The sequence below is a fragment of the Lygodium microphyllum genome, chromosome 1 (assembly GCF_053477565.2).
Source record: "Lygodium microphyllum isolate KBCC chromosome 1, Lygodium_microphyllum_v1.1.10, whole genome shotgun sequence".
NCBI classification, from domain to species: Eukaryota; Viridiplantae; Streptophyta; class Polypodiopsida; order Schizaeales; family Lygodiaceae; genus Lygodium; species Lygodium microphyllum.
In genome coordinates this window covers 23515613-23582170 of record NC_141135.1, presented here as the reverse complement: position 1 = coordinate 23582170, position 66558 = coordinate 23515613, and the positions used below count along the sequence as shown (strand labels likewise).

General features: G+C 41.4%; 1 protein-coding gene across 1 annotated transcript; it reads right to left on the bottom strand.

Moving 5' to 3' along the window:
* Positions 1 to 5831: 5831 nt before the first annotated feature.
* On the bottom strand, positions 5832 to 45615 carry LOC148040918 (annexin D5-like). Its single transcript, XM_087674038.1, has 6 exons — positions 45407 to 45615; positions 45184 to 45329; positions 44044 to 44262; positions 43725 to 43940; positions 42974 to 43060; positions 5832 to 6187 (listed from the first exon to the last, which is right to left on the bottom strand). Exons 1-6 carry the CDS (start codon positions 45480 to 45482, stop codon positions 5933 to 5935), a joined length of 999 nt encoding a protein of 332 aa, XP_087530164.1. The 5' UTR covers positions 45483 to 45615; the 3' UTR covers positions 5832 to 5932.
* Positions 45616 to 66558: the final 20943 nt, after the last annotated feature.

The following is a 66558-nucleotide window of genomic DNA, read 5'->3' as shown; positions in this document are numbered from 1 at the left end:
CATATTCTTGTAACATTCTAATTTCTTATTGTTATTTTTACTTATCATATGTTCATGCAGTGTATTTTGAGTTCTTTGAACATGTATAAATGTAAATTTTAATTTTTGAGAAATAATATATATACCTAAATGGCCATTGAGGGAAGGAGACAGCTTTGCTAATTTTTAATCATTTGAATATATATACACGTATTTCTAAATACACCCAAACACCCACCTGGGGGGGGGGGGGGGGGGGGGGTACCTCCTCTCCAAAACTAGTTGATAGAATCCTTGTATATTCTCTCACTTTGTAGTGATGTTTTTGAACATATACACAATTTGTTTTTGAAATAAAACACACACGCATGCACACACACACACGCACACGCACACACGCACACACACGCACACACACGCACGCGCACGCGCACGCCCACGCCCACGCCCACACACACACACACACACAAGAATCAGTAAAAAGTGCATGCACGCGCGTGTGCTTGGCTTGTGGCTCTATGGTACAAAACATACAATATACCTACAAGCAATGTACTAGGTATAACACCTTTTCAGCTCATGGAATGAAAAGTTGCCTTGATGTCTACTTGCTTGCATTGAACATATCGATAGAGAAGAAAAGTAGATGCAAGTTCAATGGCTTCTACTATCACTTATAGGGGAGAAGAGCCTATTGACCTTAAGTGTCAAATGGTGACACAGCACAAGGGTTGGCTCTCATAATGATATCATCTTTAGGAGAGCCAATCTTAGACAAACCCAATATCGCCTCATTGATGTCTACACAGATAGTGCATATCATACATGGTATTAGGCTTGGATTGTATGTTGCTATGCATAATGACACTTTTTGGCCAAACATTCTAGAGATGAGAGTTTTGCAACTAGCATCACTTATTCTGACAAAGACCTAAGATTTCAAATACAAGGAAATTTGTCGATCCCTTTGCTCAAAATGCTTGAGATTTCAACCACAATGGAATTTTCTACCAAGATTTGATTGGCAACCTCATCGAGACTCTATGTATCCCTTGGTCAATCTTCATCACATTCCAATAATTGCATGTCAATTAGCAATCATGTTTTTGGTTTGACAATGTGCTCTTAGGCTCATTCTGCATTAGTGAGTTCCCGTCGCGTCAAGGAGGATTAAAGCATATGGATTGGTACAAGGATTCAATCTTGAAGTACATCAGCAACCTTGCTCTACTAGTATGGTTGTCTTCCACAAGAAATGCTTACTTGGAGGGGATGACAAAATAATGAAGATTTGAGCATTGACAAAATAATGAAGATTTGAGCATTGACAAAATTTGCACCATTCCGTAAAATGCCTACAACATCCAACACAAACAAGGTGGCACTCGTGAAGTGCCAAAAGCTTTAATGCATATTCAATCAAGTGAGTGGTGCAATCTACAGAGTCACTACATTAGGTGAGCTTGGTAAGGTGTCTAATCCTGTTATCCTATGCAAGAACAGTTGGAGGGCAAGCACCTCATATTCAAGTCAAAGAAAAAACTCTTGTTCACACCTAAAGTCCCCTTGTTTTTGCCATCAAAGAAACCAATGAAACATTGAGTTTATTTGTTTACATGTCTTTATAAATGCATTTTGTATTACTTATATTAGTTGAGCATAATATATATATTTTTGTTGATACAATCTATTTTCCTTTATCTCAATAATTCCAAATGTATTAAATAAATGTGTAGTGTGCATGTATGTGATGATCATGTGCAGCTTAAATATGTATGACAATGTGCAATATTTTTCATAGCTATAGTGGAATATTTTGATTTCCCATAGGGCCACATTAACTATTATCCATCTTCTCTTTTTTTGTGGTCTCCATGCCCTAGGTAGGGGGAGCATTTGCCATCCTAGAGGGTGATCCACTAGGTACGCAAGGGGCAACATATGTGTTCTTAGTAGGGTAATAGCAAGTGGCTTGCTTGGTGCACACACCATGTAAGCTCAACGATAGGAGAATTGAGAAGAGGAGGAAGGTGAGGAGGAAAAAGTGAAAGTGACAGGTGAAAATGAGAAAAGGATTGAAGTTTTCAATCTTTAATACCCTAACTCAGCTAAATATTGTGTCATATGCATGATTTATCGTACGATTCTAAAGCCATAATCTAATATTAGAATGCAACGAAACTTAATACACACACCCCTGTTAGGTGGCCAAGAGAACACTCTTTTTTTTGTGAAAATAAAAATTCTCCAAGAAGGTCCTAGTTCAAAGTCTAGCATCCCCTGGTCTAGCATCAAGTTTCATCATAGTCACATATCGTTAGATATTTATGAAATTATCATATTCAAAATTATGGATGGATTGATAATTGAGGAATTAACATTACAATTACTAATCCTTAGAAATTTTACACCATGTAGATTCTCTAAAGGCATCAATAGCAAAGCATATAAAAAGATATGGCAAATTTCCATATGTCTTTCATGTTGAAATCAACTATCATAACAAACATTGTAATTAAATAGAAAAAAACATAGCAAAAAGACTCACATTAAAGTTGACAGTGAAGTCCAAAAGCAAAAACTTTGTTTACACTTTAAAGTTGATACAATAGTTTTTTGTCGTACTAAGTCATGTATTCTATGCATGTGACTTTCTTACAAGTTGAAAGTCCTTGGGGATATTAGTAACGTGCTTTATAATGCATTGCACAATGCTAAGCATTACTCATTAAGTCGACCTGATGGTACAAACCACCTCCTGCTTTTTGTTTGATAGAGATCTTGGATAATCTCACAAACAAGTCTCAAGAATCTAACATTTGGAATGATGAGATCAAAGAACAGTTGATACATTTTCATTTCTCTTAAGGGCCATTATACCTGGTCTCCACCTGGAGATGCTAAGGAATACCCCTTTGAGGGTAGCTTGAGAAAGCTAGGTTAGGTTGAGAGTTGTCCGCTTGTAGGCTAAGAAGTGTGGTTGTCAAAGACTGCATTTGAGCAAGAAGATGCTTGATTGAGATAAACACGATATGGTGTTTGAGAGGAAGATTCTCTATGGCTACCTTAGGCATAGCCATCTTTCCTATATAGCAAGAGATTTGATAACCCAATGGATAAGATAGAGAGTGAAAATATAATAATAGTGCTTAAATTGTATCTTTTATGTTATTGTCTTAGCTCTTTTTGAATCTATTTTTTGTCTTCTCGAAGCTTTGTTTCTAGCCACTTTGCATGGTTGTCAAAGACTGCATTTGAGCAAGAAGACGCTTGATTGAGATAAACACGATATGGGGTTTTGAGAGGAAGATTCTCTATGGCTACCTTAGACATAGCCATCTTTCCTATATAGCAAGAGATTTGATAACCCAATGGATAAGATAGAGAGTGAAAACATAATAATAGTGCTTAAATTGTACCTTTTTTGTTATTGTCTTAGCTCTTTTTGAATCTATTTTTTGTCTTCTCGAAGCTTTGTTTCTAGCCACTTGGCATGGTTTTCTTAGCACTTGATGCATCATAATGTATTTTTTTAATTATACAACATGATTCAATTACGTTTGTAGCCAACCCATCAACTCTCTCATTTGCTTTCCTCTATAACACTTGAGCTTTATCTATGACTATGACCCTATACCACCAAGATAATAATTGGATCATTGGATTATTGCCATTTACCTCTCCACCATAATCGATTTTTCTTTGGTATGTACCATGTCCTATTCAATGTGAATTTTCCATCAATGATGGGGACCAAACTCCAATGCTTCCCTTTTCTACTACAAAGTATGGCCTGTATGCCTCAGATATGGTACAAAGGTACATGTAACACATGAAAAAAAATATTTAAAATATCTTATACAGCTTTTATGCTTCTAAAATCTTGACTTTGACATACAGTGTAATGTTTAATAGAACTTTTACCCCACGTCTACACCATGTTTTCCTCGAAACTATGTACAACATCAATAAATTGTTTCTTATCATCACGATTAAACACCATATTTCAAAGTAAGGGAGCCAATTTATTGAGACTAGTCTGAACCTTTGCTTTTGCCAACCTTGTGTTTTCTCCTTTATTTTGATCAAGAACCACATGCAGATATGATTTATTAGAATCATGGTCTTTGGGAAGATCATTGTGACAAGGTTGTCCTTTAAGTTGTTAGTTTCAAATATCTAGATCATTTGAAGGATATTAATGATTTGCATCGTTTAATTTTTCATGATGGCTCAAACTTTCTAGCTCAAGTATATGTTTTTCATGTCAAAGTGATAAACAAATTGTGTCGGATTTGATCAAACCATTGGAGACATTTGGGCTTGCTATTGTTGAAAAAACTAATTTTCCTAAATCCACGTTGCTTATAATGTTTGAACAAAAATGGCATCCTTTTCTTTTTCGGGCTAAAACTCTCTTGCTAATGAAGTCATTTGTCATCAGGATCATTCTTTGGCCTTGAATTTGTCTAAGTGGACGATAGACCAACTATATTATGCAATTGAAGCCTAAAATCACAAATGGCCAACTTACACTTTTGATGTTCGGCCTCGAATAGTGTAAAATGTCACCATGGCTAGTATCAGATTCTTCTTCCCTCTTTGGAGAGAAGTGGATGATGATGCATTCATGTTATGGCAATTGGGGTCTTCTAGAAAACTAGGCATACAAAATTTTTTTTAATGACTTGTTAATATTAAATATCATATGGGACAAAAGAGATTCATTCTTGGTTGACTTTATTAAGCAAGTAAAGCCCTTTGTCTCAATGTATGAATCAATTGATTTGGAGAAATCAAGAATTTATGAAACCATTTGAATCGATTTCTCCTGTTGATTCAACATTTTATCTTTTGGTTTGTTGTTTGCCAAATCTACCTATCAACATCTTCTTCCTTCACCTAAATAAAAGTCATGCTACTATGCTATGGCATTTGGATAAGCCATTGAAATTGTGTAGAAAATGTTTGAAGCAAATTCGAAGTCTCGAATCACACTTTCTCATGGACACGATTGGGTGAAGTTTTCCATTTGGTATCCTTGCTTAGAGAATTTCAAATTTTATTTATGCATACTATACTACAACTAGAATCATTCCTCATTTTTTGGAATTCTACCTTATTCATGTAGTTAGGCAAATTGTTTTGGGAAACACTTCTAGTTTGGCATTATTCATGCTCCTTTGAGGTAAAAGTTTTTGCTTGGACAAATTTGACCACTTTTGACCCTTTGAAAATCATTTGATCATTTGATAATTAATGACATCACAATTCATACTTTTTTCCTTTGATATAAACAAGATGTTAACAAAAAATAGCTCCTTTTTCAATGACTCTAACTTTGTCTTTCTTCATACCCAACCTAACTTTATTCATTGATATAATATGATTCATCATTTTAGTTTCACAAAAAAAAATGCATTCTTTAATATGTAATAAAAGATGTAAAGTTAGGTTTCTTGAAGTGAATGTTAAAATATGTAATAACTAACATTAATAAAATAAGATATTTTACAATATACCCCCTTTACTCTTTTCAAAAGAAGCTTGGCACATAAGAAAAGATGGTCAAAACAAGCACAATGGCCTCATATTTAGCAACCGAAAAACCTCTCAAAAGGGTGACCTTGTGTGCCCTTCTTCACTTCATAAAAGGATCCAACAAATGACATAATTGAGATAGTATGGTGTTCAAACATCTGACATATTTTTTCAGCTCACCACTAGCATATTTCTTCTAACTTTTTCTATATAGATATCAAGATCCTCTTTTAAAGGAGGGAGATTAGACACCAGAATACCATCCACTTAATGAATGCTTCTTTGTGAGCAAAAGCAATGCAACAAAATATGCAATTCAAATGAAAGTAGGATTGGACTGTTGTCATTTGGCTACAAGTAACAATATTTATAGATGGCATGCAAAGAATAGAAATACTTTCAGCCCATATTATCAACTACGTAAGAAACTCAACCGATGAGAGAAGCTTCCGGAGTGCAGCTCATGGGATTGCACACCAACTAATAATAAAAGAAAAGTTTTGTAATGTCCATGAGTATCTGATGAAATCATTTCCTGCAGTGATTGGTTATATTTACTTGAAAATCGAGTTTTAATGTCTTTCATGTCAATCTCAGCACGTGTCACCACTATTCGTATTAGTGTTGAATCATCAGTGCCAAGGCGCTTCATCGACAAATACAAAGCCTGTCAAGCAAACAAAACACTGGTTAGGAACCTATATTACATCATAGCAACACAATCATAGACTTGAGCTCCTTATATGGTATATATCATTAAAGGATAAGGCTGGAGAATGCACCACAGTATGAGATAGTGGTGACCATGCCTAAAAGAATTCTGAGTGTGTGCTCAATAAAGTCTTTTCATCACGTGAACTTTCTGTGTACCTTTCACAATGATCAACCCTAAACTCAGTCCTGTTAAAAGTTACTGAGCAAATTTTCATCCCTTTTGGTCAAGGTTACCGCTTATTACATGCTGCTGCAGATATATCCAGATTTCCAACCTACTCCTTAACAATAGTCAAAGGAAGAATGCTGTTTTGATGCATTCACACATCCTATTTCTGATCCCTCTGGTCTAGGAATCCCATAAGAAACACATATGTCCCATAATGTGACATCTAGGAACGATTCAAACATTTTGATGCAATCCCCATACGCATTAATGTATAGCACTTGCCTATCTAGCTTGACCAAACTTCACACCTGCACACAATAATGAGGAGACACTCTATCCATACAAGACATGATTGACACTTCTCTGCGTGCAGTCTTTGCACTGTGGACATTACTTGAACTTTTCTGCGTGCAGTCTTTGCAGAAGATCATGTTTTTGTGAGCAACCAGGTAAAAACCCTAATCATAAATCGTGCAAAAACCTGCATTTGTTGGTTGATTGGTTGATTCAGTTTTTGCAGCTGCTGAGTGGTGACTCAAAATTTTCAATAATGTGAAAAGACTAGTTTGCAAGTCTGAGGATCCCAGATGGGCGCACCCAGTCCTTGAATCCAAAATACATGTACAATCACTTTAGTCCTTGCTATTGTGCCAACATAAAGTACCATAAAACTGAAAACCCTGCTGAGTGGTGACTCAACAATTTAAATTTTGTGAAAAGACATGTTTGCAAGTCCAAGGATCCAAGATGGGTGAGCCCAGTCCTTGAATCCGAAATACAAGTACAATTACTTTAGTCCTTGCAATTGTGCCAACATACAGTACCGTAAAACTTTAATCCTTGCGATTGTGCCAACATAAAGTACCGTAAAACTGAAAACCCTGAAATTAAAGCTGAAAATGACTAAAGAGCCGAAACAAAGACTAGGTGAGAAAGGAGAGCGTAAGGGCTGAAACATCCATAGAAACTAGCAAACCAGTTCTACAAAGTTGAATTCTCATTCTAGTCTCGCATGTTAGTGTGTATTTGCCATGTGTCAACTACCTTATGCGTGGATGGGTGTCACGAGGGCATGAAATTTTATTGCTTTGCTTAGCGTTTGATTAAAAGTTAATTAAATGTGCTAACGTGACTTGCACATGTGAGGTACAAGTTGATTATTTCATGATATGGAACCCATGACCCTAAAATGCCAATTGATGCCAAAGGCAAAAGTTGTAATGAGTTATATCTGACAGCTACTAGGTGGTACCCAGCGTCAAATTTTGGCCTAGACCAATTTATTAGCCACTAATGTCAGCGGTGACATTAAAGACTGGGCATTAATTAATTAATTAATGCCGGTCTAAGGGCTAATAATTGCTTTGGATAATTGGAAGACAAATTGGCCTAGCCAATTTAATTATTGGTTGGTGGAATATTTTTTTGGGCACTGAAATAATTACTAGTTAATTTTTAAATTTAATATTCTAAAAATTAATTTAATAAGCTAGATAATACTGAAAAACGGAATTACAAGACTTCCACTTGGCAAAACTTATCCATGCAAGTGGGGAAGACGTTTTTGGGGGCTAGTGAGAGTCTATTCTAACCATTGTAAGAGAGAAGGAGACTGAGAAAGCAAGGAGATGTTGCTTATGTGATTTGCAACCACCAAGGACCAATCCTACCGCAGATGATAGTAGTTTGGAGCCCTCCAAGTATATGTGACAACATCCCAAGGTCCTTTTGGTGCAAGTGACAACCTACAGGAGAGGCTAACAGCCTTTCAAGTGGTCCTAAGCTGTAGGTGGCAGCTTCCATAACTATTTGAGCAGGGCAACAACAATTTTTCAACCTTTCTCATGATGAAACTTTAAAATTTCTCTCTATAGCATTCTCTCTTATTCTCCACCCATTTCTCAACTCCCCTCAACATTTTCTAGCAGTTTGAATCATCAAAGGAAGAGATTTCAATCAATCTCTGCTGTAAATCCTAATTTGCAGCAAAAATTAGGGTTTTGACAGTCACCTCATGTTGGGAATAAAGGCCTTGTACCTTTATTATGTGCTCGGATGTGAACACACCCTTAGCACTTATACTTACACATATATATCTATCTAAAAACCTAAAGGTATACACTCCTCATTGTACCTGAAAATGTGTTCACTCTCTACTCTGCTCTCTCTCACTCTCTGGCTCTCACCGTGCGTAGGACAGTCTATCTCGATCTTCGTGCCTAATCGGCCCCTACAAACTGGTATCATAGCATAAGGTACTGCAGACATTATTAGACTGAGGCAGAAGACCAGCATGGTGATGAGACAGCTAAAAAGCGAGTAGGAGAGTCACAGGCGACAAGGCCAGGCTCTAGCGAGGAGAGTGTGGCGAATTGGCGACCAGCTGACGGGCGTCTCCAGCAGACGCGATGTGCACGCACTGGTTAGCGGGAGCAGCAGGCGTGGATCGGGCTGCAGCGCTGACGAACACCAGGCGATGCTGCAAACGAGCTGACGACTGCAGCATTGACGAACGAGGAGGCTGTTGCTGCATGACACAAAGGCAGGCTTGCGCGAAACAGGGACAGGGTGCCGGGCTGCATGGGCAAGAGTGCCACCAGCACGGACGGAACCGGCAATGGGGCTCATAGCGCCCAACTGACGGGTCAATGGACCCGTCATCTATTCCTTTTTTCCTTCTTTTTTTTTTGGAAAAGTCCTCTCATTCTAACCAAGGTTCGCGCACATAAGCAGAAAATTCAGATTTGTGCATATTTTGGCTAGAAAATTTGGGGCTTTCCCAGATTTGAGGAATGTGATGTAGGACAAACAAAATTGTCTCAGAAATTGCAGGAATTTGTGACATTTTGTCCTTTGAGATTTCGGGCTTTTAATGTACATGCGCAAATTGGGCTAAAATTTACCCAATTTCTCGACATTGATGCACATTAGACCCCGTGCAATTTGGGGCTTTTGCAGTTTGGGCAAAATTTGTGCAGCATTTGGTCATTTTATGTACATGCAAGTTGAATTCCGCGCAATTTGGACATCCACACTTGGTAAAATTTGGGGGTTTCGCTGAAATTGCTCTATTTTGGTATGCTACAATATCCTATTACAAAAGAAGCAAGCAAAGCCGATTAAAACCAAAGGGGCAAAGCCCGCAGACACGGATTAGGATGATTGGAATGAGTTAAATGAGCTTGCACGCTCAACCATAGAGCTATTGATTTCTGATGCCTTGCTCTTCAACATTGAAGGTTTGGATTCTACATATGCTATATGGACTAGACTGGAAGAACTGTATGTACAAAAGAGTGCTGCAAGCAAAGTGTATTGGCTGAAAAAGCTTATGGATTTGCATATGAAAGAGGGTACAGCAATGTCTACTCAGCTGAGTGAGTTTAACTCCATTTTCAGCCAGCTGGTTGCCTTGAAGTTCATGATTGATGAGAAATTTAAGGCTCCTTTCTTGCTTTGCACTCTACCAGAGAGTTGGGATACATTCAAGACTGCTATGAGCAATTCTAATGTCGTCCTTTTGTATGTTGATGCAGAGAGTGCTCTACTTATGGAAGAGATGAATCGGCAAAACAATGCATCTAGTAAATCTTCCAGTGCTTTGCATACTAGGGGTAGATCACAGCAAAAGGGCAAATATGATGGCAAGGGACGTAGTAAATCACGTGGCAAAGATATTGAATGCCATCGTTGTGGCAAGAAGGGTCACTTTAAACGTGACTGCTACAAATGAAAGAAAGAGAAAGGAAAAGGTAAGAAGAGAGATGATTGCACGGAAGAGAAGAAGGACACTCAGCCTAAGAAGAGCAGTGTGAAAATTGAAGAGGTGAATGTAGTCACTCACGATAGTGACAATGGGAGTGATGTACTCTTTGTCTCTTTACACTTTGGTGCACATGCTATACTTGCAGATACATATGATCACATGCATACCTGGATTCTTGATTCAGGTGCTTCCTTTCATGTCACCCCTCATCATGAGTGGTTTTCTGCCTATACAGGGGGTCGATATGGTGTTGTCCATCTTGGGGACAACTATGCATGTGAGATTGCAGATATTAGCACTGTGCAGTTACAGTTTCACTCTGTCTTTATACTTCAGCATGTACGGCATGTATCTCAGCTCAAGAAGAGCTTGATTAGCACGGGACAGCTAGATGATGATGGTTTTCATACCACCTTTGGTGATGGAAAATGGAAGATCTGTAAGGGATCTAGGATTATTGCCAAAGGTTGTAAGAGTGATATTTTGTATCCACTTCATGTATCTAGTGTGCGTCACCATGTTGTTGCCGTGACCGAGCAGCCAAGCGTTTCTTTGTGGCATGGCCGGTTGGGACACATGAGTAAAACATCAATGAAAGTGCTTTCTAGTTTGCGTTACTTGCCTTGTCTTCATTATGCTGATTTTGAGCATTGTGATCATTGTATTTATAGCAAACATGCACAGACATCTCACAAAAAGTTTCTTTCTTTGAAACCTTCTCCTCTAGAGTTAGTACATTCGGATGTATGTCAAATGCTAGGATTATCTTTAGGGGGAAAGAAATATTTTGTCACCTTTGTAGATGATGCTACACGGAAGGTATGGGTTTATCCCATTCATAGCAAGGATGAAGTGCTTGACAAGTTTAAAATTTTCTTGGCATTGGCTGAAAATGAGACAAATAAGGCACTTAAGTGTCTTCGCTCTGATAATAGCGGGGAATATATGTCCAAGGCCTTTCAGGCATTTTGTGACAACAAAGGGATAAAGAGGAAACTCACTGCCCCTCATAATCCGCCCCAAAATGGAGTTGCAGAGCGTATGAATCGGGCCATACAAGATAAGGTCCGTATGATGCTGTCTCATACTACATTACCCCATGGTTTTTGGGCAGAGGCTGTTATGACAGTCATTCACTTATTTAATTGGTCACTAAACACGTCTTTTGGGGAGGGGGGAGTTCCCCAAGGAGCATCATCAGGCAAGCCACCTTCATATGCTCGTCTGAAAGTGTTTGGCTGCGAGGCTTTTGTGCACATTAATAAAGAAATACGCAACAAACTTGAGCCAAAGTCCTATAAATGCATTTTCCTAGGATATGGTGACGAGGGTGAAATGGGGTATAGATTGTGGGATCCCGAGAAAAGGAAAGTAGTACACAGCAATGACGTTATCTTCCGGGAAGATCGCATGCACAAACAGCCCAAAAAGATTGAGGAGGTCCATAGGGTTATCTTCCGAAAAGAAACACATTTTGGACAGCAAAATGTGCCCGCTATATAGCAGCAAATACCTGCTGTAAATGAACCTATAAATGCAAGAAACGATGCTGGAAATGATCAGCCGACTATTGCCCATGAAAATGAGCCATTACATGTGTAGGAACAACTAGGACAGCAAGCTGTTAGTGCTACTTCGCACGCTGAATTACTAGGATAGCATGCTGAAAATGGAAATTTGCAAGAACAGCCACTAAACAATGATCATTGGGTTAGGAGATCGTCTAGGGCTACTAGACAACCTAACAGGTTTGTTCCTAGTGCAATTAATATGGCTAGTGCAATTTGCAAGAACAACCAGTAAACAATGACCATTGGGTTAGGAGATCGTCTAGGGCTACTAGACAACCTAACAGGTTTGTTCCTAGTGCAATTAATGTAGCTGATTATGTCATGTTGACAGACTGTGGTGAACCGTCTTGCTTCAAGGAAGCAATGGACAAACAGGACAGCAAGAAATGCCATGTTGTCAAAGATGGAATCTCTTGAAAAAAATAGCACTTGGCACTTGGTGCAGTTGCCTAAAGGGCCAAAAACTCTTCCATGCAAATGGGTTTACAAGATGAAGGTCACTTCTGGTTCCTCACCAAAGTACAAAGCAAGATTGGTTGCAAAGGGATACAATCAAGAGCATGGAATTGACTTTGATGAGATTTTCTCTCTTGTCGTCAAGATGACTACATTGAGAACCATTTTGGGCTTGGTTGAAATTGAGGATATGGAGCTTATACAGATGGATGTAAAGACTGCATTTTTACATGGTCATTCTACATGAGGACATATATATGCAACAGCCTGAAGGGTTTCTTGAACAAGGGGAAAAAAAGATGGTATGTAAACTCAAAATGAGTTTGTATGGGTTGAAACAAGCACCAAGAGAATGATATCATAAGTTTAATACATTCATGCAGTCCCAAGGCTTTCATAGAAGTCAAGTAGATCACTGCTTGTACACCAAGAAGGCAACAGATGGCAGCCTGATTATCTTGGTTTTGTATGTTGATGACATGTTGATTGCTAGCAGGGATACTTATATAAGCCTTGGATTCATTGAAGCAAAGTCTTCATAGCAACTTTGACATGAAGGATCTTGGTGATGCAAATCACATTCTTGGCATGCGAATACTCAGAGATAGATCGAAAGGCTTACTCTATCTATTTTAGCAGGAGTATATCTCCAAAGTTTTCCAATGTTTCAATATGGAGGGGGGGAAAACAATTGGGGTTCCATTGCCTCCATATGTGAAACTTAGTGCAGAGGACAGCCCTACATCTGATGATGAGGAGGCTGAAATGACCAAGATACCATATGCTTCAGTTGTTCGCAGTTTGATGTATGCTATGGTTGCTACACGTCCTGGCATTGCCTTTGCAGTGGGAGTGGTTAGCAAATGCATGGCAACCCCTGGCAAGAAGCATTGGGATGCAATGAAAGGTATTATGAGATACCTCAAAGGCACAAAGGAGTTGTGCATTTGCTTTGGAAAGCAGAAGGCATCTGTTGTTAGCTTTACGGATGCAAACTATGCTGGTCATGCAGACTGCAAGAAGTCCACTTCTGGATATGTGTTTACTTTCACAAGAGGAGCAATCTCTTGGATCTCCAGGCTACAAAAGTGTGTTGCATTGTCTACTATAGAGGCAAAGTATGTGGCTACCACTGAGGCATCCAAGGAGGCTTTATGGCTTTCACGTTTGGTGAGAGAGCTTGGCATCACAGAGTTACCTGTTCTCCATTGTGATAGTCAAAATGCTATCATGCTAGCACGAAATCCTGTCTTTCATGCAAAGACAAAGCACATACAGGTGAAGTACCACTTCATTAGAGATGTACTTGACAGCAAAAGCATTGAGCTTGTCAAAGTGCATACAGATGACAACCCTGCAGACCTTCTCACAAAGGGTCTTCCAACAGAGCGGTTTGCTTATTGTCGACAGATGATGGAAGTTGGATAGATATATGTATTTCAGCTTTGTTCATACCTAGACTTAGCTGATTCTTTTCTCCTCTTCACATTGCCTTTAGGTGGGAGGTTGTTGGGAATAAAGTCCTCGCGTCTTTATTATGTACTCGGGTGTGAACATACCCTTAGCACTTGTACTTACACATATATATCTATCTAAAAACCTAAAGGTATACACTCGTCATTGTACCTGAAAATGTGTTCACTCTCTACTCTGCTCTCTCTTACTCTCTCTGGCTCTCACCGCACGTAGGACAGTGTATCTCGATCTTCCTGCCTAATCGGCCCCTACAGCTTGGAATGTGCGCTCAAAATTAAGAGCCTGTAACTTGAATTCCAACAACTGAAATTAAAGAATTTAGAGGAGATTTAAGAGGCTAGCCAGCCCATATCAAATTTGGGGCGTAACTAGTCTTTCAAGAAACAAGGTGAAGACCAATCCCTAAGCCAACCAAAGAGCAAATTGGTTTGAAGGCTTGTTGGTCACTTTTGATAGCAAGAGGCACTTCGATTAGCGGAGAAGATCAAAGAATCTCAATTATACTCCATCCATTTGCAATAAAAGTTAAAGTAATACCACAAGGAGCACCAATTTTTGGGGTCAATAGATTGTCCATTGTTCAAGATTAAAGTGGTAAAGTGTGCATTTTTATTTTATGTGAATTTTATGCTTGGTGCAATTGTTGATTAATTATATTATTACCACCCTATCCGAGGAGAAAGCTTGCTTTCAAGGTTCCATCGCCGGGATACCATCAACTCCCTTGACTTGGTGGACCTGTGGCACCTCATTGAAAATCAAAAGCTTTGCTTTAGTGTTGAAATTGTATCCAGCTGAACATTTACAACAAGAATGTCTTTAAATAGTGAGGTGGGATCAAGCAGGGATGATACCTCTCAATTTGAAAATTCACAAAGTATTGGGGAAAATGCAATGCTTGACCTTGGGCAAGGCACACAGCATGGACAGCAAGTTGGTAATGTTGGTTTAGACCAAAATGTGGGTCCTTCTAGGCCTTTAGCAGCTAACGACTAGCAAGAGGAAGAGAAATTTAATGCCAATTTAAAGATCAACTAAGCACAACAGTTGAAATGTTTGTCCAACTGGCAAATGATCCTCAACTCATGCACTTTTTTAACCCCTTAAAAGAGGGCTAAAAAGGCAAGAAGAGAATATCATCTTCAAGAGCTTCGAGACAGCAAGAAGCATCGAAGAAAGAGCCAACATAGTAGCATGATGTTCCAAATGTGGGTAGTAAGCGTAAGCAAATAATGTCAATGGGGCAACTGATACATATGCAAGACCAACTCGGGAGTGGATATCCAATGCTTTTTGGACAACAGGGCATACATGCAACAATGGGGCTGTAGTGACGGGTTAGGCATGGAGATCGAGACAGACAGTCGTTACACACAGTGAGAGACAGAGAGAGTGAGATAGAGCAGAGTCGAGAGTGAGTTCATTTATAGGTACAATGACGAGAGTGTACCTTTAGGTTTTTAGATAGATATATATGTGTAAGTACAAGTGCTAAGGGTGTGTTCACACCCGAGCACATTTAAAGGCACGAGGCCTTTATTCCCAACAACCTCCCACATAAAGGCAATGTGCCTAAAGAGGAGAAAAGAATCACCTAAGTCTAGGTATGTACAAAGCTGAAATACATATACCTATCCAACTCCCATCATCTGTCGGCAATGAGCAAACCACTCTACTGAAAGACACTTTGTGAGAAGGTCTGCAGGGTTATCATCTATACACACTTTGACAAGCTCAATGCTCTTGCTGTCAAGTATATCTCTAATGAAGTGGTACTTCACCTGTATGTACTTTGTCTTTGCATGAAAGACAGGATTCCATGCTAGCATGATAGCACTCTAACTATCACAATGGAGAATAGGTAACTCTGAGATGCCAAGCTCTCCCACCAAACGTGAAAGCCATAAAGCCTCCTTGCATGCCTCAGTGGCAACCACATACTCTGCCTCTATAGTAGACAATGCAACACACTTTTGTAGCCTGGAGATCCAAGAGACTGCTCCTCCTGTGAAAGTAAATACATATCCAGAAGTGGACTTCCTGCAGTCCGCATAACCAATATCGTCTACATCCGTAAAGCCAACAACAGATACCTTTTGCTTTCCAAAGTAGATGCACAACTCCTTTGTGCCTTTGAGGTATCTCATAATACCTTTCACTACATCCCAATGCTTCTTGCCAGGGGTTTCCATGTATCTACTAACCACTCCCACTGCAAAGGCAATGTCAGGACATGTAGCAACCATAGCATACATCAAACTGCCAACAGCTGAAGCATATGGTATCTTGGCCATTTCAGCCTTCTCATCATCAGATGTAGAGCTATCCTCTACACTGAGTTTCACATATGGAGGCAATGGAACCCCAATCGTTTTCCCCTCTCCATATTGAAATGCTGCAAAACTTTGGATAGAGTAAGCCTTTCGATCTATCTCTCAGTATTCGCATGCCAAGAATGTGATTTGCATCACTAAGATCCTTCATGTCAAAGCTACCATGAAGACTTTGCTTCAATGAGTCCAAGGCATAAGTATCCTTGCCAGCAATCAGCATGTCATCAACATACAAAACCAAGATAATCAGGCTGTCATCTGTTGCCTTCTTGGTATACAAGCAGTGATCCACTTGACTTCTATGAAATCCTTGGGATTGCATGAATGCATCAAACTTATGATACCATTCTCTTGGTGCTTGTTTCAGCCCATACAAACTTCTTTTGAGTTTACATACCATTTTTTCTTTCCCTTGTTCAACAAACCCTTCAGGTTGCTGCATATAGATGTCTTCATGCAGATCACCATGTAAAAACACAATCTTGACATCCATCTATATGAGCTCCATATCCTCAACTGCAACCAAGCCCAAAATGGTTCTCAATGTAGTCATCTTGACTACAGGAGAGAAAATCTCATCAAAGTCAATTCCATGCTCCTACTTGTACCCCTTTGCAACCAATCTTGCTTTGTACTTTTGTGAGGAACCAAAAGTGACCTTCATCTTGTAAACCCATTTGCATGGAAGGGTTTTCTGCCCTTTAGGCAACTGCACCAAGTCCCAGGTGCATTTTTTTCAAGAGATTCCATCTCTAACAACATGGCTTTATACCATTTCTTATTGTCCTGTCTGTCCATTGCTTCCTTGAAGCAAGACGATTTACCACAGTCTGTCAACATGACATAATCAGCCACATTATTTGCACCAAGAACAAATCTGTCAAGTTGTCTAGTCGCCCTAGACGATCTCCTAACCCAATGGTCATTGTTTGTTGGCTGTTCCTGCAAATTTCCATTTTCAGCATGCTGTCCTGGCATTTCAGCCTGCAAATCAGCATTAAGAGCTTGCTGTCCTGGCTGTTCCTGCACATGAAATAGCTCATTTTCATGGGCAATAGGTGGCTGATCATTTCCAGCATTTGCAGGTCCATTTACAACAAGTATTTGCTGCTGTACAGCGGGCACATTTTGCTGTCCAAAAGGTATTTCTTTCCGGAATACAACCCTACGGACCTCCTCAGTCTTTTCGGGCTATTTGTGCATGTGATCTTCCCGGAAGATAACGTCATTGTTGCGTAATACTTTCCTTTGCTCGGGATCCCATAATCTATACCCCATTTCACCCTCGTCACCATATCCTAGGAAAATGCATTTACAGGACTTTGCTCAAGTTTGTTGTGTTTTTCTTTATGAATGTGCACAAAAACCTCGCAACCAAACACTTTTAGGTGAGCATATGAAGGTGGCTTGCCCGACCACGCTTCTTGGGGAACTCCCCTCCCCCCCCCCCCCCCAAGACCTGTTTGGTGACCGATTAATTATGTGAACAACTGTCATAACAGCCTCTGCCCAAAAACCATGGGGTAATGCAGCATGAGACAACATCGTACAGACCTTATCCTGTATGGTCCGATTCATACGCTCTGCAACTCCATTTTAGGGGGGGGGATTATGAGGGGCAGTGAGATCCCTCTTTATCCCTTTGTTGTCACAAAATGCCTGAAAGACCTTGGACACATATTTCCCGCCATTATCAGAGCAAAGACACTTATGTGTCTTATCTGTCTCATTTTCAGCCAATGCCAAGAAATTTTTAAACTTGTCAAGCACTTCATCCTTGCTATGAATAGGATAAACCCTTAGTTTACGTAGAGCATCATCGACAAAGGTGAAAAAATATTTCTTTCCCCCTAAAGATAATCCTAGCATTTGACATACATCCGAATGTACTAACTCTAGAGAAGAAGATTTCAAAGAAAGAGACTTTTTGTGATATGTCTGTGCATGTTTGCCATAAATACAATGATCACAATGCTCAAAATCAGCATAACGAAGACAAGGCAAGTAACCCAAACAAGAAAGCACTTTCATTCCTGTTTGACTCATGTGTCCCAACCGGCCATGCCACAAAGAAACCCTTGGCTACTCGGTCACGGCAACAACATGGCCACGCACACTAGATACATGAAGTGGATACAAAGTATCACTCTTGCAACCTCTAGCAATAACCCTAGATCCCTTACAGATCTTCCATTTTCCATCACCAAAGGTGGTATGAAAACCATCATCATCTAGCTGCCCTGTGCTAATCAAGCTCTTCTTGAGCTGAGGTACATACTGTACATGTTGAAGTGTAAAGACAGAGCCATGCTGAAATTGTAATTGCACACTGCCAATATCTGCAATCTCACATGCATAGTTGACCCCGTGCCAAATGTCGGGGACAAAATCTCTGAAAATGTCACAAAATGTGAAAAATGTTTGAGACAGATATCACTGTTGCATCTTGCTCACATCAAATCTGGACAAATCCTCAAATTTTCCCAGTCTTGCGTGCACTAATTTCAGTGAAATTGAAAAAATTTCACTAAAATGTGAAAAGCCCAAAAATTCCCGAGCAAATGTGCACCGACTTTGCAAATTTTGAGTCAGATGTCCAATTCTACGTTGAGATCCCCAAATTCGGGAAAAGCCCCAAATTTCTGGGCTTGAATTGCACGGAAATTTGTGTTGTGTCTCCACGCGTGAACCCTCGATAGGAAAACTTTTTTTTTTTTAAAGAAATTTTGAAGAAGAAAAAATGTTGAACAGCGGGTCAACGGACCCGCCGTGTAGGTCGCCGCCTAGTACCTGTGTCATGTCACGTATGCAGCTCGCCAGTTGCTGCCCGATACCCTGTCCCATCGGCTGGAGTCGCCCGTTAGTTGCAGTCGCTGTCAGTTGTTGATCGCCCGTCAGCTGGTCGCCCGTCAACTCCTGCACCATTGCTGCCTGGTTCGTTTGTCGACTTGTCGCATGCCCTACGACACCTACAACTCTTGTCGAGCCTACTTGCAATACTTCCTGCTCGCCTGCGACTTGCCGCCTGATTCAGGCTACAACTCCCGTCAGTCGCCTGTTGACTGGCAACATGACTGCTTCTCCTGCACACAAGCTTGCCTTCGACTTGTCTCGCCTACTTGCTCGCGAACTCTGAGAGGCACGAACGCCTCAACCGTAGCTCTGATACCAATTTGTAGTGACAAGTTAGGCACGGAGATCGAGGCAGATAGTTGTTACAAGCAATGAGAGAGAGAGAGAGTGAGCTCGTTTGTAGGTACAATGACGAGAGTGTACCTTTAGGTTTTTAGATAGATATATGTGTAAGTACAAGTGCTAAGGGTGTGTTTACGCCTGAGCACATTTAAAGACATGAGGCCTTTATTCCAAACAGGGGTAGCCATGGCACTTTGATGATGGTATTAGTTTCCATACCATGGTGAGCGAGGGACCACATACAAGAATGTATGGCACAACTGTCAGAGTGCAGCGGTGCGGAAGCGTAGGACTGAGAGAGAGAGAACGCAGAGAGAGAAGAGAGAGAAAGAGACAGTGGACAATGAAGATCTGCTGTATAAAGAATGCTGAATACAAAGATATGCAGATATATACACGAGCGCAGTGCGCTGGACTGCGTGTCTCCACCTCGACGATGCAACCTGCTGTCCACCTCGAAGTCCGCTGCAGTCTGCACTGTCTGCTGTCTGAAATCTGCGAACAGAGACGGAATCTGCGCGTGTCACCGGTCTGTAATCTGCGAGCAGAGAAGTGTGCCAGACTGCTGAAAGTGCCAGGTATAAATAGCTGAAAAACCGGGGGAAATAGGGCGCCAAAAATGGCCAGGCGGCTGCATTAAATGCAGCCGACTGCCTGCTGCAGGTCGGACTGCCACGTGGCAGTCCGACTGTGCAGTCCGACTGCACCAGGCCTGGCCTGCTGCCCTGATCTGATCTGATCGCTAACACCCCCTCTCAGAGCCTGGGCAGGGCAAAAGCCTGAGGGATCTGGAATGTCTCCGAAGTAGAGCCTGAGGAAGTGCCTTCGTAAACAAATCCGCAAGATTGTCCTCCGTCTTGCAGTACTCCACAGTGATGGTCTCATCCAGAAGCTTTTCTCGGATGAAGTGGTACTAGATCTCTATGTGCTTCGTCCGGGCATGAAAAACAGGGTTCCTTGCCAAGGCAATGCAACTCTCATTGTCACATCGCAGCAATGTAGGACGAGTCTGGGGGCACCCAAGCTCCTCCAATAATCGCCGAAGCCACACAGCCTCGCATGTGGTGGAAGACACGGCCCGATACTCCACCTCAATAGACGAAAGGGCTACCATGGGCTGCTTCTTGCTACTCCATGAAATAACACCTGCACCCAAGGTAAAACAGTAACCTGTAGTAGACCGCCTGTGGTCCACATCACCGGCCCAATCCGAGTCGCTCCAACCTGCAAGTACAAGATCTGACCCATCTGTCCCTGCGGGGTAATGAATCCCTAAATCAGACGTCCCCCTCAGATACCGAAGTATCCTCTAAGCAGCCTGCCAATGCACCGTCTTAGGTTCACTCATGAACCCTGCCAAGAGCCCAACAGCAAAACATAGATCAACCCTCGTGTTGAGAAGCCAAATCAAGGACCCAATCAACTGTCGATAGCGGGACGCATCTGCCAAAGGAGAAGCTGAATGGGAAGTGGCCTTCCAGTTCGGATCCATAGGAGTAGATAAGGCCCGACAATCCTCCATCTCAAAAGACACCAAGAGCTCCTGTACATATCGTTGTTGAGAGATAAAGATCCCCCTCTGAGACTGATAAATCTCATGGCCCAAAAAGAAATGGAGTAGACCCAAGTCCGTCATCACGAACATCCGATGTAAAGCTGACTTCGTCCCCTGGACCTGCTGTGCATCATCACCTATGACAATCAAATCATCAACATATAAGACAAACAGCACACAACCATCCTCGGAAGTGTGTACATACAGCTGCGGATCGGCCTTGGACCGCCGATATCCCAACTGAGATTGAAGGAACGAATCAATCTTCTCGTTCCATGCACGTGGAGCCTGCTTGAGGCCGTACAAGGCCTTCTTCAACCTGTAGACTTTCCCATCTGAAGATCCAAAGCCAGGAGACTGCTCAACATAGATCTCCTCCTTCAAATCACCATTGAGGAAGGCCGACTTCACATCCAACTGATAAACAGGCCATCTCCTATGGCCAGCCAAAGCAAGAACAGCTCTAATGGTCGCCATACGAGCTGTGGGGACAAAAGTGTCATGACAGTCAATCCCTGGGCGCTGTGCAAAACCTTTAGCAACAAGGCGGGCCTTGTGCTTATCCAAAGAACCATCGCTAAGGTATTTGGTCTTGAAGACCCACTTGACTCCAATCACCTTCTTATTCGGGGGGCGAGGCACGAGTGACCAAGTGCCATTCCTCTCAATAGCCTCCAACTCGGCTTCCATAGCTTTCTTCCATGGTGCGGACTGTAAAGCCTCCTTCACGGAGGTGGGCTCTCGATCCTGCATAACACAGGTCATCAAACAGTAGTTGGAGCAAACAAGCTCCGTAGAATGTGCTTGGTGCCTCCGTGACCGCCGCGGACCATCCTGCGGTCCCCACTCCTCAGGAACCCCCTTGATCCCTAAATCACGGAGTGTGTCACGGGCCCAGCGAGGAGGAGGCCGAACCTCCCCTCGTCTTTCTCCATCAGCAGAAGACTCTGGAATATCCACCGGTGGCAACTCCTCAGAGGTGTCCTGTGGAACAGTAGACTCTGTGTCAGAAACAGAATCATAATCAAAAGGCACAGGCTCCAGTGGAACTGTAGAAGGAGCCCAACTCTCCCCTGGATCTCCAAGAACGGGATGCTCCTCACCCGTTGAAGTAGCCGGAACCTCCACAAACCGCACATCACGGCTAGTGTACACATCCCGCTTGACGGGATCATACAGTCGTTAGCCTTGGGACTGGGAGCTGTAGCCAACAAATACCTGTTTTCGGGAAGCTGCTTCAAATTTATCACGGTGAGCCTTGGGAATGTGAACATAGGCATCACACCCAAAGACCCGAAAGTAAGAAACATCTGGCTTCGTCCCAAAATAAGCCTCAAATGGGGTCATCCCTTCCACGGCCGAAGTAGGGAATCGATTAAGGATGTGGACTGCAGTAGCCACAGCCTCGGCCCACAGAACCTGAGGGGTCTGTCGGTGCTCCATCATGGTGCACGCCATCTCGATCACACTGCGGTTCTTCCGTTCAGGAATACCATTTTCTTGAGGAGTGTGGGTATTGGCAAACTCCTGGTGAATTCCTCTATCTGCACAAAACCGAGCAAACTCATTAGAAACAAATTCACCTCCCTTGTCGGACCGCAAGGTCTTCAACTTCCGACCCGATCGGTTCTCCTCAAAGAGAAGCCAATCCTTGAAGTGCGAGAAAGCTTCTGACTTTAGTGCCAAAAAGTAGGCCCATGTCATCCTGCTGTAGTCATCCACGATCAGCATGAAGTACGAGCTCCCACGCAGGGACTCATTCCTCATAGGGCCACATAGATCCGTAGATACTAGCTCCATCGGTGGAGTAGACCGCCGGGAAGCTGTGTGGGGAATGGCATCCCTATGCTGCTTCCCCCGTATGCAGGAGACACATGGCTGCTGGCTCACCACTATATCTGGCAATCCTCGAACAAGCTGTCCACGTGACGCCCTCTGAAGATAGTCATAGTTTAGGTGACCAAACCGAGCATGCCATAACTCTGACTGTGACTGAGAGGTAAGAAGAAGAGTAGAGAGAGCGGTGGAAGACTTCAGTTTGTAAATGCCGTTCTCCTCATATCCGGATGAGAGAACCTTCCTCGATCCACGATCAAGGACTCGCACCGTAGAACTGTCAAACTCCACCAAAAGACCAACGAAGCAAATCTTATGAACTGAAAGGAGATGGTACCCTAATCCTGGTACATGCAAAACCTCTGAGGTATGGGTACCACCTCGTCCATCGGGAATAAGCTGCATCTTACCCCGACCTGCAATAGATACTGAAGAGCTGTCTCCAATGAGAATCTGCCCACGCGAGGGTCGCAACTGGGCAACACCATCTGATGAAGGAGTCATGTGCCGTGAGGCACCACTATCAACAATCCACTCTCGAGCCTGGGGAGCCGTCATCGCAGCATCAGAAGCATTCGGTGAAGCGTCCTCAATGACAGCTAAATGAAGAAATGCAGCTGATGAGGATGCAGCCACCGCTCCAGAATCCTTGGTGTCCTTCTTCTTGGTGTCCTTCGTGTCTTTGTCAGGGCAATCCTTCTTCCAATGGCCAGTCTTTCCACAAATATGGCATGTGGAGTCTTTGTCCTTGTCCTTCTCCTTGTTCTTCTTGGACTTGTTATCCCCCTTCTTCTTCTTTTGGTCCTTCCCCTTCTTCTGAGAGGCTTGACCTATCAACGCCTCCGACTTGGAAGCATTATGTCCCTTTAACTGTTCCTCTTGGTCCAAGACCATAGGAACCAACTCTTCCCACCGAAGAGTAGACTCTCGCCCCGAAGCAATAAGGGCAAAGTAAAATGTACCGAATCATGGCGGCAACTGGGACAATAGTGTGATCGCCATATCTTCGGAGAAAATCGGCTTCCCCGCATTCTGAACCTGCATCTGTAGCTGCCTTAGCTTGTTAATGTGCTCCCGTAGCGAAGAAGACTTATTTACGGACAAGGTCCGCATCTGTACCTCCAAAGAAACCCGCTTCATTAGGGTCATCCGATTGTACATCTGATCAAGCTCCAGCCATATCTCCCGAGCCACCGTCAAGTGCTCGATGTGAGCGATCACGGCTGTAGTGCATGATAGAAAGAGAAAGGATCGAATCCTGGCATTCAGTTTGTCCCAATGAGACTGGGCCTTGGCCAGCTCAGCACAAGCATTGGAAGAGAGTTTGGACTCATCTCTTACCGAGGGCCGGTCAATCTCCTCCTGTACCAACTCCGCCAAATCATAGGACTCAAGGATAGCCAACATCATGACGTGCCAAATGCGGTAGTTGTCGCCGTCGAGCTTCTGATCTGTAGGAAGAGCCGGTAAGACAGGCACCTTCCGGTCCATAATCGATTGGAACTCCAAGTCAATCTTTGTAGACATCTTCACCTGCAATGCCTTCACAAACGCAAAAGCAGCCCCCTCTGACTGGGAAAACTCAGCCTGCTAAGGCTCTTCCGCGTCCTGAACCTTCTTCACCCGCCGGAGGCGATGAAAAAGCAAAACCTGCACTTGTAGGCTGAAAACTCAAACTTCCTCCGCGTCAAACAGCAGTAAACAGCAGCAAATCCACCACCTGTACTCCTTTCCTGTGCGCCCACACTCGTTTCAGCCTTGTTCCAAGGCGCAGCCCTCCTGTCTGCCCTTAAACGCAAAAAACGCAAATTTGTGTCGCGATAGAAACTCCTCTTCAGGTTGATTCTGCGCTCAGTCAGCCCTCAAACACTGCTCTGATACCATGTCAGAGTGCAGCGGTGCGGAAGCGTAGGACTGAGAGAGAGAGAACGCAGAGAGAGAAGAGAGAGAAAGAGACAGTGGACGATGAAGATCTGCTGTATAAAGAATGCTGAATACAAAGATATGCAGATATATACACGGGCACAGTGCGCTGGACTGCGTGTCTCCACCTCAACGATGCAGCCTGCTGTCCACCTCGAAGTCCGCTGCAGTCTGCACTGTCTGCTGTCTGAAATCTGCGAACAGAGACGAAATCTGCGCGTGTCACCGGTCTGTAATCTGCGAGCAGAGAAGTGTGCCAGACTGCTGAAAGTGCCAGGTATAAATAGCTGAAAAACCGGGGGAAATAGGGCGCCAAAAATGGCGCCGACTGCCTGCTGCAGGTCGGACTGCCACGTGGCAGTCCGACTGCACCAGGCCTGGCCTGCTGCCCTGATCTGATCTGATCGCTAACAACAACTACTTATGGTATGAAGCAACAATGCACCTCCACCCTCAAAGGGGGCACCTACTCATCATGAAGTTCGTCACCCACCATTTACACTTTGGGGAGGCTGACTTCGAGCACTCATTTCTCCTATTGATACCCAAGATCTTTAAAGACCACCTAGATTGAAGCCTTAAGATCTAGCCACCACTTGGTGACAAGGCCTTCGAAATTCCTTCCAGCATGGAGTTACAGAGCTAGTGGCTTCTCTCTCAAAGTGAACTCAGGTTCTACAATTTCTCCTATCTACTATTTCTTACTACACATTACCTTTCAGGTGGAAACCTTGGATCTCTAAGATCCTCTTCTTCTTCATTGTATCTCTCTTCGCTCCTTTTTTTTCATCCCTTTTTGGGCCTAAGAAGAGGTGTTGAGAAACCCACTTCTTCAATTCACACACTCCATTTAGGGCTTCACGCTGACAATCCCAAAAAGGGCTGGTATCCACATTTTAGCCACTTTGTGGGCGCCCACACAATGGTGCGCCAGCCTACACAACTTATGTCTATAAATAGGCAATCACTTCATTCATTCTTATCTCTCTCTTCAATGATTCTTCACCACCTCCTTCAATCGCTACCACCACTTCCTTTCTCTCACTAGCCCCTTCCATTACCCTCACAAAACTTCACGAGGACATTGCAGCTCATGGCTCGTGGCTGCCTTCACCTTTTCTCTTTTGCTTCAAGCACCTTGTTCCAGCATTAAGCCTTGCGTTTGAAGCATCTTCCACCTAGCTTCACCATCCTTTGCTTGGTGTCAGCGCCCTTCTTCTTCAAGCTCCACCTTCACTTACGTTTTTCAATCTAGAGGTCTTCTCCTTGCTTGGCGTCATCATCTATCACACAGGCTATTGGGACCTCCATTTTTGCAGCCTAGTTCCTCCTCCATCACCTCACATCACTCATCTATCACAAAGGCTGCTAGGACCTACGTTTTTGCAACCTAGCTCAACCTCCATTATCTAACATCATCATTGTCCACTTGGCATTAACATTGGGCTGCTCTCCCTACATTTGACAGCTCCAACACTCTGGGATTTGCGTTTTGCTACCTAAGTCACTCCTCGGCATCAGAGGACGTGTTCTTATGTTTTTGAGTTTCTCTTCTCCCTCCATGTTTGCCATGCACACTCTGTGTTATGTTAGAATTTTCCGATTCTATGGGCAACGCCCGATGTAATTTGTGTGAAGTAGACACTTATTGAAGTGTCAATGTAAGGTGTGGACACCTAGTGTCTTAGAAACTTAAAGTAGTGACACTAGGCTCTAGAGTAAAATAAGCCTAACTCTCGTTAGTTGGTGGAAGGTTGGTTAGGTCAACCCTTGACGTAAACATAAGTTGTACTTTCACTCTATCTTTCATTCTAGCAAGTACACTCCTCTTTTTGCTTCAGCTCACTCTCTTGCTGTCATTGTCTCTCCTCTCTCTCTCCATAGTTGGCTGCCAGTTTTCAACATTTGGTATCTGGGCAACTCGTACACGCGGATTCCGTTTAGCCACCCTCAGCTGGTGCCATCCCACAGAAGGTCCTACTGCTGCCAGCTTGGTTCTTAGCTCGAGGAAGAGTTTTCAGCGGCTGTGAGGTGTTGCTGAAGTGGAGGAGCTGTAGCTGAGCCGTCTTGTCTACTCCAGATCTGTCCAGTTCAACCATCAGCTCCAAATCTGTCCATTTGCTCCAAATCTGTCCAGCTCAGTCATCTGCTCCAAATCTGCTGTTTTCAGAGTTGCACGTGTCCAACGCACAGTCCCAAATGCAGCCCTGCACACAGCTCGAGGAGCTGCTCTTTTGGAAGAGCTGCTGTTGTTCTCAGCTCTACCCGCCATTTTCTCCTCGAATCTTAGTTCGTGCTGCCCAAAAATTTGGGGCTTTTGCTAATTTTTGCTCCCAGAGTTCAAATCGACAACCAATTCAAAGAAACTTCTCAATTTCTTGGACATTCCCACCAAAAATTTGAGGCTTTTGCCTGGTTGGAGGCCCTTTCCACAAATTGTTACCAAACTCATTGACATTGCACAATTTCTTCCACATTGGCTCAAGAAAATTTGGGGCTTTTCAATTTTTTGGATTCGGCACGCATCATGAGGCAGATTTCAGCTGCTGTTCTTTAGAAAGAAACTTGGGGCTTTTGCCCGACACGCACTCCAAGGCAAGCAACAAGCAGTACAGCAGCATTTAATTGTTGTTACATTCAAATTGGGCAGAGAATTTTGGGAAAAATCAGTAAATTTGAGTAAGAATCTACATTAAGTTGTTGTATTTTGTGCTTTTGTGGGCACACATTCGAGGCAAGTGTGGTACAGTAGTATAGTGCTGTAATTTACTAGCTTTCAACTGTTGTTCACTACTGATACACATCCCGAGGCAACATTTCTACAAAAATTCCAACTACAAGGTACAAATTTCTTCAATTTCTTTGAAATTTTAGAAAGAAACTTGGGGCTTTTGCCCGACACACACTCCAAGGCAAGCAACAAGCAGCACAACAACATTTAATTGCTGTTACATTCAGATTGGACAAAGAATTTTGGGAAAATTTAGTAAATTTTGGTAAGAATCAACATTAAGTTATTGTATTTTGTACTTTTGTGGGCACACATTTCAAGGCGGGTGTGGTACAGTAGTATAGTGCTGTAATTTACAGGCTGAGTACTGATTTGGGTGGCATTGTGCACACTTTGGCATTTGAGTGATAGTTTGGTACTTGTTTCTTAATCCCATGGGGGATTTTGGTACTCTGAGGAGTATACTTTATACTTCAGCATTGATGTATTTGGCTGCAGAGTTTTGTCTATCATTGACAGCATGGCATGTTAGGGGAATAATGATCAGAGCAACATCCTCAGTGTCCTCACTCAGGAGAACAAACTTGATGGCTCAAACTACCCATTGTGGGTTTTATGGTCTGTAACCTTCTTGTGGCAAAGGACCTGTGGAACTATATTAAAGGTGATTTGCAACAACTAGGAGGTCTTACACCTCAGACACCTCAGCTCAACGCTTGAGGACAGGTAAAATGCCACAGTAGAACGCAATAGTAAATTGCTGCAATAAAATGGCAATAGTGAAATGCCTTAGTAAAATGGCATTTCCTGGATTTCTTGGTCGCATGCCTGCACCCCCAAACGCATGGGTGGAGGAGCAGCTAGTTTGAAGCTATTATCTACCAATCTAGGATTGGTAGCGACAAGTCTACTAGTTTGGGATTGGTAGCTAGTGTCTAGGATTGACAGGTACTAATATCGCTCCTAAGGGTTTTGGGGGACCACTGAAACTATCTCAAAGCACGCATCAAATTTGCATTTTTCATTATTTAAGCATGTTTTGGGGTTGTTTAAAAATGTTAATTAATTGTAAAGTATGTGTTAGTCAATACCCCCTCTCAAGCCCAAAACTACGCCCAAAACTGCGCCTAAAAGGTGGTATTGGTGCTACTACTACTGCTCACCCTCCTCTCCCTTCTACCGGGGTCACAAGAAATGAGACTCAAAAGATGCACAAGCACTTTCTTTAATTGCCTTGTCAGTGAAAAGGGCAATTATTCCACACATTCAATCTTGTAAGACGTCAAAATCAGCATGGGATATACTTGAGCGTATGTTGGCCGCACGCAATGAGGCCAGGATATCCTATCTCCGCAAAGAGTTGGCCAATGTGACCATGGATGAAGGTGATAGCATGACAGAGCACCTTACTCACATACACGATTTGCGTGAGCAGCTACTCAATGTTGATGAGGTCATTCAGGATGATGAATTGGTAAACATCACACTGAACTCTCTTCTAGAGTCCTATCTTGGTTTCCACACCTCTTTGATGTACATTTGTGGAGTTGGAAGGCCTCTTGTTGCAAGAGGAACAGACTCAAAAGAATGTGGCATTGTGTTCAGGTGATGTGGCTATGCTTTCCAAGTTCAAAGGCAAAGGAAAAGTCAAGCAGAATGTAAAAAATCAGTAAAAGGGTGATGCTAGACAGCCATCAAATAAGGCTGTCCAAGACACAGAAAAGACTAAAAAGAAGGGGAAATGCCATTATTGCAAGAAGCCTAGTCACTATATCGATGAATGCAGAAAGAGATTGGACAAAGACAAGAAAAAAAACTCCAGTTTAGCTGTCCAAGAAACATCAGCAAGCAAATCTACTGATGATGATACTTCAACCAACTTTGTAGAGGAGGACTATGCATTTCTCACATGCAGTTATTATTCTTCAATGGCTGATTCAGCATTTAATGCTGCTGAAATGCAGCAAACATGGTATTTTGACAATGAGGCGTCAAAGCACATCACTTCCAGGAAGTGTTTGTTTACCTCTTTGCATTCAACCCCTACTGGGAAGCGTATTACATGTGCAAACAGCAATAGTTATGATGTATGTGGTATTGGGACAGTCACTATTACTGCTGCAGATGGTTGTGATTTCATGCTTCTAGATGTCTTGTTTGTACCTGGCATTACAAAGAACTTGTTGTCTATCTTTGCTTTTAATAAGCATGGCTTTCAGGTCATCTTTGAGGATGACAAATGCATTGTAAGAGACAGAGAGATGGATTATGCACTTAGGCTGACCAACACCCTACATAAGGGTCTATTTTTGTTAGATAAATATGACACACAGTCTCCTAATGCTTTAGCAGTCACTACTCTTTCACCCGCTATGCAAAATGCGGAGCTATGGCATGCCCACTATGGACACATGAACTTTGGGAGTTTGATGACCCTTCAGAGGTGTCATATGGTAGATGCATTGCCTCCAGTGGAGACTCCACCTCCTCAAGCATGTGAGGGATGTATTTTGGGTAAGATACATAGGTTTGCCTTCAAAAAGGACGGTGTAGTGCGTGCTATCTAAAAAATGCAGCTTATTCACTCTGATGTTTGTGGTTCCATGAGGACATGTGCACTTGGAGGTCATCAATACTTTGTTACATTTATTGATGACTACTCTCGGTATACATGGGTGTATGGACTAAAGGCAAAATCGGATGTGTTCATGCATTTCAAACATCTTGTTGCAAAGCTTGAAGCTGAAACTGACTTAAAAGTGCAAACACTTCGCACAGATAGAGGGGGGAGTACATGTCTCGTGCTTTTGAGACATATTTGCTTGATCATGGCATTACGCATCAAGCCACTGTTAGAATGACTCCTCAACAAAATGGTGTTGCTGAAAGAAAGAATCGGACTCTTATGGAGATGACTCATTGTATCCTAAAAAGCAAAGGGCTACCTCATAAATTTTGGCTAGAAGGCCTTCAGTGTGCAAATCATGTGTTGAATTGTACACCCACTAAGGCACTGAAGACGATCACGCTATTCGAAGCTTGGCATGGCAAGAAACCCAAAGTAGACTACTTTCGGGCGTTTGGTTGCATAGCCTATCCACATGTTCCGAAAGAGCTTCGTGGGAAGCTTGATGACAAGGCTGTAAAATGCATATTTATTGGCTACAGTTCGGAGAGCAAGGGCTATCGCTTGTATGACCCATGCACGAAGAAATTCTTTGTCTGTAGGGATGTCCTATTTGCTGAAAATGCTGCATTTTCACATCATCAGTTTAAAATGCAAGCCACCCATGACATTGATGATGTCTTTGAGGGTCTTTTGCCACTTACTTTGGAGTCTGTGCTTGCTGTAAATGGCAAGACAGACTTAATACAGCAGACAGTCCCGAGATGGCTGTTGCAAACTCTCTAGGAGAGTAAAATGGATGCTCCTATACCTCAACGCACTAGAAGGGCTGCCAAAAATGCAGCAAATGATACAGGGGGAGCACATTTGATTGATTTTACAGAAGTAATGATTGTTATGAGCATGTGTTTATGAGCTCACTATTAGATGATGATGAGCCTACTTCCTTGGACGAAGCTCAACAAGATGTACATTGGATACAGGCCATGCAAGATGAGTTAAACTCTATTGTCACTAACTCTACATGGGATCTTGTGGATTTACCACCTGGCAAGAAGGCCATTGGCACAAAATGGGTTTTTAAACTCAAATGCAAGGCTGATGGTGTTAAAAGTGGTGCAACAGTGGAAGCATAAACATGTGCTAAAATAAACTATTGAACACAAGACAAAAGAAAAGAAAGAGATAACACAATGCAGATGAGAACTCAAATGTATGCTCGGGAAATGGAATCCATATACCAAGACATGAGACAGCACCATAGATACAATGTGAGTCACCGGTTGTGGAGGCACTAACGCCTGCTCCCTCTCTCCATGAACTGTCTAGTGATGAATGAATGAGGAGGAGGGAGCCTGACAATAAATGCCAAAAATATGACTGGTCGGCCAGCATTAAATGCTGGCCAATTAACTGCAAATAATGCCAAAACACAATAAATGCTGGCAAATAAAATGCCTAATTTGCCACAGTGGTAACACTAGGCCTTCAACTTCTTCGTCTTCGAACCCCTCTCTGAAGCTGCAAAAGCCCCACGGGAATCTCCATGTAGCGTATCATCATTGGATGTGCATGGAACCATCTGTAGAGGATTGAGAAGAGAAGTAGAGAAAAGAATGTACGTGGAGAGGGAACACAGCCAAAACACGAGCACAGACTGCAAAAAGCAAGAGTTCACATATAGTATAACCCAAAATCTGAACAAAATAAGATAAAAACTGCTGTAAAAAGTCAAAAAAACTGTCAAAAACAGCAAAAACAGCCTAATAATGCAAGCGCCCAGCCAGGAGGAGATGTTGAGACACCAAAACACAAGCTGAAACGAATGCAAAGGCTGTAGGGATGCTGACATCAACAAAAAACGCAGGCAAAACAGGTCGCCTGGTTGAAACAGCAGCTGCCCGATCAGTAAAAGTGAAAAGTCCTGAAATCAGCAAGAAAACACAGCAGAAACACAAATCCTAAAATCCGATACCATGTCAGAAGTGGTGCAGCAGTGAAAGCATAAACATGTGCTGAAAAAAACTGTTGAACACAAGACAAAAGAAAAGAAAGAGATAACACAATACAGATGAGAACTCAGATGTATGCTCGGGAAATGGAATCCATATACCAAGACATGAGACAGTACAGATACAATGTGAGTCACCGGCTGTGGAGGCACTGGCACCTGCTCCCTCTCTCCAAGAACTGTCCACTGATGAATGAATGAGGAGGAGGGAGCCTCACAATAAATAGGGCAAATAAATGCCAAAAATATGATCGGTTGGCCAGCATTAATGCTGGCCGACTGGTTGTACCACAAGTATAGACTCAACCATGAACTGACTAATGTACTAACAGATGGTACAATTAACAGGTACAATTATGAAGAAACTTTTGCTCCTACATTCCGTATGAGTACGGTGACATGTATGATTGCTATGGCTGCAAATTATGGCTGGAAAGTACATCAGTTGGACATTAAGACAGCATTCTTGAATGGGGATTTGCATGAGAATGTTTATGTGTCACAACCTCCAGGTTTTGCGGTTAAGGGGAAAGAGCACATGGTATGCAAGCTGCATAAAACTCTTTATAGTCTCAAACAAGCTCCTCGTGCATGGTACTCCGAAATTGATGCTTCTTTGGCTAGCAAAGGATTCAAAAATAGTCCAACTGCTCCCACTCTATACATTAAGAATGAGGGGGGGGGACTTGCTGATTATCATTCTTTATGTAGATGACATGCTGCTCACTGGACCTACAAAAGAAAAAATTGCATATTTTAAGGCTGAATTAAAGCATGCATTTGCTATGTCAGATATGGGCTGCCTACACTATTATTTGGGGATTCAATTCACCCAAAATCAACATGGTATCATCATGTCACAGCTACAATATGTGGATAAGTTGTTACATAGGTTTAGTATACAAGATTGCAAACCTATGTGCACTCCTGTAGAAAGCCAAGCTTAAAGCTGTCTATGCATGATGGTGAAGAGATGTTTGATGTTGCAATTTACAGCCACACGCTGTTGGCTGTCTTATTTATCTTTGCAACACACGCCTTGACATTCAATATGCAGTATCTTAGGTGAGCAGGTATATGCATAGCCCATGGACCATACATTGGCAAGCTGTTAAGCGGATCTTCGAATATTTGCGAGGTACTCAATCACATGCATTATTATTTCTTGGGGGGGGAGACTTGTACTTACAGGCTTACAGTGATTCAGATTGGGCTGGTGATACAAACACTAGGCAGTCTACTAGTGGACACTGTTTCTTTCTAGGCCGTTCATGCATTTCATGGCTAAGCAAGAAACAGACTACAATGGCTACCTCGTCTTGTGAGGCTAAGTATAGGGCAGCCTTCACGGCATCAGTGGAATGTGTATGGTTGCACAGATTGTTGGCTGATCTACATTTACCATAGGAGGGTCCTACACCCATTCTTTCTGATAGTCAGAGTGCTATTGCAGTAGCACAAAATCCTATGTTTCATGCTCACACGAAACACGTAAAGGTGCATTACCATTATGTCAAAGAGAGATGCTATGCAAGAGAGATCAGCTTGATGTATGTACCTACACAGAAAAATGTTGCAAACATTTTCACCAAGGCACTACCACGCGAGAAGTTTGAGGCTTTTCGAAAGTCCTCAAACTTGTTACCCTTTGGTGATTGATCATCCTTGTACTTCATCACATTGGCACTACAAGGGGGTATTAGAATTTGCCGATTCTATGAGCAACGCCCAATGTAATTTATGTGGAGTGGACACTTATTAAAGTGTCAATGTAGGGTGTGTCACCTAGTGTCTTAGAAACTTAAAGTAGTGACACTAGGCTCTAGAGTAAAATAAACCTAACTCTAGTTAGTTAGTGGAAGGCTAGTTAGGTCAACCCTTGACCTAAACATAAGTTGTACTTTCACTCTATCTTTCATTCTAGCAAGTACACTCTTCTCTTTTTGCTTTAGCTCACTCTCTTGCTGTCATTGTCTCTCCTCTCTCTCCATAGCTGGCTGCCATTTTCCAACATGTTACTCTCCGCAAACCCTATTGTCTCTTTACACTGTCACATATTTTGACATGGTATCAAAGCATACCTGTTATTTTTTACAGAGACTTATGTGCATGAGTGTAGGTAATTCAAAAAAGTTGAAAAACAAGTGGGGCTCTTTCTTGAGCATTTTTACATGCTTGTAGATGAAATAGTTAGTGAACATGAAGTTACTTGCCATCCCTAGCAAATATCTTCTAGAGATCCAAGACCAATCTGTCTATGCCAACCTTATGAGATTGAGGGACAAGTTGAAAGAACAAACCAAACAATGGAGAATATGATGCATGTATGTCTCCCATCATAAAGCCTAGTAGGACTGCATTTTCCATAAATTGAGTTTGCTTATAATGGTGCTAAGTATTAGCTAAAAGATATAACCCATTCATACTCGTATGGTTATGATTTGAAACCATTAGGAGTAAAATGACATTCGTATATGACTTCATGCACTATACGAAAGAGATGTTAACAATTTCAAAGGAAAGCATTAAAAGAGACAAAGATCAAGCTGTATTTTATAACAACCATAATTGTCAAAGGACTCCAAAAAGACATGTGGGTGTGTGTCTAATGGTTCCAAAGACTTCGATACAGTGAGCATTGGAAAATGATACAAATTACCTTGGCAATACTACAGGCCATTACAAATTACTAAGAAGATAAGTAGCATATCTTATCAAGTGGATTTATCTTTGGATATCTGAGTTCATATTGTGTTTGATATAAGTTGTTTGATAGAACACTTGGAACAAGGTTAACAAATAGTCCAAAACATGCAAGTCCTATGACAAAAAGATATGACTTGATACATGCCATTTAAGCAAAGCAACATGGAGTGGCCCATATGCTGAGATGGTGTGGGCTCATGGTATGAAATGTCAATCCTTGTGTTCATGTGTAGGACCCAATATATTGTTGGTCCCAGGCTCAAGAGAGCTTGTTCGGCCCCACCATTGGGAGATCACAAGTGAGTCTAATGTTTGCTTCCTTATGGTCATTGTGTCAAAGTGTGGTGAATGTGAAAGTGACTCCAAAAGAATGCTGAATACAAAGAGGACTGATCAGTCCCTACGCGCAGCCCAAGGTGAGTGAGGGGACCTGATCAGGTTAAAGGCATCACTAGAAGACAGCAAAGAGTCCCTATACGTCAAAGTGTGTTGAAACCGGCAAAGGATGAACATGTGAATGAGTAGCCAAGTGTGGAGGACAGCTATAAATAGCCATAATCAGCCAAACCTGGCCAACCTTCTCTAGTAGGCCAAGAAAATGGTGGCTGACATATCACCATGAATAAAATAATCAAGAAAATGCTGATGGCCATTAAAAATGCTGGTCGCCCCATCTTGGCCAATGTAAATACAGTCTAGACCCACTGAAAAAGAAATGCATTGAGCTGGAAAATAACAAGCCAATGTGGATATATCTAAATCCAACTAAAAAAGAAACACATGCTCTAAACAGAGTTGCCTCCTTTGTCAAAACACATACAATTTGAGTGACAGTGCTCCTAATGTCCCTATCTAACTTAGATTAAGACTCACAAGCAGGAGATGACTATGCATGACACACGACTGCTAACATTCCTCTCACATCTCAGATGTGGCTGAAGGCCAAAGAACAGCAGTGGCAGAAAAAATGCCAATGTTGAAGAAGTCTATCAATGAAGAAGCTCTTCATGATCCTAGGAATCCCCCTTTGAAACACAAGGGTCCTAGGAATCCACAATCGCATCACTAATATCATCCCACTCAAAAAGGGATGGGAGATACGAGATGGTGGAGGATGGGATGGAACCTGTGGGATAGATAATGCACAATCGGAATGGGTGTGGCTATGGAAGACTCCCTCAGAGAACCTTGTACAATGAAAGGGGAATGGAGCCTATAAAGCCCTCTCTCCTGCAAATCTGTCACTAAAATATCTCTTGAAGAAGAATCCTCAACAAAGACGATAGCTTGCTTGATGAAGACAACAACAGTACTGAGTCTAGTAGGGCCACAAACCAAGAGGAATGGAAAGCCCAAATTTGGAACATGAAGGACGTTCGAAGTGGGCTCGATGGGTGGTTAGGCAATAGCTAAAAAGTACCAACACCACTAATACGCACTGAGCAAATATCACCAACAATGACTATACCCTCAGATGAATGAAGATCTTGCAACAAATCTCTCAAGGACCCATGTGACTCAAAGCACCACTATTAATGAGTCAAGGCCTCTCTATAGCCGATAAAAAAGGCTCCTCCATCTGATGGATGTAAAGGAACTCATGTGTAACAACTAGTGAAAATGTAGAGAAGAGCTCAGATATTTTAGCTCCATCCTTTACTCCAAGATGAAGGTGAGAATATTTCTTCCAATATTCCTTCTCGAGATGAGTACCCTTCCTGCATTGTAGGCATTTAGGCTTCTCTGAATCTATGCCATAGCCCATGGAAGACTCCAAATTTTTAACCTACTTCTTCTTCTTATTCTTGGCCTTCTTGTGTCCTTCTTATTGCCCGTCCCGAACCTATAGTAAGGCTGGATCCATTGGTATCAATCTCTTTGAGGCACTCTTCATGCTCCAAAACAAGTAGAGCTACCTCATCCCATAGAAGAGTCTTATGAATCTTGGTAAGCAAGCTGGTGTAGAAGACATCATACTTGGGAGATGGCATTCAAGTAATGAGAATCATTGCCGTGTCCTATGATGAAATCGTCCTACTAAGGGACGCAAGCTCATCCCACATGTCCATCTTGTTGACATGGTCCCACATAGAAAGGGAATCATCAACAAAAAGCATCCAACATTTCTTCTCTACGATCATGCGGTGGGCAAAGGTCTTCTAATGGTAAAGGGAAGAGAGCTTTATCCACACCTCCATTGCGGTCTGAAGTCTACACACATGAACAAGGATAGAATCTTGCAAACTCATGAAGAGAAAAGATCACGCTCTAGAATTAAGCTGATCCTAAAGGATGCTTGGTCCTGTTAGCAGTCATGTTTGTCATGCCTTGTCATCTCCTGCCTGTGAGCCTCAGTCTAAGTCAGACGAGGACATTAGGAGCTCTGACATGTCTGTCATGTGTTATGATGGGGGAGGCTAGTCACTCTTGACTGGCTATCTTAGGATGTGTATTTCTTTTTTGCCTCTTTTAGTGGGCAGCCACTGGCTGCTCGGTCACTTTTTTGGTCACTGATGTGGAGCGCCCATTTTAGGGCATTTTTAGGCTTTGCGCCCATTTTAGGGTTAGGGTTAGGGTTTGTCCTTTTGCCTATTTATAGGCAGCCCCCCTCCCCACTTGATCACTTGTCTTCTTGCAGATTCCGACACTCTTTCTCCCCCGTGGTGGTGCTGCCATCATCATCAGCCTGATTTGGTGCCCTCACTGACGCTTCGGGCTGCGTGCAGGGACTGATCAGTCCATTTCAGTGTATTCAGCATTCATTTCAGTCAGTGCAGATTTCTCTTCCTTATTTTCTGCTTTCTCTCTCTCTCCCTCCGTGTTCGTATTCCCTATTCCGCAGCACACTCTCACATGGTATTAGAGCCGAAGGAGAGTACACGGAGCTGAGATTTACGCGGGAGATCACCCAAAATCTTTGTGTTTGCTGCTGGCCTCATCCCCAACAGTCAAGGCGGCCCTTCCAGGAGGTCACCATCCTTGCATTTGCTGTAGGCGCCCCCTCCAGAGGCTACCACGTGTCACCACCAGCCTTGCGTTTGCTGCAGGCGCCCCCCTCCAGAGGCTGCCACATCATCAACAACTGCTTTCTGCTTACGTTTTCAGTCAGGCGGCTCTTTTCCTACTAGCGACCTATTCCCAGGCTGCGTTTTGATGCTGGCGGCTTCTATCTTGGTGCTATTCATCAGACAACCTTGCATTTTGCAACTCCAAGTGTCTGTAGGCCTCCCCCGCCTGCGTTTTGGTGATTGGTGACCATACTGCTGGTCATTATTCGGCATCAACAAAGTTTTCTTTGGTGTTTGGTGTTTTGCAGATTGGAAGATGTCTTCTCATCAGTTTACGGGCTTTGATGACTCAGATGACGAGCTTTTGTCTCGACACTCATCTGAATGGAGGCATGATTTCTATCACGAGGACCATTGTCCGGAGTCTATTCCTCTTTCTCGTCTCCCTTCTATTCATGTATCTCGGCGAGCCCCTTCCAGTGGGCCAAAGATGCAGCCTTTGGTACCCCCTGTACAGGTACCCGTACTTCCTCAGCTGCCCAAAGAGGACCGGTTGTATGGCTCCAACTTTTCTCTATGGTCCTGCAAGGTGGAGTGTATCTTGGACTCCTTCGATCTTTGGAAGCTTGTTTCTGTTCCTATTCCCCGGCCTAAGGTGGATCCCGCAGATGGGACATCTATGGATCGTGCAGCCTTATGGGATCGGCTCAATTCTAGAGCCAGATCTTTCCTCTTTCTGAGTTTGCAGGATTCTGTCCTTGTTCATGTTCACAGGTTGAAGACTGCAGCACACGTGTGGAGAAAGCTCGCGTCTCTCTATCAACAGAAGACGTTTGCCCACCAGATATCTCTCGAAAAGAAGTTGCGGATGCTTGCCATTGATGATAGTCCTTCCATGAAGAACCACATCAACAGATTACAGGATATGAGGGATGAGCTTGCATCCCTCGGTCGGACGATATCTTCTGAAGACATGGCTATGATTCTCTTGACTCAGCTGCCATCGCCTCGGTTTAATGTCTTCTACACCAGCCTTCTTACATCAAGGACCCGTGAGAAGCTTCTATGGGAGGAGTTATCCCCGCTTGTCTTGGAGCATGACGAGCGACTCAGAGAGGTCAATGCTAGTGGATCCGACTCCACTAGAGCCTTTGTTGCAGGTTCGAGAGGACAGAAGAAGAAGAAGAAGTCAAAGGCTAAGAAGAAGGACAGTTCTTCAGGCTCTGACACAGATTCAAAGAGCCCGAAGTGCCCACACTATGGGAAAGGGACACATCCCGAGGAGAAATGCTGGAAGAAGTACCCTCACCTTTGTCCGGGAGCGAAGGGTGGATCTACATCGGAGCCTTCTTCTACCTCTACACCAGCTGTTACCCATGAGTCAATGTTCCTTCATATCCATGCTTTGAAGGAGGATCCTTCTTCCGTGGCTGCAGTGTCTTCTGCGCAGCCTTGGTTAGTGGATAGTGGTGCTTCGAGTCATATGACTCCCCGAGGTGATTTGTTACAGGATCTCCGTCCATTAGAGGGTTCAGTCACTGTTGGTGACATTTTATCGGTGCCTATTAGTGGTGTTGGCACATTGCCTTTGTTTACCAACCGACCTTCGAGCTCCTTTTCACAGGTCCTACATGTTCCGGATTTGGGCCTTCCCCTCCTCTCAGTTTATGGCCTTACAAGGATTGGCACACGAGTGATCTTCACCGAGCATGCCATTGTTATTGAGGATTCTTTTACAGGAGCTGTCTTATCTACAGGTTGGCAGGAGAGCGGGCTTTACAGGCTCCATTCCCCTTCTTTGATGCAGGGTCCTCCGCGGTAGTCTATTGCTACACCCGTTCCCGCTTGTGCACCTTCTCTTCCACAGGTTCCTTCTCATCCCCCACCTTCTCCTCCGGTGGTTCCCTCATACCCCCCATCCCTTTTAGCGGGAGCCGATATCGGTGATGCGGCTGTGGATTCCCTGGCCCCTAGTGTTTTAGAGGGGAATTCCCAAGATCGTGAGGAGCTCCTTCAACGGCAGTCTACATCGACAGACTTCATCGACATTGGCATTCCTCTTGCCACCCCGGGATCTATTCCTCTTCGGCCTTCAACCACATCCAAGATTTGAGAGGGGGTGTTAGCAGTCATGTTTGTCATGCCTTGTCATCTCCTGCCTGTGAGCCTCAGTCTGAGTCACACGAGGACATTAGGAGCTCTGACATGTTTGTCATGTGTTATGATGGGGAAGGCTAGTCACTCTTGACTGGCTGTCTTAGGATGTGTATTTCTTTTTGGCCTCTTTTAGTGGGCAGCCACTGGCTGCCCAGCCACTTTTTTGGTTACTGATGTGGGGCGCCCATTTTAGGGCATTTTTAGGGTTTGCGCCCATTTTAGGGTTAGGGTTAGGGTTTGTCCCTTTGCCTATTTATAGGCAGCCCCCCTCCCCACTTGATCACTTGTCTTCTTGCAGATTCCGACACTCCTTCTCCCCCGTGGTGGTGCTGCCATCATCATCAGCCTGATCCGGTACCCTCACTGACCCTTCGGGCTGCGTGCAGGGACTGATCAGTCCATTTCAGTGTATTCAGCATTCATTTCAGTCAGTGCAGATTTCTGTTCCTTATTTTCTGCTCTCTCTCTCTCTCCCTCCGTGTTCGTATTCCCTCTTCCGCAGCGCACTCTCACAAGTCCATCCTAGAACCAATGCAAGGATCCTCCACTCAACATGCATTGGGGTAGTAATAAACTCCCACAACTTGAAGGTGTCACAGATACACTTCACTTTGCAAGACCAAAGGGAGTAGTTTGTACCATCTAGTCAATCTCCTTTGGGGAGAGAGGGAAGCACAAGCATTTGAACATAAAAAGCCATCATGGCTATGCGAGAACTTGTAGTATGGCTTCTCTAAGAAAGATGTGGAGAAGCAAGGGGAAGTAACTCTGATCTTCTCAATCTATCAGAGCAAGAACAAGGCTCTGAATATTGATCTTTACGTAGCTCTTTATGATGGTCTAACTAATGTGACCACCTATCAATGGAAGACTAAATTGGTCTCTACATCAGAGTCATCAAAAGTATCAAATCGGTGGCAATCCATAACTCTTCAAGACCTGTAATCACACAAGAAATTTGTGTTCTGGGGTGCTGCCTGAATGGTAGGAAAAATCAGTTACACCTGCAAAGAGAGGCCATGGATGCCTTGCACACTTCGTAGAAGGCCTCGACAAGGTAGAAAATCTGCATTCTTAGAGGACTGATCAGTCCCTGCATGCAACCCAAGGTGTCAGTGAGAACACCAAATTATGTTGATGATGGAACAAAGCACCGGAAAACGGAGAAGAGTCCCTGTACATTGGAGTCTGCTCAAACCTGCAAAGGATGAACCTATGAATGAAGAGCCAAGTGTGGAGGACAATTATAAATAGCCATAATCAGCCAAATCTGACCGACCTGCTCCAATAGACCAAAAATACGCTGGCCAACTGATCATCATGAATAAAACAATCAAGAAAATTCAGATTGCCGTCATAAATGCTAGTTGCATCATCCTAGCTAGTGTGAACACAGTCCCGATCCACTAAAAAAGAAATGCACTAAGCTAGAAAATAACCATCCAGTGTGAACACGCCTAAATCCAACTGAAAAAGAGATGCATGCTCTAAACAGAGCTGCCTCCTCCATCCCAACACACGACAAACCGAGTGTTAGAGCTCCTAATGTTCCTGTCTCACTCCGGATGAGACTCACAAGCAAGAGATAACTATCCATGACACACATGGCTGCTAATAGCTTTCACACAACAGTTTTAGAGTATGTTTGGCTGCATAGCTTATTGGTAGAGGGTCCTACTCGCATCGTCATTCACAATCATGCATAAAGCCTCTCTTTGACATTGTGATAGTGTCTTCATGTGTTTCATGCAGGCACAATATTGTCCTATACATGAGAACATAGCTAACATTTTCGCCAAAGCACTAACTCCAAGAAGTGTGAAAAGCTTAGAACTTATGTCCCTTCACCACCCACTACTCTAAGCACCAATTGGAAGTACACAAAGCTCGCAATCTGCAACCTGAAAGATATGTACTACATGAGTATCTGGAAAACCTGCTGAAGAATACACCCACATCCTGTCTCCTCATCCTTTCCTTGGAAAGAGTCCTTCTCCTTATTCTGCTGTGATTCATGTACAGTCAAACATGGTAAAGTCCTGCGACACACTTCACAGCAGATTTCCTTGCATGCAATGCTCCCGAGTTGCAAAGACTGGTTGCTCTGATCTGCTAACTACTGCTAAACTCCAACTAAGTAACGAATGTGTTTGCTATAGAATCTGGAAATGCACCAGAACTGACATGCTGATCCACAGTGGATAACTGTTTTTACTTGTACACTCCCCCATTGAGCTGGAACCTGGGCAATAGAGGTTTGCATCCATGCTCACTCTTTGTGTTGAAAGCTGGGTGGTGGAGGTTTGGATCTGATTCCATACCTGAAGTCTAGAATTTGCTACAAAACTGAAGTCTGGAAAAAAGGCTACCAAAAGTGGAACTGGGAACTAGGATAGACAATAACATGTCCATAAACATAGTCTTATATAAATATCACAAAAAAAAATTGGCATTTGACACAAAAAAGTTATCACGCTTGTCAAGAGACACTTTTACTAGCCACATATAGCTTATAAGATCCTCCATAGAGGAGTATGCCCAGCTTGGCAGAAATTTCCTATAGACGAAGCAAACCATCAGGCTGCAAGAAATCGTTCTTGTTTTACTTGGCATCAAACCTTATACTAGACTTCATTATTGTACTTGTTGGTCTTAGTCTGGGAAAATCAATTGGTTGCTCTTGGTTTGAAGAATTAAAGAAGTACCTACTCAGGATTCAGTAGGTTATAAACAGATTGAACTTTTAAACTAGATACCCTTCTGGTTAAATGTTGCTTGGTTATATACTACTTAAGGTAATGAATTGTCATCACACAGCAAGACGTTCACCCATCCAATTGCAAGAGGAATGGAGTAATAGATAGAGTTGACTCCCAAATGATGATGTGCTGTAATTTCATGACAAATTCAACCCCAAACATAACTAGATATGGGGATGCAAAAGGTTTGAGACTTGTTCTGTGATGTAACTGCAGGCTATGATTCAGATCTATTTGGTTTCAGATTGAGTATTCGAATGCACTAACTGCATGATAAGGCCACTGCAACATCAGCAACCTCAAACTGACATATTTACCAAAAATTTTGTGGCTTGAAAAAAAACATGCCCGATTCTTTAGAAAACCAGGAAACCATAAGAAACAGAAAAGATGGTACTTTGACCTATCAAGGCTCATGCAAAATGATAGAAAACAATATCAAATATTTCATGTTTGCATACCTTGGCAAAGTAAGTGATTGGACTCACTATGCATTTCGCAGCAGCTCTTAACTTCAGTTGGAAACTCCCCTCTGATTCCTTCAATGCCTGCCAAATAAGGGGGCCTATTTTAGATATTTTTCAACAACGCCCGAGAGAAACAGAAGAGAGAATTCTACCTGCTTGGGCCTAATGAATGACATACATTTGGTTGTTTTTTTTAAATGCAGTTTCATATTATGTTATCAAAAAGAAAAGAGTATTTACATCATCCAAAGGAACTTTACAGTAGCTTTTCAAAAAGCTTTGAAACTACCTTAAGGTATCATTCTTCTTAGATGATTTAGTCATTAGAGCAGCGATTCCAGTTACAATATTGGGAGGAAATTCAACTAGCACTACCTGAGATCTCCTCCCAGAAAAGGAATGATATAAGTCAATGAACAAAGCCTACAACTGAAAGAACGTAGAGGACAGAGTCATGCATGTCTCTACTTGCTTGGACCTATTGTATGATATAAGTTAAAAAGGAGTGCTTACAACTGAACAACCATGAAGGACAGCCCTTGTAAGAAATGGCAATCATACATTAGAAACAAACTGAATTTAGCTTCCCAAAGCTATGACCATGAGAGGATTTGTAGTGATCTAATGCAGCTTTCAGTTGTACCATGCTCCTTGTACTCAAAATCATAATGATAGCAGCATTATCAACATTATTTTTGTTTTTAACAGCATTGAAGAGCATACAGTGGAAACAAACTATATTTACCTTCCCAAAGCTATGACCATGAGAGGATTTGTAGTGGTCTAATGCAGCTTTCAGTTGTACCATGCTCCTTGTACTCAAAATCATAATGATAGCAGCATTATCAACATTATTTTTGTTTTTAACAGCATTGAAGAGGTTCTTTCCGTCAGCTTCAGCAATAGAAATATCAGCTTCCCACTCTTCAGGCCTACTTTGACGAATAAAAGCCAACAAAAGCTGCAAAACAAACTATACATCAACTTTCTTTGGAATAACTGACGTCACATATAACGTCAACCTGCATAGCTAAGTGTATAATTAGTTAAAAGGCTCCTCCCACCTTCCTTACATCCCCGCTTGTTTTCATTACAATGTCCTGTTCAAGGGATTGCTTGAACAAGGCGTTGTAGGCATGCCTGATATCAACGAGCTGTGAAGATGACCGTGAGCTTAAAACCTCAATGATTGCCATTTCATCTTTACCCATTCCTTTTAAAGCATCCTTGATTATGATGGCATCCCTCTCTGCAGGATTACACATCCAGAGCACAGCTGCTTTCTTTGACCAAAAGAAAGAAAGAAACAGGTAAGAGGCATGCAAACATCAGAAATGCAAGCTCTTGATGAACCCCATAGCTGTATCACTGCAATTGAGAGTGCTAAATATCCCCGTATATAATTGAAGTAACAGTATCATTTTATAACAGAAGTGTGGGTATACACTGATTTTATGTTAAGCCAAGGCCTTAATACATCCAGAGTAAGTCAAAACCAGGAAACAAGAAAACTAAGTGTGTTTGATCAACCTCCATGCAACACACGTTTCATAATTCCCTAGAGTTCATCCTCAGTTTACTTTAAGCTATTACGAAAGATGAAAAACAAATGGCAATAGCTTGACAGCAGTGAACACATAAGATTGTTCTATAACTAATGTTTTTATCCATAATCAACCAAAATTCACAGATAGAATGGGATGATCAATGCCTCTGCATTGGAATGAAGCTCATAATCGAACAGAATTCACCAATAGAATGAAATGATCTGTGCCTCTAAATTAGACTGAAGTCCATGATCCACCAAAATCCACTGATAGAATGGGATTATCAATACCTCTACTTAAAGCCTCTAAACTGGAACAAAGCTCACGATCGACTGAAATTCACCGATAGAATGAGATGATTAGTGCCTCTAAATTAGAATGAAATTCATGATCCACCAAAGTCCACTCAGAAGATGGGATTATCATCGCCTCTACTTAAATGAAGCTCATAATCGACAAAAATTCACCGGTAGAATGGGATGATCGGTGAAACTTCCTCCTAGAATGGGACGATCGGTGCTTTTAGATTAATATGCAGCTCATAATCGATGAAAATTCACCAATATGTTCGTTAATGGAATGGGACGATCACTGCCTCTAGATTAATTAAGTCCTTAATCAACCGAAATTTCACTGACAGTATGGGATGATCAGTGCCTCTAGATTGGAATGAAGTGCTGATCTCAACCGCTGCAGAAGATCATCTTCATACTTGCTTTCATACATGCGTCGAATCTGCATGCGCTGCTCCAGGTTGCGGTGGCACAATACATCCAGCAAAGCCTTTTTGTCGCAACTAATGTCTGTAAGCAGCGGACAGAGAAGGCTTTACTCCATTGTTTGAATCTGTTCGAGGATCGTTAACTCGGCAATCACTAACCTCCGAAGGCTTTCTGCAAGGCGATGGAGTCGTCGTTGGGGTCGGGAAGCTCGGCAGGAACAAATATGGTGGACATTGTCGAAAACCGATGGTGCCGATAACGAAGAAGAAGAAGCAGCAGCAGTAGCAGCAGGAGAAGAAGGAGCAAGCCTGTGGAAAAAGAATTTGATAAAATGTATCAGTTTTTCCTTCTTTTCGAGAAAGATTTGCCAAGAGGAAAATTGAAATGCAACGAATTTATCCAGCCACCTGAACCTTCAATTTTTTTTTCGGCCAAAAAGTAAAAGAGCTGCCGCGTTGTTGTAATTGTAAAATGAATTATGAGACTTGTTGAGTCTTCAGGCGTAAGGTATGTTTTCACATCAGTCCAAACGACCTAGGAAGGTGTAGCCAATGCATCCTGCAATGAACAATCGAATCCACCCCACCCAAGTTCAGAAGTAAATCGAATTCGTCGCAAATGAGATATGAATATACAACCTATGGCGATTACATTTCCATCTCATCAATCCCCTTACAATCATACTCGGAACTAGATTCTCCCAGTGCTTTGTGTTTGTATTCTCAAAGCACTAGTATTCCTTGATGCTTCGCATCGAGATTTCAAATGACAAGAGGGTCCATGGATGCTTGAGTCTCAAAGAAACTAATTGTGAGAGACCCCAAAGCTATTTTGTGAGCTGAGGATTTCTTTGTATTCTCCTGGTGCTTCGCTCATGAATGTCACGCCAATACTTCACACTAATTTTAGTCTGGTGCTTTGAATATCTTTTATTGTCTCTTCAAATTTATATTGTGTGTGTGTGTGTGTGTTTCTTTCTTCTCCCCTCTCTCTTTTAAAATGTATATTCTATGTGTGCATATGCATGCATGTGTGTGTTTGTTTTTCTTCCCTTCCCCCCTCTTCTTTTCCAAATGTGTATTCTCTCTCTCTCTCTCTCTCTCTCTCTCTCTCTCTCTCTCTCTCTCTCTCTCTCTCTCTCTCTCTCTCTCTCTCTTCTTTTCCAAATGTGTATTCTCTCTCTCTCTCTCTCTCTCTCTCTCTCTCTCTCTCTCTCTCTCTCTCTCTCTCTCTCTCTCTCTCTCTCTCTCTCTCTCTCTCTCTCTCAAGTATTTCTTTTCTCTCTCCTCTCTCACATAACCTAAGCTCTGAGACTTTGACTCAATGAGCAGCATGTTCATTGACATAACCTTGCATCACATAGGCTTACTCAAATGATTTTGGCTCCAAAACTATGCATAAACTGTCAAACAATGTCATATATGGCAGCCCCTATCAATCGGGTATACTGTCAAGCTTATCATACATTAGATCTTGCTAAAACCCTATATGGGGAGGAGTAAATTAGCGCTTTAGCCCTATTATGACAATTTTATTACAACAAAGGGAAAGAATCCCTTTGATGTTCCAAATCTTCATAAGACCATATACTTTTATTCTAACAACGTTCTATCATCCCCAGAGCACAATATACATGAAGGAGATGCCTCTTAAGGCCCTCGAACACCCTGAAAAACCTTTGTTACAGCAGATATCCTACCAGATATTGCTATTATAATAATCAAAATGCAAGCCTTTGCTCCTTCAATTCATAAAATCATGGATTCTTATTCTAGCAATGATCTAGATGTAGTAGAGCATTCTATACATAAAGGAGATGCCCTAGAAGACTTAGAATCACCCTGTGAATGCTTCATGATAGTAGATACCCTACTGGTTACTATTATTATAGTAGCATACATTGTCCAAGTTCTAATTTCTAAGCATTAGACAACTCCTAGGATGTTATTGGGTCCACTTCATTGAGTTTCTCTCTTGTTTCAACTTTTTCATGAGCTATGGAGGCCTCTCCAAGAGCTCCAAAACTCAGCCACCTTTTTTTTCTATTATTGCCCTTGTTTTCTTTTCCCTACTTTTTTATATTTTACTAGCCTCATGTTCTCCTCCCTAAAGTTTTGGCATGAGAAGCCTTAAAACAAGTTACTTACTTCATAACCTTAGGCCATATGCACACAAACTTCCTCTTCCCAACTTGTCTGACTTGACTCAAAGATTCCACCTAGTCTTGACCTTGGCATGCTCACCGCCTATCTTTTCATGCATTGGTAAATACCTACTATGAGAAAATGATTGGCAAATCCTACCTTTTACTATCCTGCATGTAAACCATGGAAGAATTTAATATATGACTTATTAAATGCTTTCACGGTATAGACAAAAAATCCTCTACATCTTCCTCCCCAAACCTACACATCCGTTGGCATGTGCTAGAGTCTCAATCATTTGCAAATTCAAAGCCTTCACCATCCATTAATATGTCCTCATCTTCCACATTGTCATGTGTAATATCTGTATATCTAGCTCATGTAGCTTGTACATATTAGACTCCTGCCTCTTAAAGAGCTTGATCCACTTCTCAACTATAAGAATCTTCAATGATGTCCCATTGTCAAAGCATTTGGGGTCAAAAGTCTACCACATGGGTAAGAAATAGCACGGTGAAGGGAGATTCGAGGAGAGGAGTAGATGGAAGAGAAGGGGCTTAAAGAAATAGAAGATGTAGAAGAATACTCACAAAGGTGAAGCCTGTCAAATTATTTCTACATTATGAGAAGATAAATCTCTTGTAGACAAAAACGTGCATGAAACAATACCTTCCTCTATGCTACTTAGACCACCAATATAATGCTTCCATTGGCTCCGAAAGGGGGATAAAGTACCAGCATGACAGCACGATTATCCAAAATACTCCCAGATCACTCCTTCTTCTTCTCCTAGTTCAGAGTGTTGTTCACTACTTGAAAATTGTGATTGCGTGATGCGTGATTTCACCAATCTTTCTTTTTACATAAAATCCTCCCAAAATGGTTGAAAGCTATATGCTTTCTTTTACAAGTCATCTTATTCTAGAAGTTGTCTACAGTTTTTGGGTTTTTACAACAGATAATGTCAAAAATATCAAAAATTGGCTACACTTGTTCAAAAATCTAGTATTTTTGAACCATCCACACTACGAATACTGACATTAATGACTAATATGGCATTGGCTCTCTAGATCAATAAGAAAGCTGAATTACAATGCACTCTAGATTTTTTTTACATTGTGTCCGCGTAGCAGCATGACACTATCCAATTCACTAAATGAGTAGGTAGCATTGACTGTCTTACCACATAGAAACCAAACCACCATTTTGAAACTTTCCAAATATCACTATGCCGATTATCTAAATCGCTATCATAAATTAGCACCCAATCTCCCTCATGTATGGCTCATGGTCTAAGTTTATGCCTCCTATCAAACCTTTTCTTATTTTTAAGCCTTGCTATCCTCAACTTTGCCACTGCTACCTCAATGTCCTGTTGCCTTTTTTTCTAATTGTTGGATACACAATGCCAGCAATTCTTCGTTACTTAACCCTTCTTCCCACAACAATACCCTCCATGTACATACCACCTCCTCTATGGGCATAATGTGCTTCTGACCATACATTAATTTAGTTGGTACATAGCCTATTAGAATTGTATGTGGTTCGATCCGCCCATAAAGCATAGGGTAGCAACCATGGCCACTCTTCTCCACATAACTTTGCCAATGCCTTAATAATAGGCGGATGACCTCTCTCGATTTTACCATTGCCCTTTGGATTGTAAGATGAAGTTAGAGCAAGCTTAACCCCCAATCGAGAGAAAAACTCTCATGCTAGCACAAGGTACCTCATTTGCTAGAGATATGTGGGCATAGTAACTAAGTCTACTACTCATTTAAAGTGAAGAGACAATGGGTAAGTTGGTTGCAATCCATCTCGATGTCTCACAACTAAATGCATCTGATAGGTAGCACAAGATTCTCCAAAGTGAGCAATGTCTTTATACATCCCCTACCACCAATATCTCTTTTTTATCTTTTCAAATGTACCCCACACCCCTCGACCAGCCCATAAGATTTCATGAAACTCCTGAATTACATGTATTTGCATAGCTCTGCATCCCACTAAGAACTCACAATGGACATCCTTGCTTCTTCTTAGCATGTTTTCATTAATAACCATCTTTTAAGAAAAAACCATGTGCCTTTCTTTTTATCCTCTTGAATTCCTCTTTTGTCCATTCTTCTCTCTTCATATTAGAGTGCTGAGATATTGCCCAATTTTTAGCAAGTCACATGTTTATGAGTCTTCGAAAAACACCTCTACATTACTTACATAGCATCCAAAAAGCCTCCTCTTTGCTATCAAAGATGCATTCATTGCTATAGTAACCTTGTGTACTACTAAAATTACTATTATATTACTTTTTTAACTAGAATAACCATTGTACTTAATATATGTAATGTCGTCCCTACATTAATGATAGCTATTCCTGCATTTACAACATGTGCTTATCAACTTTAGCAATAATTTCATCATTTTCAATAAGAAACTCATCTTCCCCTTTCTCATCCTTTATGCCATTTTCATCTTCATACCATGCTCTTGACAACATGTCCGCCACTGGATTTCTCCCTACGATATGCTAAAATTCGGGATTCAGTGATTGTATGTATGCAATCCATTATAACATGGCAATGCCTGGTGTGGCACAGCTAGAAATCATATCCAGTATTGGCAAGCAATCAGTTTCAATGACCACATGAGCACCCATAAAATATTTCTTATCACATTTAAGGGCTGTAACAGCTCCCCAAAGCTCACTTTTCACTTGAGAATATCCTTGTTGCTATTCATTCAGCACTTTAGCACCAAACCTAATAGCTTATCTCTTTCCCTTGTCGTCAGCCTGCCCAATTGCCCATATCCAATTCCAATTGAACTTGTATTCACTGTGAGATGATTATTGGTTTTCCTTTTAAGTAATCAACTTTCCTTAAAGTTGGTGTAGATTTTAAGAGCCTCTTCAATTTCTTCATAGCCTTCGTGTATTTTCTCTCCCAATAGAATGCCTTACCTTTCCTGAACAACTGATAAAGAGCATCAGCTACATGTGCAAAATGAAGAATCCATATTAGGTTGAACACACATGCTCCCAAGAACCTTTGAACTTCTGATGCACTAATGTACACATCCTATATTTTGTCAATCCCATATATCTTAGCTGACGATGGCTTTCTTCCATAAGGCCAACACATATAGCCTACAATCAAAACCTCCTCGAACCCAAAAACTGACTTCCGGCTTGAAAGAGTTAAGTGTACCTCTTCTAAACAAGCCAATATCTTTTCACAATCACTAATATGGTCTACAAGAAACAATCTATACCCATGAGCATCCAACTTAGCATTCCTCTCATCCATTAAACATCCCTTTATCAAAACCTCATCCAAGAAGGGCATAGTAAGTTGCAAAATAAAATCCCTAAGCATCTTGTTCATTGCGTTCATCATGTGTGCAACTATATTTGTCACACCCTATGGAAGAGCATGCATTCGTGCTAATCCTAAGGGTATCTTCATTGTCATGATGTCCCTACTTTCAATAGCTAGTTGAAACTAATCATAGCCAAAGTACAGGTACCAACTAAATTGCTCTACCTATGAAAGCCTCTACAAATTCATCTACTACTAGACCTGCACCCACATTACTTATTGTTGCTTTATTGATAGACTGCATATCTTGAATGGATCTCAATGCTTTATTTTTATTGTGTATAGTAAAATAATGATTCGAGTATGGAGTTGAAGATGGTTCCAATACATACCTTCATGCATGTCTTCTCATTCAAGAGCTCCATCAACTTAGGCAAATAAGCTCTAGGTACCAGAATGCTCCTCCAATTCGATGAAACATGTGGCATTGTGAATATCACCATTGGAGAAACAATATTCAGATCCACACAACCTATTTCAGTCAACTAAAATGCAAATACATTACCATGTTTAGCCAATGTCTGCACGAAACATTCTCTTTCAGTAGTAGGCAAGAGAAAATGCCTCTCCACCAACTTTCAATTCCTTCATTGTTTCAGCTATAAATTTATGCCCTCTATTCTTTAGATCACATTGTCAAGTACTTTCATGTAAACTAAAAACCCCTAGAAAAACATTAAATAGATAGGAATTTTAAAGCTTAGTTTTTTGTGTGACTGTTTGTTTTGTTGGTTTGTTAGATTAGGAATTGTTTTTGACATTTTATTTGGATTTTTAGAGTGTGAAAACTTGATAGCACTGGTCGAGATTGGTATTTTCTTAAGCAGATTGAAGCACGACTCTAATGGTAACTACTTAACATCTTGAAATAAGTATATTTTCTTGCTAATATCCTTGCACAACACAAGGATTTGTTGGGGGTAAAGGCGCCTCCACCCTAGCTACCCGTGTATTACTACACTGATAGTACCCACCCCTGTACACTACAAGAAGTGGGTGCCCATCACCATCACTTTATTCTTTATTATTTTAGTGACATATGAATAAAGGGAAGGCCAGTCACACATTGTGAATGTTGGAGTTCCCACATTGTGAGTCTCTATCTCTCTTGCTCTTACTCTCCCGCCATAACTCTCCCGTGCAAGCTTTGATCCTTCTCACCTTTCAACTAGTATCAGAGCACGGTTGCTTGAGCATTCAAGCTTGGTTCGTGACTCCTTCAGCATTCATTCATCCCTACACCATTGGTTCTCACTCTTGGCAGCCATATCTGACTCCTTCGAGGTCCGATCACTCCACGGCTTCCCGAGCACATACCCGGCCCATTTGGGCACCCTCAAGGCATTCCTTCAAAGGTATTGAAGCATTATTTTGAGTGTTTATTTCAATTTGCATGGTACAACAATCATTTTTTACTTTAGCCCTCCCTTGGCACTCATTGGCAGCTTGAAAATACTTCATTTGGCACTTGGGAACACCCCCTTGATGCTCGACATTGGCGGTTTATCATTGGCATTGATTTGTGGACTGATTTACCTTAGTCCAAAACTATTTTCCACAGTCAACAGGTAGCCACAAATCGTGTTACATCAGCACTTTATGTTTATGCTTGGATAGCATTGGCCATTTGATGCCCGATTGGTCCTAAATGGTCCCCGAATTTTAGGGGAATGTATGCCTACTGATTGGCTATCATTTGGAGCTGATTTAGTCGCTTGAAATACTTAGTTTTACACAGTAAATCATTGTTGTACACTCTAGGGCAGAAGCTTATTTAGTCACTTTATGATTTGCCTATTGGTCACGGGTGCTTCCCGGGTGTTTTATATGACTATTAGGATGCAAATGAAGATTGGCAAATGCTTTGGATGGTTCTGGAATGTATTTTGAGCCTTGTTTGAGCTCCATATTGGTTGGCATTTACTTGACATTGTTCTACACTGGCATGCTTTCTGATAGAGGTTATATATGGGGTCTATGTATGATCCATTGGTACATGCTTGATGCTTATATTACCTATACATGCTAGTTACATTGTTTGGACTTGAATGCTATTGAAGCTTCATTTGGGCTTGACTTTGGATATTCTAGAGCTTATTTTGGTCTTGCTTTGGCTCGTTAGAGATTGATTGGGATTGTCTTAACATTGAATGCTATCATTAGATACTTAGGCTGCTCATATGCTCTGGATGTCTTACTGATGTATGATCTTGGATACTCTGTCTCATTGGTGCTCTTACATGCTTTGTTTGAGCTTATTTTCTTGACACTTACAACTTTTGTGCCAGTGGGAGCGGCTTTGTACGCTTATCAGGCATTGAGCAGCATGGGTTATGCATATTGAGCTTTTGGATCTTTGAGACTAGGATCTCCTTGTGGATGGTGTATGGTTGATATGCCTTGGAGATGTACTTGGGCTGATTTGGCTTTGTATTCACTGAGCAGACATCGACTTGTGTCAGGTCTTGGCAATGGTATGTACATTTTACCTTGTTGATTGGGGAGTGTACTAACTTTACTGATGGACTTTGTTTGACATGCTTGGGTGTTGGCTCATGTCAGTTTGACTATTACATGCTTATTGATGTCCGCTTGATGTTGGTTTTGCATTGATAGTCAGTGGTTGACTTGGAATATTGTTTTTTGCCTACTATTAGCTCTAATTGTACACTGTTGCAAATTATTGCAACAAGCATATATCTCCGGACTATGATGTATTTTTCATGCTAAATCATCCTGGTTTGATGTACCTTTGATGGTACTTGGTGGGCAGCATCATTAAATACTCGTTTGCCATTTTGTCTTGGTTTGGGTGGTTTTTTGGTCATTTTCTACAGTTTATAGCAAGTAGTTTTGAGCTATTTGCATTGTTTTAGCTTTCAGTATGGCATCTTCTTCCACTAACAATGCTATCTTCAACATTGTAAGCTTGATGGTACGAATTATGTCTATTGAAAGAGCCAAGTTTGGCAGGTATTGGTGCAAAAATCGCAGATAAAGCCACTAAGGTTGAGTGGAGAGCGGCCTGAAACTATGACTAATGATAAATGGATGGAGCTTGATGAGTTACACAAGTTCACCCTCATCTTGTCTCTCACTGAACAGGTTCATTACAATGTGGTAGACACTCTAATATGTCAAGATTGTGAGTGATTTTTGATACCCAAGTTTTCTCTAGAATTTTGGTTAAAAAATCCTTTGATACATTTTTACTACGTATATGCTCTTAGTATGTCTCAAACCTTTTCATTCCTTCAACACATGCACAAATATTGCAATTGGTATAAACCAACATAGGTGCACATTCTTTGAGCTAGTGCTTCTTAACATTGCAAAATGGTCATTCCATCCTATTGAGCATCGGTATGTGCATATGTTCAAAAGTTTTATTTCCACGACTAGCCTTGGGTAGTATGTACTTGGAATTGTAGAAAAAAACAACATACTTGATTTGAGAAAATCACAAAAAAATATTTGTCTAACACTTTGTTGATTTTTTGTACATTTGGAGGTTTGAAATAAAGAAGAGGGTGGGAACAACCTCTTGGGAAATCCAAGAAATCACTGGATGGAAATATTTCATGGACCGGTTTACCAAGGGGGGGGTGAAGAGTAAAGATCAATGGAGGAAGGTGAAGGGAAAATGTGTAATGTGAAAAAAAAAGACATGAAATGGATTTGGAGCCATCCAAAGGGCATGTGAGGCTCATAATATCATGGCTTTGGAGCCTTATGATAATTCAAACAAATGGGACCCTTCTTGGAAGCATTAGTGGAAGAAAAATCAGGCACATGATTTTGTAAGATTTTTTAAAAATACTTTCACTTTGATTCAAAAAAACTTTTCAACATAAAAGTTGTAAGCATGAGTTGAAGTTTTGGCTGGTATTTTTTTATAATTTTTTGGAGCTACGAGTCAGGAGATATGTCCAAAATGGTGGATGCCAACTTTTTTCAACTACGGTGGATACCACCTCCCAATTTTATACACACCCACACTTAACACTTCCATAAAACATCATTCATTAGACTCCCAACCCTTTCCCCTCTCTTCTCCTCTCTCTCAAGATAATAAACCATTAGAATTCCCCTCCTAAATCACTCTTAAATCATCCTTAATTGTAGTAATAATGTATGAATTCTCATTACTCTCTCTCCATTATTGCTAGATATGATATTATTTTATGAAGATTCTCTATATTTTTTTATAGGAGAGATCTTGGACTCAAGCTATTGGGGGGAGAATGGAGACAACTCACCTATGATGGAACTTCATTAAGTACAAAATTGGTCAACAAAACATCTAGATGGAGCTTCCACTTTGGTGGAACCGCCTTAATGCAGCTTTGGTGGTGTTAATTCCTATTCTATCTTAACCTCCTTCCTAAACACCCTCAAGGCCTATATAAAGAGGTCTTCTCCTTTGTAATTTGCAAGAGAGAGCCAAGAGGCCTTCTTCAACCCTATTGAGCCTTCCCCATTCTCTCTCATGAGCTTATGTAGTTCATTCCCTTACTATAGCTTATGCATGCTCTACAGTGCAATAAGCCCATGCTATTGGTGTCCATATTGTGTATATTGGTTATGTCTTGAGGGTTGTCCATCTCTTGTGCCCTCTTAAGTTTTATTGATTCATCTATTTTTTGTGGTTCTTTCTCTCTCTCTCTCTCTCTCTCTCTCTCTCTCTCTCTCTCTCTTTTATTTTTCCTCTCTTCTCCCTCACAAGCTCCTCTCCCTCTTGCATAGCATTCTAGTCCGCTCTTCCATGACTAGGTGGTGCCCTTACCTCATTCACTTTGTGGCAGAAGGGAGTTTGGCATAGTATAGAGGCTGCCATACCGAATTTCATTCGTTATAAATTGGTGCCCCTGCTGAGGACATTCTCATCCACAATTCTCTACCTCCTTATGCAGGACGATACAACACATAATGGTGCATCCTCTACAATAAGTGCTCCAAGTGGCTCTTCTCCAACGCCTTCACCAACTCTTTTTGAAGCTGGTCAAAGTCCACGACTCCCACAATGGTCTCCCAAGGAAGCCCAAGAAAGGAAGTATACCTACCGGATGACGGCACGTATGCGGGTAAAAGGTGTTCACCTTAGAAATTCCATTCTCTCACAATGGAAAAAATCATGTTGCCATCAATTGCTAGGTCCTCATAATTATGGTGTGTTTTGGAAACAAAGTGAAGGCCCTTTCGGGAGGTCCTCGTCTCCAAATCATCAAATCCCTTTCTCTCTCCGGCCTAATCCACATCAAAGGAAGAAAACTATGCATGAATGGTATGGAGTTTTGTAGAGGTGCAAAATATGGAGACTACCTTCAATTGTTGCTAGCTCGAAGGTTGGGTGTGGTTGAAAAGGTAGCCATCACACCTTATGAAATATATGTCGCCGAGGATGGACACACTAAGGCAAGAACAATCGTTGGTGAGCAAATTCTCTGTATAGCAAAGTTGGTGGGTTCCAGAAAGAAACACTTTGGGGAAAATTCTTTATAATTCAAGAAAGTGCATTCCCTCTACTCCCTTAAATAGTCTCCACTTATAAATAATAATAATGGCCCGAATTTTTACACCTTCCACTCTGTACAAAACATCCGAGTTAATGTATGCATCAGTAGGAAGATTTTCTTCCAGCAGCGTCTTATCATGTACTTTGGGACTGAAAAATTAAGGGAGATTCTTGTATCACCAAAATCTATAATCTTTCCAATGCTAGACTACAATGCATCCTTCAATGTACATGTCTTTATTTTATTATAATAGTTTCTCATGAATCCCCACGAGTTGTATGGACCAATCGAACCTCTTGCTATGCAAACTGTGCATATTGTAGCTAGCACAAAGGTTAGATTCCAAGGCATTATTAGAAGCATACTGGGGCCTAGACGTCTTGTTGAAATCAATGCATTTGTGAACCCATTCATCCTTCCCCTCATAAAATACAACTTAAGTCTAGACGTGTTCATCTTTGTACTCTACTAAGGCAACATGGCATTTCCAAGCTTCTTTGGGCGTAATGGAAAAAATACAGTGGATTTTTTGGACAACCTTGAGATGGCCTTCCTTGTCTCTGGGAGGGATGATGAAGCATTAAAGTTGAGGGCTTTTCCTTTGGTGCTCAAGGAAGAAGCTAGAATGTGGTTTCAAACTCTAAATCCAGCCCAAAGAGCTGAATGGGAGGGATTGAAGACAGCTTTCTTGCAGAGATTTCAACAAACTAACTCAGCTGAAGAGTTAAGGCAACGGCTTTTGGCCCTCCATCAAAGTGATCCTTATGGTTATGCAACTTATGAGGAAGGGTTTTTGAAGCTTTGGGGGCAGTGGTCAAACTCACTAAATCCTGGTGAGAGAGCTCCGAACTACCTTCAAAAGGATTTATTTATTTCAGGTTTGTATCCCTTGCTCAAGAAGAAGGTAAATGTGAAATTTTCAAACACTTTTGAAGATGCTTTGAGAATCACTAGGGAAAAGAATCGAAAGATTCTCTACCAAGCCCAAGCTAGCCAAGCAGTTTTGGAAAACAACATCACAACTATGGAGGCCTCTCAAGTTCTTCCAGATGTATCTAATGCACCAGGCATTGTTAGAGGTCAAGAAGACATGATCCAACAAATAAACAATCTTACTAATCAACTAGAGGGTTTGAGAGTGAATCTTGTGCAAGGTGCAAGAAGACCTATCGAGGGGAATGGTGGGAATCGACTACAAATGTGGCCACAAGCAAGGGAGATGTTGCGTTACAACTGTGGAGAAAATGGACATGGCATGTACAATTGTCCTCACCCTAGAAGATATGATCATCCTGCCAGAGGTCCTGGACAACAAGTAAGCCCTCCTCCTTCTAGGACTCAAGAGCAAGAGCAGTCACGACCTGCAATTTTACAACCACCTTATGTTCAAGCTGAAACCCCTACTGTTCAACCAAATGTTAATGTCATAAAAATAGAGGAGGTGGTCAGGGATAGAAGGCTCCAAGAAGAAATAGCGAGAGGTAAGATGAAGGTAGATGTAGTAGAGACCATGCCTATCAAGCAGGTATGTGTCCAAATTGAGGCAAGCAAGGAAGCAATCAATGAGGCAAGTATATCATGGGCACCTAGAGATGAAGGGAAGAAGAGAAAGACTCGAACTAGATCTAAAATTGATATCTCCGACTTCCCTTTGGGTTCTCGGACACAACCTTATGATCTGATAGCAGATGTGAGCTCTCAAGGGCCAAAAATTACTTGGCCACAACTACTTCATGTCTCTCCAAAGCTACGACGACAATGGTAAAAATGGTAAGCACAAGGGCAAGGCAAGGTAAAATGGTTAGTGCAATCAAGGCATATGGCCTCAAAGATATAGTGCCTTTAGTGGAGGCTCAAATCAAAGATCAACGGATTCGAAAAACATACATCGATAGTGGAGCAAAGGTTTGTGTCATAACAGAAAAGCTTATGCATCAATTAGGCTTAGAAGTAATGGAATCCTCAACCTTTAGGGCAAAGATGGCCAACAATGATGCGGTCACATGTGTGGGTGTAGTGAAAGCTTTGAGAGTTTCTATTTTTGGAATCACTGCAGCAGTGGATATTTATGTGATGCCAGTAAAGGGAGAAGGATATCCCCTCATCCTAGGGAGACCTTGGCTTATGGGCATCGGAGCTAGGCAAAATTGGGCAACAGGGGATCTGGAGTTGAGGCCACGTAAGGTGGGTGGCCACGATCAAAAGGTGGTTTACAACTTGAAGAGTGGGCGTCAAGAGAACCTTGAACTAGAAACGTCTGCTGATGAGTGGAGCTCAAGTGGATGTTCCTCATCAGTGGAAGAGGAAGAGAGTGATAGCACTCTTGAAGTTATGGGCGTCACCTTAAAGGAACCTACCTCATCACAAGACAACTCAAGAATCCAAGGAGAAGATGTGTGGGATGCTAGCCTAGAGAAGATGATATCCAAGGATATAAAGGATGAAGAAAGGGAGGGTTATGTGAATGTTCTCAAGAAGCATGCATCATTGTTTATTTCTGATTATACTCACATTACAGGTGTCACTGCATTGAAGCATCACATCCAAATCAAAGAAGGAAGCAAACCTGTAGTACAAAGATTGAGAAGACTGGGAGTTGTGCAATAGGATACACTGTTGACGGAGGTGAAGAGACTCTTGAATGCAAGATTCATATACGTAGTGGGAGATTCAGAATGGGTCTCCCTAGTAATAGTGAGGCCAAAGAAAAATGCTAAGTGGCAAGTATGCATAGATTACAAGCCACTAAATGCTACAACAAAGAGGGACCACTTCCCTCTCCCATTTCAAGATGAAATCTTGAATGAAGTTACGGGACATGAGCAGTATACAGTGTGTGATGGCTACTCTGGCTACTTCCAGATTCACATTGCAGAGAAGGATCAAAAGAAGACCACTTTCATCACACCATGGGGCTGTTTTGCCTTTTGGGTCATCCCCTTTGGTCTCACAAATGCCCTAGCAACCTTTCAATGATTCATGAATATGGTCTTCCAACCTTACTTTGGTAAGTCCATAAGGGTTTTCATAGATGACTTTTGTATTTACAGCTCAATGAACATACATCTACGCAAGGTTGATGAAGGATTTACTCACTTAGCTAGGTTGGGTGGACAACTAAATAAGGATAAATGTCACATTGGGGAAAGCAAGGTTACACTACTAGGGTATGTACTGTCAATTGAAGGAATTGAGGTAGATCCAAAAAAGGTAGAAACATTGCTAGCTCTACCTTCCCCAACCTCCATCAAACAATTAGTCTCCTTCTTACAAAAGCTAAGATATTTAGGTAGATTTATACACTTACTCTCTCAGGCCATATATCCCCTGCAGTAAAACTGACACGCCAAGAAACACTTATATGGAATGAACAAAGTGAAGGACATTTTAAGGAGATAAAGAAAATGTTGGGGTCACTTCCTATAATCCTCCAGCCTTGTTGGGAAGAAACGTTCTTTGTAAACCCTAGCGTGGGAGAAGAGGCCATTGGTACAGCTCTCCTACAAAAAGATCCAAAAACATCCTTCATGAGGCCTGTGTATTTTGCCAGCTGCCTCATGAAAGCCTCAGAGAAGGCTTACACCTCCATGGAACAACTAGTGTTGGCCCTCATGTTTGCAGTAACCAAATTTCGGCCATATTTGCTTCCAAAGAGGTTTGTGATCATCACTGTGGAGGATATTTCCCTATGCACTACAACATATGGAAATCTCTGACAAAATAGCAAGGTGGGTGGTCTGACTTCAAGAGTTTGATTATACAGTGTAGGTTGAAAAAACAACTCAAGTATGCCTAGCTGATATTTTGACAAACAGGTGCTATGAGAAAAATCTCAGGGTGAAAAGAAAGGACCTTTCACCATCCCCATATCTCATCATGCTGCCTTGAAAAGGAGCAAGCAAATAGGGAGAAGACTAACTTAAGGTCTCCCGAATTTGTCTAATAATTTGTTGATTTTTTGTACATTTGGAGGTTTGAAATAAAGAAGAGGGTGGGAACAACCTCTTGGGAAATCCAAGAAATCAATGGATGGAAATATTTCATGGACTGGTTTACCAAGGAGGGGTGAAGAGTAAAGATCAATGGAGGAAGGTGAAGGAAAAATGTGTAATGTGAAAAGAAAAGACATGAAATGGATTTGGAGCCATCCAAAGGGCATGTGAGGCTCATAATGTCACGGCTTTGGAGCCTTATGATAATTTAAACAAATGGGACCCTTCTTGGAAGCATTAGTGGAAGAAAAATCAGGCACATGATTTTGTAAGATTTTTAAAAAATACTTCCACTCTGATCTAAAAAAACTTTTCAACATAAAAGTTATAGCGCGTGAGTTGAAGTTTTGGTTGGTATTTTTTTATAATTTTTTGGAGCTATGAATTAGGAGATATGTCCAAAATGGTGGATGCCAACTTTTTCCAACTACGGTGGACACCACCTCCTACTTTTATACACACCCACACTTTCTTTCCCACACTTAACACTTCCATAAAACATCATTCATTAGACTCCCAACCCTTTTCCCTCTCTCTCAAGATAATAAATCATTAGAATTCCCCTTCTAAATCACTCTCAAATCATCCTTAATTGTAGTAGTAATGTATGAATTCTCACTACTCTCTCTCCATTATTGCTAGATATGATATTATTTTATGAAGATTCTCTATATTTTTTTATAGGAGAGATCTTGGACTCAAGCTATTGGGGGGAGAATGGAGACAACTCACCTATGATGGAACTTGATTAAGTACAAAATTGGTCAACAAAACATCTAGATGGAGCTTCCACATTGGTGGAATCGCCTTAATGCAGCTTTGGTGGTGTTAATTTCTATTCTATCTTAACCTCCTTCCTAAACACCCTCAAGGCTTATATAAAGAGGCCTTCTCCTTTGTAATTTGCAAGAGAGAGCCAAGAGGCCTTATTCAGCCCTATTGAGCCTTCCCCATTCTCTCTCATGAGCTTATGTAGTTCATTCCCTTACTATAGCTTATGCATGCTCTACAGTGTAATAAGCCCATGCTATTGGTGTCCATATTGTGTATATTGGTTATGTCTTGAGGGTTGTCCATCTCTTGTGCCCTCTTAAGTTTTATTGATTCATCTATTTTTTGTGGTTCTCTCTCTCTCTCTCTCTCTCACACACACACACACACACACATTTTTCCTCTCTTCTCCCTCACAAGCTCCTCTCCCTCTTGCATAGCATCCTAGTCTGCTCTTCCATGACTAGGTGGTGCCTTTACCTCATTCACTTTGTGGCAGAAGGGAGTTTGGCATAGTATAGAGGCTACCATACCGAATTTTCTTCGTCAATACTCTACAAGATGCTTGGGTATACACCCTCTGTAGAAAGTAGTCGTTCAATTTTGATGTGGTAGCACTTGATAATACATGTAAAGGTCTTGACAATTTTCCATTACGATAATCTAAAGGGTACACTTCTATAAACACAAGAAAATTAGTCACGTAGATATCATCAATTTTCTCATCCTCAATGCATTATGAAGGCTTACTATTATTAATGTTCAATTGAGCGCTTATTATGGGTGTGACATGTGTGTTTGTGCATGAATACACATGCTATACCAATATCTCTATCACATTGTGAGAATCAACCTTGCTTTATCTGAGGAAGTTAAAATTCTACCGTTCCAATGCTTGGATACATCTCCAATTGCAAATGCTTTTACCTTGAAAGCTTTCTTCATACTTGGTTACATGTGCACCTAGGATGAACAATGATATGTATCAACTATCTAGTTCCCTTCCTCATCTTTCCTATTATATAGTTCTATTGAGAAAATTCTTGTTCTTATATTTGGTATTATGACTTAGGAAATGTATTTTTACCTTTGACATTAAAACCAGTAATTGTAAACATGTTGCACACACATCAAATATGGCATCAAGATACATTAGCCCTTTTGTAATTAGACACAAACATTAGAACTAAAATTACAATATCACTAAAATGCTCTTAAGTGGCATCAAAATTTCTCAAAGCTATGTCTTTGACATTTTCCATTGTTGGTAGGATGAGAAGTGCCATTTTCAAAAACTATGTCTAACCCAATAGATGTTTCATTGAGATGAACACAATATGGGACTCTGAGCATAAACTTCTTTGCAATTACCCCCTTAGGCCTAGCCATCTTACCTATGTAGCAAGAGATTTGAAAACTCAATGAATAAGATAAAGAGTGTAACCCTAATATATAATGCTTATACTTGAACACACACACACACACACACACACACACACACACACACACACACACACATGTTCTCTCTCTCTTTTTCTCTTAAACGATAAATTGTGTTCTCATTGAATCCATTCTTTAGCTTTCTATCTTAACTCTTTTGAACCCATTTGCCTGTTTTTAACCACTTAGCATGGTTCTCTTTAGCACTTGATACATACTCCTCCTCAACCTTACCCAGCTTCCTCAAGTGGCCCTAAAAGGGGTCCTCCTCTGTATCCCCGCAAGGAGCACAGGTGGAGTCCAAGTACGTTAGCTCTCAAAGAAATCAAGAAGTACCATTGCTTTTTTGATCTCATTATTCTAAAGGCTAACTTCTTGCGACTTTCTTACAAGATTATGCAAGATCTCTATTGAACAAAAAGGAGAAGGTGGTTTTCAATGAATTGAGACTTAATGTTGTGCAATATACGCAAAAATTATAGCTATAACCTATAGGGACTTTGAACTATAATTGTAATGAATCATACTTAATGTTGTGCAATATATGCAAAGCCCATAACTATAACTTGTAAGAATTTTCAACTTGTAGGAAATCTTCAAGTAGTGAAGGATGAGTTCATTTCAATGGAATAAATATTGTTTGTAATGTTATCTTTTTTGGACATGTATCCTCCATTTGAATAGGACATGTGACTTTGCTTGATTGTAAAATAGTTGTAACATCTTAAGAGTATATCTTTTGCCTTTAGATTCTACTCTCAACTTTAATGTGCATCTTTTGCTGTATTTTTAACTAATTAATTACAATATTTGTTACATTTGTCAATTTCAATAATAAAAATATGGGAAAGTTTCCATTTCTTATTGCACACTTTACTCTTGATGCCTTTATAGAGTCTATATGTCGGAAAATTTTTAAGGATTAGTAGATGTAACCTTAATTCCTCAATCAATTATTGATCTACCTACCTTCTTAAATATGATGGTGGCATGAATGCCAACCCTTACTCTACCACCATTCAATGCTTCTCTTCAACATTGATTGGCTCTTCAATCGGCTCTTCTCCCTATAGGTGATAGTAGCACCCATTGGAGTTCTATCTTCATAATGCAAGGAGATAGCGCAAGCAAACTTAAGGTCTCCCAAATGAGTGAGCAAAGGGAACTATTCCAGCAACTATTTCACTCAATTGAGAGAGAGAGAGAGAGAGAGAGAGAGAGAGAGAGAGAGAGAGAGAGAGAGAGAGAGAGAGAGAGAGAGAATATTTTGGATAGAATAGAAGATAAGATTGGATGCTGATTAGAGGTAGATTAAAAGCTAAGATTACAAGCAGATTAGGGGTTGATTAGGGTCTATCATGATTGAAATCAAGAGAAAGAAACAAGATCCAAGTGGGTAAAAAATAACACAAATATAGTGAATCAAAGGGGTATAATTGTGTGATTTGAGCCGATCCAAAATTAGCTGCATGCTGCTGGATTGATGCTGACCTACTACTCCCAGATATTTAGACGTTCTTGCTATTGATAAGAAAATTGGCATCGACTCCTTAGCTTACTATTAATCAAAGGGGTGTAATTGTGTAATGTTAAAATTGGCATATATTTTTCTTTACAAGAGCAGGTGCAAGACGTACCAAGAGAAAGAGAGATATTCACTTTCAATTGGAGGATGAATATGCACCAATGTTCAAAAGAACTGTAGAAAGGGATGATGCAATAAGATACTAGATGAAATAAGAAAGAAATGCAAGGAAAAAAAACGTGGACCTTTGGGTTGATGGGTGCATTTATCCACACGATCCAGTCACTCAAAGGCCACCACAAGTTGAAGGGCTTACATCATTTGTAAAGTTCGTTTATGAAGGCAATGAAGGATTGTCTGGATACACATGCAGACTTGTCACACAAGGATTAGCAGGGGTTCATCAAGCCTTGACAAATATGCAGACAAGATTACAAGGGAATATGCAATCTTTGATGGAAAAGGATAGATTATTGGTTGAGAAGGATAGGGAGAACCAGAGCCTACAACAAGCAGTGTCTGTCATTGAAGATGCTATGCAGGCTACACATGTGCAAAATATGGAGTTACAGTCTAAAGTTATGGAGTTGGAGAAGGAGAATCAAAACATAAAGAGGAAGCTCACAAAAAATTTGGAGATTTGGGCCACTTTAAAAACCAAAGAAGCACGTCGGTGCATGCGATTAGTTAAACCAATTCACCAATTAACCAAAGGAAGTGGACAATATCATAGACGTATATATGCTCAATCTGCTACAATGACAAATATCTTCCCTCATGCAGATAATGATACTATTGCCAAAGTCCTAAGCAAGGATATGGTCAAAAATGCATTGGAAAATCGTAAATTCAAGGAGGACATTGTAGATGGTGTCGCAAGTGAACATCTTAGGGATGTGAGCAACTTGTTTACTGCTACAGATGCTCACGGATTATGTGACAAGGTGGGAATGAGTTTTGATTCATATAGTATGCTCTATCAACAATTGGATAAAGGATTTAAGCAAATCTTCAAAACTAAGCGAGTAATGCCTGTGCCAAAACCATTTCACGTGAAGAAGGCTCAAAAACAACTAAATGAGAAAGTTTTAGAACTAATTGGTGAGCCAATGCATTTGGAAAATACACACATATTGAAGTATGGTTCCAAAGAAGTTGCATTTGTATTGAATGCATCCAACAACTTTGTATTGGATATATGTAGGGTTCAAATTGCTATGGTCAAGTTCTACAATATGTCTATGGAAGAATGTAGAGGCAAGCTTAAGTTTGTCCTCAAACTTGATGAGAGTGAGATTATTAAGGGGCAAAAACTTGAACATGTGAGTATAACACTTATGAATCGAGTATTGGATCCCAACATAGATGAAAACCATCCTTTATACTTCAGTGTATAGTCAGAGAATGAAATATGGTGGCTTGCAGCATTTGAAGTACCAAAGGAGGACCTTGATGTACTTAAAGTTTTTTTTAAACCTCACTAATATACCTAATGTTAATCAACAGCAAAATAATGGAGCAATTTTACACATCGAGGGGTTTGGGAACTATCAAGTTGAATGGCATCTTGCAGGTGATTTAAAAACATTGAAGTGTATGTTTGGTTTATCAAATGCAGCGAATGCAAAATTTCCGTGCATATACTACATGCAAACTATGAAGAAAGGAAAAGATGGAAAGAAAGAATGGCTTGCCAAGGTAGGACAACAAGGTGCTCCAACACGTAATCAAAAAGTCATGAGAAATGGAATGCTAGTTCTAGTGGATCCAAATTGGTGCCCTATTTTGGAAATACCACTAACAAGGATTCACTTTTGCACATTGCAATGTTTGGTTAGAATAATTGAGAAGCTAGTATATGAATATATATGCTTTGCATACAAGATGTAGCCTATGTCAGAAGCTAATGCTACATGCAATAAGGTAGAATGAGCCCTCTCTGAAGTTGGATTGCATGGGTGCCAAGTAGAAATAAAAAAGGACGAGAAAAAATCGGGAAAGAGTGGAAATATCCCTTATAAACCATGCTTTGGTGGACCCAAGGCTAGGAAGTTTATATCTCCACCTCGAGATAAGGAAGGCAATATACTTGTAAAACAATCAGAGAAATATGAAGCATGGAAAAAGTTGCACCTTGCTGTTCTGAATTGGAGCAATGGGGGACAAACGAGGATTGCAAAGGCAGAAGTGTGGATACAGCTAGATAGATTAGCAGCTCTCTTACAAAAGTTGATGTTTAGAGATGGTGATGCCAATACATTTAAAGAGATAGTTGCTAAATTTCATAATTTCATGGTGGAGGCATGGACTACAAATAGTATAACATACTACATGGTCAGTATTGTCACCATTACAAAAAAATATCATCATTTCGAATTATTTTGTATTTCTAATCTCTCTTCTTGTGTAACATATACTTGAAACACATGGTCCATACTTTGCAGATCAAGGAAGTTTGGCAATATGGTCAACTCAAGGCATGGAACGATCTCATTGGCAAGCTTGTTGTGCTCTTCAAAAGGCAATTGATCATGGAGGTGGCATC

Bases quoted from the DNA above. Each gene is read 5' to 3' on its own strand.
- LOC148040918 (XM_087674038.1), bottom strand. From the start codon at position 45,482: ATGTCCACCATATTTGTTCCTGCCGAGCTTCCCGACCCCAACGACGAC. The intron at 45,330-45,406 runs GTTAGTGATTGC...CGCTGCTTACAG, and splicing joins CTTGCAGAAAGCCTTCGGAG to ACATTAGTTGCGACAAAAAG. The intron at 6,188-42,973 runs GTATGCAAACAT...TTTGCTTGACAG, and splicing joins CAATCACTTACTTTGCCAAG to GCTTTGTATTTGTCGATGAA.